Source organism: Centroberyx affinis, unplaced genomic scaffold (genome assembly GCF_046629955.1).
Source record: "Centroberyx affinis isolate AG114_WGS23_722 - 3 ecotype Tasmania unplaced genomic scaffold, CSIRO-AGI_Caff_v1 ptg002944l_1, whole genome shotgun sequence".
Classification (NCBI taxonomy): domain Eukaryota; kingdom Metazoa; phylum Chordata; class Actinopteri; order Beryciformes; family Berycidae; genus Centroberyx; species Centroberyx affinis.
In genome coordinates, this window is record NW_027281061.1 from 1 (window position 1) to 71,885 (window position 71,885).

Genomic DNA, 71,885 nt, shown 5'->3' on the forward strand with positions numbered 1-71,885 from the left:
TCAACATTTCATTGCCTACTTTGAATGATTTGCTGATCAGTAAAAGTCAGCAGTCTATATCAGTGGTTCTCAACGTGGGGTCCGGGGACCACCAGGGGTCCTCGAGGGGATTCCGGGGGGTCCCCAGCAAATTGATGAATTGTTCAACTTCACCATTATTTAATTTAAAAGAAGTTAATGCAATGTAGAAGAATGACTATTTTGATCATAGTTTCACCGTTATTTCTCTACCTACTTTGCAGATAGTCAAATGGAATTCTTAGGGGTCCTCGATATGAAAAAGGTTGAGAATCACTACATGATGCATATTAGGATTTTGATTTACAATAATATATTCCTATGACTTAACAACAGGTTATTTCTAGTCAAGTGAGAAAGCTGATGTGAAGGATTGGTCAGTTAAGTGTTGAATGCTGGGAGCTCCTCGGAGGTTCCAGCAGGAAACGTACTTGTTGGGGTACTTGCGGAAGATATCCCTGATGACCACAATAGCCTCCTGGACCACATAGTTGACCTTGGTCTGGATCAGGTCCAGCAGGGTGCTGACACAGCGCTCAGCGGATTGCTTGGGTAGGAAATAGGACAGAGACGCCATGTCATCGTGATTTGGACAAAAAGATATCGCTTATTTTCGAAGGATTCCTAAGGCGGCAAACATGAACAGAGGAGAGACTCAGAGTGATGCTGTATACTTTCATTTTATACCAAATTGGAGCCAGGTGGGAGAATGAATTCAAATACGGAACCAAATTGACAGGAAAGGAAGTGACAGATGCAGTTTGACATCTGTTCAATAGCTGAAAAGGAGGGTACATGCACCAATAACTTCGGTCCTGAATAGCACAAAGATAAATAGACTACATAGACAGCAAATAGTCAGGAAACACCACATGGGAATTGGTCAGGCAAAGGGTAGCTGGAGCTGAAGAGACGGGAGGTACACTACCCAGGAGACTGCCTTCACATAATTATATATTATCCTGGGCTTATAGAAAAACAGAAATCACTGGTAGACTTGACAGCTTTATGTACGAGTCTGTATGAGGTCTGTATGAGTGTATATTATTATGTATGAATATGGGTCAGAGGAATGAGGCCAGGCAGCACACTCGAAGCATTCCATGAAGCAGAAGATTGTGTTAGGGTTTTTTCATCATCCTGGTTATTACCCATTTACTGTTTTGCACTTTTTATCGATTTTATACCATCTGGTTTTAAATGATGGATAAAGGACTGTGGTATTTCTTACCTCGACTTTGATGGCACAGCGTCCGATGGCTCGGACAGCCTTACGTACAAAGTCAACATCCACCTCAGTGGCGTATTCCTTCAGCTCAGCCAGGACCTGCCATTGACAGAGAACAGCAGTCAAGTATACAGTATGTATACACATACACAACAACCATAAAATATCAATCTAGCACTGTGTTTAACAGATTGTTCTTATGGACTGCAGGACATTGCTGCCTAACCATATGGCAATAAATCAGTTTTTATCCAAGCATAGTTATTACATGCTAATGTGCCTCGATTCAAAAGGTTTTCATTCTGTTCAATAAACTGTTTCTAATCATGCAGGCTAGCAGCTTCATAACACAAAGTCATATATAGAGCTGCAACGATTAATCGATTAGTTGTCAACTATTAAATTAATTGCCAACTATTTTGATAATCGATTAAATTGGTTTGAGTAATTTTTTTAAGAAAAATAAGTCAAAATTCTCTGATTCCAGCTTCTTAAATGTGAATATTTTCTGGGTTTCTTTACTCCTCTATGACAGTAAACTGAATATCTTTGGGTTGTGGACAAAACAAGACATTTGAGGACGTCATCTTGGGCTTTGGGAAACACTGATCCACATTTTTCACAATTTTCTGACATTTTATAGACCAAACAACTAATCGATTAATCGAGAACATAATCGACAGATTAATCGATAATGAAAATAATCGTTAGTTGCAGCCCTAGTCATATATACAAATATATGTGAGCTGTGAATGAATGCATCCCAACTACCATGCATGGGTTAGTTAGACCTCATACTTATTACTGGTATTAAATGCTTCTCAGACAGCTGGGAGCGCCAGGTTGGGTTTCCCCAAAATACAGGCGTGTTGTGAGATATTCCTTATTTAGACTTGTTCTTTCTGGATATATCACATCTATTCTCATGAGGATGTGGAATACGTCTTGCAAACCGAGCAGTCTAATGCCTGTCAGTCAAGGAGCTGGATCTGACTGATACTTTGTACTCAAATATCATTATGCCTGCCAAAGTGAATTCAAAACTAACTTTCATTATTGCCGTGTTGTGGATTGGCCAATGGTATAAAACTTTTATTATTATCCACATACCGTAGTATATGTTTATTAGGTGCTCGGGAGCATGTTAAGAGCTGGGCTCTGTGTATTCCTTGGTTGGTTCGTAACACTTTTTGGCATGCGCAGTGCTAAGAGGAATTGCGGTATGCACTATTTAATAATAATAATAATAATAATAATAATAATAATAATAATAACCTTTATTTGTATAGCACCTTCCATACACAACATGCAGCTCAAAGTGCTTTACATCAATAGAAGGCAGATAAAAGACGGCAGATAGAAGGCAGATAAAAGACAGATAAAAAGATAAAATTCATATAAAAGAACAAGCAAAATGCAGTGCAAGTAAAATAGAAAGACACTCCCACTTTTAGATGCACATTGTGAGTGAATCCATATGTTTTTCTTTAATTTTCTTTTCCCCTGTCCTTCCTAATTTTACTCTTGATCTGATATTTACGTCAGATCTCACTGCCCAATGCAGACGGGAATCATAGATTCTCCTCTTGGTGACACGGAGACCGAAGAGCCCAGCATAAGGGAAATACAGTGTGCACTCGCACACCAGGCAGTACAGTATTATCTTCTATATGAAGTTCCTATGAAGGCTTGTTTTATGTAAGGTACCTGGGCGATGTTTGCCTGGGAAGCCAAGCGGATCATGATGTCCAGTTTCTCCAGTTTCACATAGATGGGGTCATTGTACTTGACAAAGAAGACCTTGATCTCCTGCTTCAGGATCTCTGGCCTACACACATGGGACACATAATATGTTATACTGAGGGAGGACTTGATCCAAAGCAAACAACACAGAGACATTTTGGTCATGTAGTGATCGGAACCAAGTGGCGGATGCTGCATGGCGTCTTCAGGGCAAATGCATGCTTGTGTAAAAAAAAAGGAAGAAATATCACGAGCACAGTGTGGCCACAGACCTTTTCTGGACAATGAGGTTGATGTTCCTAAGGGCCACATACTGGACCTCGGGCTCTCCGGAAAGCAAGGTGACCAGCGGCGGGGACAGCTTCTTCAGCAGGGTGTTGTAGTAGTCCGAGTCCTTGGGCAGCAGCTCCAGAAACTTCATCAGGACCTTGACGGCTGACAGCACCACTGCCGAGTTGGCGTGGGACAGCCGGGGGGTGACGCGCTCGCAGATGCTTGCAAAGTGAGAAGAAAGATGGACAATCAGTAAAGGAAACGGCGGGCAATTGGGTTGGGACAATATATCGAAATTCAATATATTGCAATACAAATATGTGACAATACGTACTGCGGGGCAGAAAAAGGAATTGTGATATCAGCTTCATTGTATTCTGCTGTGATAATCACGAATGAGATGGCTTGACCATCACAATTTCACAAGCTCTCCATCCAAATTCTATTATTTGCACTTTGTATTAGGGCTGAACAATTAATCGAAATTTTATCGAAATCGCAATATGGCCTACTGCAATTTTCAAATCGCAGGAGGCGCAATATTTGTTAAAGGTGAAATGTGTGTCAAAATACCATTTTATTGTCGTGCTGCAGAGATGTCCTGGCCTACACATCATATTCTACAGACTTAAGAAAACATCTTTGTTTGGTACAGATCCCCGCAAAAATCACACCATAATCATTTTAATACGTTTTTCAATGAAAATGAGAATGATGTAAAAATTCCCTCTAATATCACAAATCATATCGCAATTGCACTATCAGTCAAAATAATCGCAATTAGATATTTTTTCAAAATCGTTCAGCCCTACTTTGTAATAACGTTTTTAAATTGTTGTTTAGATTCTAGCAAGCCACCGCCATTGCTAGAAAGATTTGCGTCTCAGAAATAAACAGAATTCTGCACAGTTAGACTTTGTTGTCACTGAACTTTTATTTATTACGTTGTATCGTGGTTGTATCGAATTATTAACCCCATAACCAAATCGAATCATACCGCGAGATAAGCATATCGTCCCATCCCTAGAGGGCAACTGAATCAACTTTGAGAATGGAAGGACTATGCAAAATTGAATGGTGGTAGTCACTGAAATGGTGTGTCACTGATGTGCCATATCCTCAAAACAGTCCGACACTGTACTACACAACATGAGAGGAGTGCTGTAGTAAGTGAATACTAGGGCATTGTATAAAATCATGCTCTTCGAGGTACTGCTGTCTTCATGAGAGCACGGCTCAGTACAGCGCATTCAATACTTCCAAATAAGAGTTCGATTGACTGACTGGTACCTTTGGGCCTCCCGCTCATCCTTGGGGTTGTAGTTGGACAAGCAGTCCAGGATGAAGATCTGCCCCCACTCTGTGCACTCGTTGAGGGCCGTCAGCAGCTTGTTGATGTTCTGTGGATTGAGGTCCAGCAGGTTGCTGTTGGGATGAGACTCGCTGATCTCCGACAGGGCCGCCACTGCGTTGGCCACGACCTGGAGGACGGAGGCACTCTGTGATGAGAACTTTTGAAGGAGAATTCTGATGATCCTTTAACACAGTGGTTCTCAACGTGGGGTCCGGGGACCACCGGTGGTCCTCGAGGGGGTTCCAGGGGGTCCCCAGCAAATCGATGAATTATTAAACTTCAGCATTATTTCATTTACAAGAAGTGGACACAATTAGAGAATGTAGAAGAATGACTGTTTTGATCATAGTTTCACTGTTATCTCTCTACCTACAATACAGATAGTCATGGAATTCTGGACAAAATTATATCTAATGTGGACTAAATTAGGGTCCTTGATATGAAAAAGCTTGAGAATCACTGCTTTAACAGATCAAATCAACATAAATCTACTATTGATTTTGTAAATAAATAAATAAATAATTGAATAGGGAATAATGGGCGACTGCAGTAACATGAGCTCCCTCGATCCTCATTTTTCTCATTTTGGGTATACAGCTAGACTCATGTAGAACTTCACTTATTGTTTATTATTTAATGTGAAAATTGCTTGCTGACACACTGAAAACACCGGACACGTGGAAGCCGTCATAAGCCTGATACCTACCATGGGGTTGGAGTCAGCGATGAGGTCCCTAAGGGAGTCCAGGAAGCCCTGGTCCTCCACCATCTGGGCGTTGATGTCGTGAAGCTTCGCCACGCAGACGGCAGCCGTCTTCCTCACGTAGGGGTCCTCGTCCTTGAGGCACTTCCTCAGCGGCTCGCACAGGTACTCGGTGATCTTGTCCACCCGGATGCAGCCCATGGTGCGAACGGCCAGGGCCCGGATCAGAGGGTTGGGGTCCTCGCAGTCCTGGGAGAGGCAGGAGAGGGTTGCGGTAATCACAATGGGGTTTCAATCACATTTTGTCTCTTGGCAAGGGTCCCACTGTGGCCCTGATGTAAACATACATGGCTTTCCATAACTAAGTTGGAGCACCTCTAAGACCTAAACATTTTATTCCTTCCTGTTTTTCAGTCTAATTTCCGCTACAGTTGGGCTTAAAGTGGAGAAAAACTGCTGAAAACGATCATCGAATGTAATGAATGTGTGAAGTAGGGCTGAACGATTTTGAAAAAATATCTAATTGCGATTATTTTGACTGATATTGCAATTGCAATATGATTTGCTATGAGGGAATGATCATTTTTACATCATTATTCTCATTTTCACTGAAAAACATATTAAAATGACTATAGTGTGATTTTTGCGGGGATCTGTACCAAACAAAGATGTTTTCTTAAGTCTGTAGAATATGATGTGTAGGCCAGGACATCTCTGCAGCACCACAATATTTCATTTAAAATGGTATTTTGACACACATTTGGCCTTTAACAAATATTGCGCCTCCTGCAATTTGAAAATTGCAGTAGGCCATATTGCGATTTCAATAAAATTTTGATTAATTGTTCAGCCCTAGAAGCAAGTTGTAAAATTCTGCTATATTCCTGTAAAGTGGCCGTTTGTAAAATTCCCTGATATTCCCTGACTTCCCCAGAGAATTTATCAAATTCCTTGTCTGGAATACACCTCTCAAAACTGCATGATGTTCCAGAAGTTCCATGGCCAGTGGGAATCCTGTATAGGGAAACTATGGGAGCCGACGGCTAGTGGTGTCACAAGCATTGAAGAAGTCACATTAGTATCCCAGTCCATCTTACCTTGACAAAGCTGTTGACAGCCATGATGGCCATGTCAGGCTGGCTCTTGGCATAGTTCATCAAGTAAAGGTAGACCAGCTTCTTCAGCTCTAGGTTGTCGGTCTGCATGCAGTTCACCACATCTGGGAACAAAGAGCTGAAGGCAAAGCAAGAGGATTCAGACAGAATGGCTGAGGCTTTTAGGCTGTTTCTTTCACCCTGAGTTCACACTGGGAGCATGACACCGGCCGTCCATCCATTTCCTATAGAGCTGAGCGACCGGGTAAACTCAGCCGTCAACAGCCAATCAGATTTCTGTGCTTCCTTGTTTCACTAATGATGTGACTTCATTTCATCATCAATCTGCCTGTTAAGTGCAAAATGGACGAGAAGTTGATTCCAGCCATTCAAGGCTTCCCAGTTCTGTACAAATTTTATTTTAAAGACTACAGAAATAAACATTCAAAAACAATGCCTGGAGAACAGTAGCAGAACAGTAGGTAAGCTCTGAAGTAATTTTATTGATTTAATTCTGTTTATTTTAAATTAATGCTACCTACTTGGCGTTGGTTTGCTTGCTTGCTAGCTATGTTAACTCTTCAAAATGTTGTAACGCTATGAAACGCAATGCCAAAACAGCAAAAAAAAATACATAATTTGACATTGTAGCTGCATGAGGACACTACAAAGATGCAACCAGAGTGTCTCACACCACCTGCACATCGGTCAAGACAGAGCCACCCATCAACTAAGTTGCTCAGAGTGTGAACGCGGGGTAAGAGAAATTAGACATCATCAAGATTCAAGAAGAAAATAAGAGCCTATATTGGAACTCAAAAGCCTTAAATCTCTGGAAAAAGATGATAAACATGTTATTAGACTGTTCAAGTTAAAATGTTCGGCTGTACCTGACGTCCTTGCCCACAGTCATGGCAGCAATGACCTTCTTTACCGCCTCTTTCCTCTTCTCCTTCTTCTCATTGTTCAGCTCTGCCTTCAGCTCAAAGATTTCCCCTGGAACAGGAGGCACACTGTGAGCGCTAGCAGCGGCCATCTGGACTATTCAGCCAGATATCCCCTTTTTTTTTTTTAGCTTTGCCATGAAGAGATGTGGACTTGATTTAGAGGTTTAGCAGGGGGTGGGACTTCAAGTCAGGGGAAACCTTGACAGAAAACGCTTTCATTTTCTTACAACATCCCAGATGACTATCTTGTTAATCCACCAAGGTTTGAATTACAAAAAAAAAAACAACAACACAGCTTCTTGTAGACAAGGCTGTCGACTGAACTGAACCATGCCTATGTGTAGTGGTAGACGTGGACCTTTGACTAATGAATATGAAAATCAATAATAAATTTACAGCAACAACCACCCGAACGCCAAAGGGCAAAGACAGCCAGTGATAAATCAAAACGTGATAAATCCATAAGAGTATCTGATCGATGAAAGATGGGACTTTGCGTTCTTCAATGCAGAGTGATATGATTAAATGTCAAACAGCAGTGGACCTCAGAATGCTTTCATTGGCCAATCAGAGCTGAGTATTCAACTAAGCTGTGAAATAAGTCATAACAATCAACGTGTAATATTATTTGCATTTTATTACAATGCGCTCACATTCAAATTTTGCCCAATACAGGGTTCCTACACATTTTCAATTAAAAAATTCCATACTTTTTCCAGACCTTGATTTGTTTCGAAGATTTTGTCTGGTGTTCAATATGATTTACGCAGATAGACATCTTGCCCCTGCTAACTAGGTCATATCACTGTATAGATGAAGATTGCTCTTCACAGAGACAAATATCAGAATATGTGAGATGATTGGCAGGGTTCCTACACGGTTTCCATTTTAAAATTCCATATTTTTCCCAGACCCTATGTTCTTGCCTGGATTTGATTTTGGTGGGTATTTGATATAATGCATGCTGACAGCGGCTGGGTAATAAGAGCGTCCCTCTATCTGAACATTATTCTTCACATCAACAAAAACTGTGGACTCAAAGTGGCTCTACAACAACATAAAAGCTAGAATTATGTGTGTATCGGACCTGAACCGCGACATTTTCCATACTTTTCCAGACATTTTTTCAAATTCCCAAACTATTCAAGACCTGGAAATGATCAAATTCATTTTTACTACTTTTCCAGACCTGTGTAGGAACCCTTTAAGGAGCCGTTAAGAGAAATTCTGCACCAGCCAGACTGAAAATGACTAGCAAACAGGCTAGTCAGATTTGGTGTACGGTGTTGGCCACCACTTCCTTCCCTACTCACCTTTTTTGTTTGTTGTGAAATATTTGGAGTCCGTCATGATTGCGGCCCTTGAAGTCTATGGAAGAGAAATACGTTGAATTAGTCCGGGAGCAAAACATCATTCAATTTGAGCATGATATATTTTGTCCAACACCAAGATAAACCTTAGTTATGAACAGAATTGCATAAAACTTTGTGGAAACTTTAGCCATGGGGCAAGGAACAACTGATTCACTTTTCATGCCAATTGACCAAAGAGGGGCGTGGCAGTGGGTGTGGCTTCTCATAAAAAGGCATATTACTACAATGTAACATACTACCATACAACTTGGCTTCATATTTTGGATAGTATAAAATTGTTAAGAGTGCATTAGAACAGTGATTCTCAACCTTTTTCATATCAAGGACCCCTAATTTAGTCCACATTAGAGCCACGGACCCCCATTTGATGAGATTTTGTCTCAGAGACCTAAAGTGAAATCCACACAGGGGTTGGCTACAATATGAAAGGTATTCCAATCCACTGATAGAAAATGCCATCTGGGATTTTTTGATCAAATGAAGAGAGCAGACTTTTTTGTGGTCCATTTCCCTTCCATACTAGCTGGAGAATTTTAAAGGAAAATCCCCCCCACACAGTTATATATCATCAATATGTGGTGTTCAATGCATTCCAAGAGTTATTTTGTGATGAAGTGTTGTAATTTGACCTTTTTATTGTCTCCACTTTCCCTCAACCTGCCTCGCCCAGTTCAACTTCAGTTAGAGATTTCCTACATTTCCCAGAATACCTTTCGGCATCTTCCAGGGAACTGCCTTATTGCTGCATTCAGCCGTTGGTTTTATGTGTAAGGTGGAGAGAGCAGTAATGATAGTGATAGTAACAGCAAGAAATTGGTATCTATTCCTCTGCAACCATGAATTTCTCCCTGTATGATTGCCAGTGCAAAATGGTGAGTCTAGTCTGGCAAGCCCTTTCTCTTGTTTTCATTGAAAATGTTTCTCCTATCAAACTCCACTGTAGCTGTGCTGGAAATCTCTTCATGTGATATCACACCAGTTGGGGAGAGAGAACTGCTGAATTTGTGATGTCACTGGGATGTAAAATCAAGGGCTGCTCCATAGACAATGAATGGAGCAGTGACTTTTTGTGGAGCAAGAGTTGCCACAACAAAATTCCATCTCAAAAAAAAAAAGTCACTACCCCATGTATTGTCTATAGAGCAGTGTCATCCCAGTGACATCACAAATTCAACGGTTACTTCTCCAGTTTCTCGCTTTAAGAACAAAAATGGTGCATGTTCGCAAGTATTGAAGGAACAACATATGTGAATTCTTAAAATGGGCGGCATTCCCCTTTAAGTGTTTTAGGGTGGATTTAGGGAAGTCGAACAGGGCGCTTACGTTAGTGTCCCTAACGTTTAAGACGCATACATAGACCGTATTATCAATAAATAATGACCAGCTGACCTCTAAAACGTTACACAGTCCGCTTTTGTTGTCATGAAATTAGGTATACAGGTGTTAGAGGTGCTATTTAATTCAGTACAGCGTTAACCAAAGATAGGAAAACGTAAACCGTCAGCGCGGTAACAATTTTGAGATGTGAATACGCATATGAAACGATTCCATAGCCGCACTCTAATCTCGTCCATTTCCGTAAATTAAAATGAGACGTCAGTTTAGTGTTGTGTCTATGGAGTTGTGATTACGTTTGACCTACCACGTTACATTTAAACTACACTCGCGACTACCCGTTCACTTTGCTAGCGCTAGCTGACGTTAACCTGCTCCATGCAAAATACATTGGTGTATTGGAGATGACTCGAGAATTACGTTAGCCAGAAATTATACACGCAGTCAAGTGTAAAGTTACGAGTGTTTTCTAGCTTTTCCACTCGGCTGTGACCTACAGAGCAGTGAAAATCTGACATGAAAATGGAAGGACTGCCGAGCGGCCCAGCTTCGGATGCTGACGGTAATGTTAGCTAACGTTAGCTGGTTAGCTAGCCGACGCAAAAGCATTTTGTGAACGAAATCATGTATGAATAACAATATAGAAACTAGGAACTGTAAAAGATTCCAGATACTCACTTTGATGTATTGACAACCTTAAAATACCAGTGGGTGCAGGATGCTGCTTGGTGGTCGCTGTCTGGAGGAAGATGGAGAATCCTGGCTGTGCTGGTGCGTTCAACTACCGTGGGAAATCGGATAACTTCCCGGTTTATTTAATGTGAAACAGTCGGCAGAACGGGGAAATATGGGAAAGAGGGCAGGCGAAACAACATACTGTAGATCAGACTGAACTCAAACTGGAAATAGATCACCATTCATAATCATACGTTAGTTTGATATCCAACTCTACAAACTGTGATGTGATTGAGCTTTCACTTTTTGTTGAGGAAGGTGTTTTGTGCATCATAAGCCAATATTATATTGACCTACTGTGATTCATAGTTCGAAAATTAAAAAAAAGCAGTTGAATGTACTTGTAATTCTCAATGACTAAGTATCATGGTCGAGTCCATCAAGGGATTCATTAGTTTGCGAGTTTGCCTTTAAGGCCCCCTCGTAAATCCTACATTCCCCCTATGATATTGCCAATGGCACATGAAGCAGCTGGGTGGGGCGTGACAAGACAGCAACATAACAGACAACATGCAGTTTTGATAGAACCATCAAAAAAGGAACAAGTCCATGCTCATGAAGTTGGGCATACTGTTGCATGAGATTTGGTGAAACTACCTCATGTCCTACCAGTATGCTTGGTATTTCCATTGTAATTAGGCGGCCGGGCCTGAAGGACTGGCAGCCTATTGTTTATTCTCGCTTAACATTAGTCCAGTCCTCATGAAAATTAAATTACATATTCAGTAGACATTGTATTCTATGGAAGCCCATTTCCGCCAGTGTGATGAAAAAAAACGGTCCTGTAAGTCATTATAATGACATAGTATCTCAAAATAATGACTTAGTAACTCAAAATAATGAGAAACTTTCTCAAAATACCTGACATAGTATCTCAAAATAATGACTTAGTATCTCAAAATGAGAAACTTTCTCAAAATGACATAGTATCTCAAAATAATGACTTAGTAACTCAAAATGATGCCTTAGTATCTCAAAAGGAGAAACTTTCTCAAAAGAATGAGAAACTTTCTCAAAATGACATAGTATCTCAAAATGACTTAGTAACTCAAAATAATGACTTAGTATCTCAAAATAATGAAACTTTCTCAAGATTTTGACTTAGTATCTCAAAATAATGACTTAGTGTCTCAAAATAATGAGTTAGTGTCTCAGAATAATGAGAAGTCATTATTTTGAGAAAGTTTCTCATTATTTTGAGATACTAAGTCATTATTTTGAGAAAGTTTCTCATTATTTTGAGGTACTAACTCATTATTGTGAGATACTAACGCATTATAATGACTTACAGGATCTTTTTTTTTTTCCATCACACTGGCGGAAATGGGCTTCCATAGGTATTCATCATATCAACTCAAAAAAGGAATTTCTGACTGGTATACCATGGAAGTCAGTAGGAAATTGGAGCATTTAAATGTCTATTCCTGAATAGTTTGACTAATCTTAGTAAACATTCTATTCAAAAAATGGTATACATAAAGTGCCTTGATTTTCAGAATTTTATCTTCAACTTTGAATTTGTGAAAATTTTTTGAATTCTGCCCTTAGCTTGGCATTGATGTAGAAGCACTGTGTGCTACATTTAACATGTGTAATTACTAATTGGAAGACTTCTAGAGTTTGATAGCTGGGACATTTCAAAGCCAAAAGGTTTTTCACGCCTCACTTTGGGTGGCACTAAAGAGTTTTATAAGAGGTGCGGAGACATGAAAAGGGAAAAAAAAAAAAAACTGCAATGGTTTTTGAGATGCTGACATTTTCTCTTGAATTCAGGAAAAAAGTACAACATATAGTTAAAAAAGATCTTCTTTATTCCACTATGTTATCTCAAAGATTTCTGCAGTAAAGTTTTCTGAGGTAAGGCCCACTGTCTGCATGAAGTCTGTACAAAGAATGCAATGCTTGGTGATTACATACTTAGTAGGCATATTGGCTTTGCTAGCTATTCATTACCCCAGAGATTCATATTTTACCTGCATTATCACCCTTCCCTAGCATGTTAGCCAGTAGGGCTGAACGATTTTGAAAAAATATCTAATGGCAATTATTTTGACTGATATTGCAATTGCGATATGATTTGCGACACTAGAGGGAATGATAATTTTTACATCATTCTCATTTTCATTGAAAAACCTATTAAAATGATTATGGTGTGATTTTTGCGGGGATCTGTACCAAACAAAGATGTTTTCTTAAGTCTGTAGAATATGATGTGTAGGCCAGGACATCTCTGCAGCACCACAATATTTACTTTAAAATGGTATTTTGACACATTTCACCTTTAACAAATATTGCGCCTGCTGCGATTTCAAAATTGCAGTAGGCCATATTGCGATTTCGATAAAATTTCGATTCATTGTTCAGCCCTATTAGCCAGACAGCTTTTCAAAGAATAACTAGCAATTAGCCACCAATTCCTGACAGTTTTTTGTGATTAATCTCGTTGGTTACATCAGTCCCGCTTTCTCAGCAAACACGGTAAACATGCAAGTGCACAACTCTTTAATCTCTTTGGGAATGCTGCCTCTATTCTAAGCCTCTTTACTATAGTCTTGAAATAGCATGTCCCAGCCATTTGGCCCTTTTTCAAAACTCAAAATCTCTCTGATAGAATGAGACTCCTGTACTCTATGAAGTGGATTCAGTCTGGAGTTGTGAGGTGGTGTTGATGAGGTCTCTGGGAAGACTTTCTCTGGCATCTTGCATCCGTCTCCTGGCCCTCTGGAATGCCTCTGACAGAGAAAATTGAGAGAAATAAAAATTCAAATAACAAGTATGAGTTTTAACAGATAATGACAAACTCAATTATTTTGCCGGCTAACATTTTTCACAAAATAATATAGGTCCAAAACAGAAAATGTGTTACTGTCCAAATTCTAGGGGAGCTCACTATATATTTTCCCCAGTTAATATCTATTTTCTATGATTATCTATTAAATGGTACTACCAGTCTTAGTCATAGTCCTTTGGGTTTCGGCTTTATCAGACATATGCACTTTAATGAACAGTTAATAATGAATTCACGATATGAATATGTGTAAATTCTCAAATGGAGTTGTGCCCTTTTTATAAATGTATACAGCTCTTCACTCTTTGTAATTGATTGACTATTCTATAGCTATCTCCCACTCAACATTGCCTTCCAATTGATATTATACATATGGAACCTGAGGAGCCTACAGGGAATAATGAATAGCTGGTGCAGTCTGAGTGGTTCCCTTTACCCAGGATGTTGCAGACAGCTCCTTGCTGAGAAAAGCCTCCCAGCTGGTCAGAAACTCTCTGCCTCCTCTTCTTCAATATGCTGGCGTCAACAAATGCCCTGAAGCATATACAAGACAGACACATTCATCAAAAAACACAGTAAGCTATGGTAGAGAAACCAAACCAAAAAATCCTTCCCAAATTGACAGAGCTCTCAATATAAGGGTTAAGCAGTGGTGGAAAGTAACTAAGTACATTTACTCAAGTACTGTACTTAAATACAATTTTGAGGTACTTGTACTTTACTTGAGTATTTCCATTTTATGCTACTTCATACTTATACTCCACTACATTTTAGAGGGAAATATTGTACTTTTTACTCCATTACATTTATTTCACAGCTATAGTTGCTAGTTACTTTTCAGATCAATATTTTATATTTAAAACATTTGAGCATCTTTATAAAATAACTATAAAATAGCATTGTTATAGATTAGACTACCCAAAAGTATAGCTAAATTGTTAAGATTAGCTTCACGTTGACAACTTTAAAATGCTGCTTACGTGTACATGTATGTCAATAAATCAGTATTAATATTCCAGTAATTTATGAAAAAGATAACTCTCTAAATGGGGATAGTTTGCATAATGAGTACGTTTACTTTGATACTCTAAGTACATTTTGCTGCCAATACTTATGTACTTTTACTTAAGTAAGATTTTGAATGCATTAGCCTACTTGTAATGGAGTATCTTTACATTGTTGTATTGCTACTTTTACTGAAGTAAAAGATCTCAGTACTTCTTCCACCACTGGGGTTAAGGCAGCCAACATTGAAAGATCACTCAAAGATGAGGGTAAAATGGACTGTTGAAGTTGTAATGGTAACGTTTCAACCAGTCATCCCTTCATTATATATACCCAAATTTATGTACCAACACAAAAAACAAGTACGTAATTTGTGATAAGCTGCAACCAGCTTGGCACTTTGAGAATGCGTGGCAGTCGCATCACATTTTTTCGTTTCAGTCAGTGGCTTCAATTAAGAAACTGAACTCCTGGCACAATAAAAAGGTTGCTTTTGGCTATACTCATTTATAGGCACAGAGCTGACAAGACGATAAACTTGACTACAGAGCAATCTATTCAATTCAATCAGGAAGGTTCATATAATATATTGATTTTCTGGTTCCTTTTTGCGTATAGATACACTCACAAGTCAGAATAGTGTATTTCCACTAGGGCTGGGCGATATGGACCAAAAATCATATCTCGGTATTTTTAGGCTGAATGGCGATACACAATATATATCTCGGTATTTTCTACAAAGTAGGCTAAATGTTCAGTTGTAAGTCAAAGCCACATGTGAGATGTCACAAGCACTTTCATTAAAACAAGACTGTGATCAAAATAAAATGCAAAGACAGGGTTTCCTTCCCTGTTTTAGAACAGTCTGGTAAGTTCAGAAAATGACATCACTTTATTGTAATGCAGCCTTTAAAACCAGGAAAAGACACTTATGCCATATCACGATATTACGATATCCAAAATCTAAGACGATATCTAGTCTCATATCACGATATCGATATAATATTGATATATCGCCCAGCCCTAATTTCCACACAATGAAATATACGATTTTGCAACTTTAACCTACTGTAAATCATACATGTCTGTTAATAAAATGAAACTCTAGTTTAGCTATCACATACAGTCAAGTCTTTGCGTCATGTTAAGACTGGAAAAAAACATCTTCAAATCAGTGAATCAAAACATAAACCAAACCAGCCATGAGGCAGCAGTGCCTCTAACGGAGACACAGGCCACAATTATGGATTGGGATTTTAATTATTCTGAGTCGGGAGCCAACTTTTCACTGTGGGCCAAATCTGGTGCTTGAACTCCTGGGAAGCATCTCCCAAAAAGTATATTTGCTCAAGTACTGCAAATCAATTTGTAGTACCCTGATATATAGGGGTTAAATGTCTGATGACTGACTGACTGACTGACTGACTGACTGACTGCCTAACTGACCTGAATCTGGCTCCCGATCAGTTAATCAGTCATAGTTGCTTTCCTCCCTTCACTATGGAGCTGCACACTGGTGTTATATCACAGATTTGGTGGTGAAACAAATTGATGTTTCTGGCTGTTAGACGATAGTAAATCTTTATTAATGCAGTCCTAGGGCATAGTATTTCCCTTTAATGTTGTGTTAACTAGATATGGCTGTATGCTACCCGCTATTTACCTGGCATGCTGGATACAATGCAGGGTAAAAGTGACACTTCCTGTAGTTTCAGTGCAAAAGCCAAAGCGACTCAGCCGCTCTCCCTGCATCAACACAAAAACACAAAAATATACATTGGTAAAAAAAAAAAAAAACAGTAAAAATTTCTCAGTATCATTCTTAATTCAGTAATGTTCTGAGAGATACACAGGAATACCTTTTGAAACAAAAGGCATAGGTGATGCATTCTTTTTTTTTTACATAGTGATTTAAGAATCAGCCCATTTTTGGGTTTTCATCTAGTTTTTGTTTAGGTTGGGGAAAAAAAGAATTGATGCAAGTGGAAAAAAGTCTTCAAGCATCAAGGCAATACAAACTAGAAAATGTGATAGGGTTAGGGCTGGGCAATATATCGATATTATATCAATATCGTGATATGAGACTAGATATCGTCTTAGATTTTGGATATCGTAATATCGTGATATGGCATGATATGATATGTTTTGTCTTCTTCTGGTTTTAAAGGCTGCATTACAGTAAAGTGATGTAATTTTCTGAACTTACCAGACCTGTTCTAGCTGTTCTATTATTTGCCATTACCCACTTAGTCATTATATCCACATTACTGATGATTATTTATCAAAAATCTCATTATGTAAATATTTTGTGAAAGCACCAATAGTCATCCCTACAATATTGTCGCAATATCGATATCGAGGTATTTGGTCAAAAATATTGTGATATTTTAATTTTGTCCATATCGCCCAGCCCTAGATAGGGTTGCGGTTTATAAGGTTTATTTTATATATGCTGTTTATGTACTGTATATATGTATATTATTGTCCTCCATGTCTACTCTGAATCTCCAGAGAGCTGCCATAGAGATTTGAACCTACCTTGAAGGTCCCTGGTACTCTGACATAGCTGTGGTCCTCAAGCTCAGGAGAACCTCCGATAAAGAAGCGCCTCAGCACAGATACTGTCCCCGTCTGGAGGGGTCTCCACGTATGGCACGTCATTACGTGTTTACCTGACACACAAACGTGTACACGCACAGACACACAGAGCATAAAAAGCAAGCAATTAAGAGGGAGGACTTGATGAAGTTTGTGTGAAATTACTAAAACTTGTCAAATATCAATCAATTTAGAATGTTCATTAAACGTAATTTTATTCTGGAAGGATATATTGCAAACAAAAAATGATGATGTTAAAAAACATTTAGAAAGGTGGGAAAGGTTTACTGAAGCGGAAGGCTGGTAAGAAGTTTGTATTTAACTAAAAAAAAAACTAGAATTTGAAAATTTGTTTTTGTTTTTTTTTTCTTTCTCCTCTAATGTTTTGTTACTTATTTAGGTTGTTAGGCCTACTGATATATGTTGTGATGATATATGGTAGGCTATGTGTTTGTGTTTATTATTTTGGTTTGTTTTAGTGTGACTTAGTGTGTGTTTATTGTTTGTTTGTCTTCTGGTGATTTATGTCATGTTTTTGTTAAATAAAAAAAAACTAAAAAAAAAACTAAAACTTGTCAATGTGTAGTTTTGTAGGCAAATTTAAAAAGGAATACATTTTACAAACTTTTTCCTTTCAATGTGACAAGTATCTTCTGAAATAAAACAACCAAAACTCAAAATTCAAAATGTCAAGGTTTGCCTTTAAGCAGTAAATAGTAAATAGTAATATTTTGCTTTGCCGTGTACATCATACCAGGCGTGGCAGGAAAAACCAGGTAGCCATAGCCTTCAGTTCGATAGCGTTGCCAGAAGTCCAGAGAAAGAACCTTGAAGTACAGCACTGGCCACTGGGGAAGAGACTCTGTGACCAGGGAGACATGATGTATCAGCTTGATCTTTGAAATGCAGTAATAGATGACCAAAATGAACAAAATCACTGACGTACAACGAACCCTCGCTCTCTTTTTCGTTCATGTGGAATGCCTCGAAGCTGAAGGGGTAACTGAAGAAAGCCACGTTGTCCTGTGGGCAGAGAGAGTGTTCGGGGTTTCACACGTCTCATGAATTGCAGACACAATCTGAAAGTTGTTTACAAGTTCCCTGTATACATACCCTCCCTAAAGTCTTGGTCCGGCACGTGTGGGTAACCCCTGAGAGTGATTGGAATGGCAAACTGGACCAATCTAAAAAGTCCAGATATTAAGTTAAAATGGTAAAAGATTCTTTTTTAAAAATTTTATCTCCATCTGTTTATCTCCATTAAACGGTATTCAGTCCAATACCTTGGGAATGGTAACATTTTTTAGTAATTTGGTACATTGATATGAACAAAAACAAATGAAATGAATATGAAAAGTAATAAACAGGTCTGTGCAGGGGGATACTATTAAAAGATCCTAAGAAGGGCTGTTTGTAGGACAGTGTTTAGAAACTGGCAGAACCACTTTGCTTTCCATGATGTATTATTAGATCAGAGATATAATATTTATTACATCAGAGATATAATAAATGTTTGTGGCATTTCCTCGCCATGTGGCCACTCAAAAGCCCTACAAAATAGGGCTTCTATTAGTTGACCATAGTTATCAATAATTAATTACATTTTGTTTCTGTTGCATATTAAGTGTGCTGAAATTCTTTCATAGGATCCCTGAGGCTGATTAGTACAATAGATTGCATCCATATTCCTTCACCGCAGCCCTGGAGACCATGAGGTGGACTTTGTGAATACAAAATCTTGACAATGACACAATATTTTATGAATGAAAAGAATGAACTGCCTTAATGATGGGGCAGTGATGCAGCAATACTGTTACTTTTAACTGTTAAGTTTTTCAGATTGCTCATATTTATTCATTATAATAGTTTGTTCTTGAGAGAAGAATGTTCTTCCTTGGTTTCAACGATTTGTCAAGCTTTTTGTATAGCTGTAATCCCACTGTTCCTTTTTGTTTTTTTTCACTGGCACTATGTTTTTCCTCAGTTTCTGCATCGCTGAAGTTATTTTTCATTTCCTTTGATGCCATTTTGGCCCAGAAGATTATGTTTGTGGGCATTCTCCTTTAGCTTATATGGCATTTCTGAGGCAGTGCCATTATGTTAATTAATGATAATTAAGGTCCTGTAAACACACTTCCAATTTACAAGTGATTGGGATTCATCAAAATACACAAGTGAATACGATTGAAAACAAATTTTAACTAGGCAAAACACAGAGAAACAGCAACCCAGTACCAGGTGTTTAAAACAGCAAATGTAAAAGCTTAGGTATAGGTCGAATCATTATTGTGTTATATCAAACAGTGACAGTAGCAAAATGGACATTTATTTATATGAAAATGTCACGTCATCACTTTAACCAACTTCAAAGAACACAGAAATCACTAAGTAGCCTAAATAGTGCCATAACATAAGTTTGAAATATACAGTATGTGACTTACTGTTGGGCAACTCCATGAAAAAGTGGATGTATAAGTTGTCATATTCAAAGCCCTTGGCTGAGACTGGGTAGACAGACGGGGAAGAATGAGGATTAAACACCAATGATAGGCGTTTTGAATATGTACACAATAACGATGAGCATGTCCATTCTTATTACTCACCTATCTCTCCATTCACCAAGAGACGTAGAATACCTGCGGGAGGCTAAAGAAGAGAAATATAGTAAGTGCAAAAGTCCGGTTAAGGACCCCTACTGAAAGTGTTACACAGAAAACCTTCTGTCAGTTCTTTGATTAGCCAATACTTTCAAAATCTTTAAGAAGAGCAAAAAGGAAGGATAAGAGCCGAATAATTGATGAAGTGATTTTTCCATCAGCCCTTCACTCCTTCCACAATCTGCCACAAACTCTGAAACTGTAACAGTGCAACTGTGTGGTCTGATATACTTGCATCACTATACCCCAAAGCAGAAAGACTTGGGACTGGGAACCAATAGCGAACAAACGGCAGTAACACAATGATCATTTATTAAATGACTCACCATTTCAAAGTCCTGTCCAACGAGGCTATTGAGGTACTCCTTGTGCCTTATGTAAAGCTGGGAACATGGGGGGGAAAAAATGGATGTGTTCAAGGCACACTCTGCTCTTTCCCTCTGTAATCAGTAATCCGAACATTAAAAACAAGTGAGCGTGAAGAACTGAGATGAGGATGAACTCACATCTTTGTACATATGCTGCTCCCTCTCCTTTTCCTCTGGTTTCATGGCTGTTGATACGTTCTCCAAGGTAAGACGCCAGACTTCTCTCTTCTCCCCCTCTGTTTCAATCCTACACAACAGAGGCAACGAATCAGTATTCTGTTGATCAGTCCATAAAAACATGTAGCATTCCTTCCTCCTAACAAGTAAGCACAAATCAGCATTTCCACTAGTTGAGATGGGTGTCATTTCAGTACTGGGAAGTTCCAACCCACTGGAAGTTCAGTAGATTTCCAAATATATAGACTAAATTTACTTTAAAGTTGCCTTATGCAAGATTTTTATAATAATAATAATATAATAATAATACAAATACACTGTTATTTAGAAGCATGATAATATTATAGTCAATCAAGACAGGGAGATATTTAGACTGCACTTGGAAATATATTTCCACTAAAGCTGTTGACTTACCTGTAGGGCTCTTTGCCTTTGTTGAAGTCAGGTTTAACAGTGACTATTCCGTTGCCATCTGTTCTTATGGTTAACAGCAAACATTCATTCTCTTTCTGGCCCAGTCTGAGAAAGCACACACACACACACGCAGATAATCAGAACGACCACTGAAGCACACAACACATTCTGATTTTTGATTCGGACTGATTAGATTCAATTCATGCAATCAAAGAACGCTCCTACACAGCAGTAAGTGCCTTCACTTGTTCCATTTCTTAGCTGCATGATGGGCTGTAGTACTTGAGTCCGGTCTCGGTCTCAAGACCGATTTTTGACGGTCTTGGTCTCGTCTCGGACTTGTAGTTAATATGACTCAGACTTGAATCGGTCTCAGATGAATTAACGTTACATAATATTATTGTTTTTATAATTATAATCTCTTCTAAGAAAGTGACCAGCAGCGAATTATACAATTTTCACAGTTGATAAAGTTATGCGCCCACTGAAAGGTTTAGTGACTGCTGATTGGTGATGTGCCAACTACCCAACCAATGACTTGTAGGTGCAACTACTGTATGTTATGAACATAAACAAGCTACCTACAATTAATTTTGTCCTCAAAACATGCTAATTTTGTTGAAATGTCTTTAGAAACCTCCCTTCTATTTTAGGCAATAAACAAAAATATGCTGTTTTAGTCAATAAATACAATGGTAGCCTTGGATAACACATTGCTATGGTATTGGTCTCGAATTGGACTCGTAGTTTTGCGGTCTTGGTCTCGACTCGGTCTCGACCCCCCTCGGTCTTGGTCTCGACCCACTCAACCCCCCCCCCCCACATATATATATATATATATATATACTAAACGGTAGGATGGACGGTAGGATATATACACATATATATATATATATATATATATGTATATATATCCTACCGTTTGCGGTCTTACTCACTTTCCAGGGGGACCCAGGTCTCCCATGATGTGCATGGTCTGCATAGCATTGTTCACCACATGGCTGGTCTTCACAAACTCCTCCGTGGGCTCCCAGTTGATCATCTTCGACTTGGGGATACTGCAATCCCTGCAAAATACAACAGACCAAGAGAGAGGGAAATGACTTGAAGAGAAATGTTGCATTTTTTCCCATCCTAGGACATGGTTGTTCAATAATTTAAGACTGCAAGTCCTGCCTCCTGGGACTCCTGGGTCCACGCAAACCTGTTTGCCAACCGGTTTGCATGGACTGGGATCCAGTTTAACACATGGTGGACCTGTTAAATGTTGTTGAATGTCGGACTGCTGCAGTCCACTGTCAAGAGTCAGTCCGACACTCTTGTCTGTTCCAATCCGAATTTTCCCGACAACAGAATTTTGCCTTTATTTAACAGTTGAAAGTAGAGAGACACAGGAAACATTTAGAGAGAGAGAGAGAAAGAGAGAGAGAGATAGAGATGACATGTGACAAAGGTCCTGGGCCAGACTCAAACCCAGAACATTGTGTGTACATGGTACGTGTCTTAGACAGAGCCACCGCCCGGTATCAATAAACTTTTTAAAAAAAATGGTGCTGGTGTTGACCCTACATTGTGCGTCTCTCCTGCCGCCTGTGCCTCATGTTGGCCATCCGTTCAGCCAGGAAGGTGGGGGTGGACTTGACTGTGGTCACTAAGTCCTGGGAGTGCTGCTTTCAGGAACAAAAACAATGGCTTTAGACAGTGTTCTGTGAGAGACAGCACATTTAAAGTAATAATACGCGACATTTTTATTACATGAATGTCCCTTTTGCTACTCTATCACTGATTGATATACTAGAATAGTGATTCAACCTATAGCCAGTTCATGAAAGCTTTTACATTTGCTGTTTTAAACACTTGGTTTCAGGTAGCTCTTTCCTGGACACAAAGAAAAGAGCGCCACCTATAGAAACTCAAACTTCATTAACAGAAAATTGAAGGAAAAAGACGTCACAGTCCCGCCCACACTGTTTGATTGACAGGTGATCTCTGGGAAGTGCAGTGCAGAAACACCACAGCAATGAGCGCTGAGCACCAAAGATTGAAACTAAATAAGCAATATTGTATTTGGAGTCGACATTCCTTTTAGATGTGATACTGTATACATGGGTGACATCTCATTTGAAGGGTGGAATATCAATGATAAAAAAAACTGGCACAAATACTTCTGGCAGCAAGCAAAAAGGCTCTCATGAGAAAGTGGCTAAAATCAGAACCACCCACCAATGATGAATGGATAGAAATAATATATGAAATATATATTATGGAAAGGTTGTCATTTTCCCTCAAAGTCCAAAAAGATTTGGACCAAGTGGACTGAGTACATTAAACCTATAAGGTCAGACTTTAGCTGACTTGATAGAATAAATGAGTGAGAATATAATGTGATTTATATTATTTCATTACATCTAACAGCTCGCTCTTTATTCATTTTCTCATTTTTTTCCCCCTTCAACCCTCCGTAGTATCTAAGGTGAAAGCTCCCCATGTTCAACTGTAAATAATCAAAACTAACGTTATAAGGTTATCAAACTACTACTGCAACATTTTTTGTTTGAAATGTGCATAATTCTATGTGAATCTACTTGCAGTAATACTGATACTATGTAAAAAGATGAATGTAAAATGAATGCTTTTCCAAAATAAAAATAAAAAAAATGTCAAAAAAAAAAAAAGACGCATTACTACTTTGAAGGTATTCTAGTTATTCATATAGTTTCTAGTCAAGCTAATTCTGACTTTCCGATCCACTTTGACTACCAAAAGAGGATGCCGTGATGTGGAGCGTTCTATGAAAATGTTAACACTGTGAGATGCGGCAGAACCTACCAGTTGGTGGAATGGAAGGCAGTTGGTGTAGCGGTCGTGGTCGGTGTAGGTGAAAATCCTGTGATTCCGTCGGCCCTTGGTTCTGTTCAGGGCCTTGACCTCTGTGTGGTACTGTCTCTCCAGAGGGGTCTGGCACACAGCCTCACTCTGGAACAGCTCCATCTCATACTAGATCCACACACAGAAACAGTGACGTGGGGTGGGTGAATGGAGAGATCATCAAATTCAAGACATCTTAAGTCTATATCAGGACCCGCAGATTCCCTGCTGATACGTCATAAATGATTTTATCCTCTTATATACTTTACAAACTGTTTACCTTAGAAATTCTGATATTCTTGGCTAGTCATCAATAGTCAGTCTATATAAGCTTGTCATTATATCAGGCTGATATTGGCCTTTTATTAAATATCGGATATCAGCCTGTCAATGTGGTCTACCTGTGATATGATGGAGGTTTGGCTTTGACAAGTTATGTAAAGCCAATCTGCAAAACTTACAATAATATTATATTGCAATAATATTGACCTGACAATAATGGGTAACACTTTACAATAAGGGTCACTAAGTTAAGGGTTAGTTAATGCTTAATAAGGGTTAGTTAATGCTTAATAAGCATTAACTAACCCTTGATTAACAGTTAACTAATGTGCAATTTACAAATGGTGTTCATGTTAACTAAGGTATTAATTTATACATTATTTAATAGTTTATAAAGATGACTATTAAATATTGTATAAATGAATACCTTAGTTAACATGAACACCATTAGTAAATGATTACCAGACACATTAGTTAACTGTTAATTAAGGGTTAGTTAATGCTTATTAAGCATTAACTAACCCTTAACTTAGTGACCCTTATTGCAAAGTGTTACCCAATAATGTTTTTTAAGTAACTCCTCATGTAAAGGCAGTAAGGTATCCCAGAGTTTCCCCTACCATTGAACGTGTGTTTGTGTGTTTATTATATCTGATCTAATAAATATTATATTTTCTATATATCGTACCATTTGAATTAGTTATAGCTGAAAAGGTGTTATGAGTTGCTTCGTCATCAGAGAGCATCCTAAGTCACAATCAAGTGTTTACTTCAGTCCCATCTGCTGTAGGATGAGGATACAAGGCTTGGTAGCACTACCTGACTGAAGAGCTTCTCCTGCCAGCCCACCAACAACTCCTCCTCATTATCACCTGGTGAGAGAAACACCACGAATGTCACATTGTCGTTCTTAAAGGAATAGTTCACCCAAAAATGAAAATTCTGTCATCATCTCCTCCCCCTCATGCCAGTTGAAACACAGGTGAAGTTTGTCCATATAACACACAGGGAGGCTGCAGCACAACTCCATAGCAGCCTTCTCCAAAACAACTGAAGTCAGTGGGGACCAGTTCTTCAGAGTTCCAAAAAGACCTACAGTATATTTACACCATCATTTAGTGCAAATCTTAACTACAGCTGATTGATCTGCAACAAATAATGGTGTATAGGTATTTCTATTCACAGTGTGATTGTTTGGCTGTTTTTGTTTTGGAGCTCTAAAGAACAGGTCCCCATTGACTTCAGTTGTTTTGGAGAAGGCTGCTACCAAGTTGTGCTGGCAACCTCCCTGTGTGTTATATGGACTAACAAATTTCACCTGCGTTTCATTTGGCATGAGGGTGAGTAGATGATGACAGAATTTTCATTTTTGGGTGAACTATTCCTTTAAAACAATTATTTTTAAGCATCCGTCCTGTGGTAGAAATAACCTGCTTGGCCTTGCGAGGTGAAGGTGTCCAGTTCAATGACTCCTCTCTCTTGCTGGGACAGAACTTGCTGCTGAAGGTGCTGGGAGAGGGCCGCTGTGGAGGTCACCCTCTCAACACGGACCCTGGGGTGCCAAAAAAAATAAAATAAAGTATGCCATGCTAAAACAAAGTGTCCATGGAAAAGTCAGTATGAGGAGTACAGGACTAGGGTCTTATGTTGCACTAACAAGGCATTGTAAATTCACCCTGCTGTGGTTATAAGTCACTTGAATGATAAGGATGCGATCTGCATTTTATTCAACTTTCTAGGAATTGACACACTGACAGTGGTGGAAAGTAACTAAATACATTTACTCAAGTACTGTACTTAAGTACAATTTTGAGGTACTTGTACTTTACGAGAGTATTATGCTACTTTGTACTTATACTCCACTACATTTTAGAAGGAAATATTGTACTTTTTACTCCATTACATTTATTTCACAGCTATAGTTACTAGTTACTTTTCAGATCAGTATTTTATATTTAAAACATTTGATCATCTTTATAAAATAACTATAAAACAGCATTGTTATAGATTAGACTACCCAAAAGTATAGCTTAATTGTAAGATTAGCTTCACGTTGACAACTTAAAAATGCTGCTTACATGTACATGTATGTCAATAAATCAGTATTAATATTCCAATAATTTATGAAAAATATAACTCTCTAAATGGGGACAGTTTGCATAATGAGTACGTTTACTTTGATACTCTAAGTACATTTTGCTGCCAATACGTATGTACTTTTACTTAAGTAAGATTTTGAATGCAGGACTTTTACTTGTAATGGAGTATCTTTACATTGTTGTATTGCTACTTTTACTTAAGTAAAAGATCTCAGTACTTCTTCCACCACTGCACACTGATAGTTGTAAGATATCTATGTATTTATATGTTTTTATGATTATTATTTGATACACTTAGCATCATAACCAAGTGATGAAGTACCGCCCAGCATTAAATTAATATAATTTACCCGTTAGGAGAGAAAGTCCTATCCCATACATCAAACCTCAAATCCTTACTGAGCAGCTCAAGCTAGACCAGTGTTGGAGGGTCCAATTACGATTTCTCTCTGCTATTCAACTCAGCTTAACATCCAGAAAATGATGGGTAGCTGATGTTAACGTCACTTACTTTATCCTCAGGTTTTTGACAGCATCCCGGGACCGATAGACAGTCTCTCCGGTATCTGTGTTCCAGCTGTCTGCCATGGGCTGCAGGGATTATAGCTAACGTTGGCTAGCTCTTCGTTCCCTGGCTAGAGTTTGTAGCCAGCTAGCCTGTTCTCACTGACGTACAAGCAACAGGTCGCATTTTATTAAGCCGTCACGGCGGTTGCAAATGAAAGCATGTAATACCGATTCGAGGCGAGACAAACGGCAGACAGCTACTTTGAGAAGCTAACGATACCTAGCTAGCCATGAAACCAAACAAAGCACACCAACTCAAGGCTTGTCGTTGCGTAGTAACGGACTTCTTTCTTCTTCTCATTTTGCGTTTGCGGCAGACTAGACGCAATGAAGGCGCACTGCTGCCCTCCACAGGCTAAGTGCCGATTTCAATTTACCGACTATACTCCTACGCCAGAGGATATAGGCCGCCCGGTGCTGTGGAGAAAGTGAATAACTTATGATTAAAATGTAATATAGACTGTAATTCTTGTCAATTTTGTAATACAGAGGTAGAGACAACAGATCATTTATTTTTTCACCGTAATGTTACTCATAATTTTTTGGTCTAATTTGAATTTATGGATTAAATCTAGCACTGAGGTTCTACCACCATTTCTACTAGAAAATGTCAAATTTGGAATGTTTATAAAAGATAAAAATATAGAATTTGTAATGAATAATTTAATTATTTTGGCAAAATATTTTATACACAAATGTAAATATTGGAAAAACACAACCCTGTTTAACAGCCTTTAACATTTTCCAAATCTCTAAAATGTATGAAAAGCATGAATGCCCAAAAATTACACTTTGTATTTGCGCAGTATAAAGTAATTTAACCCCTGGAATGTATACATTGTTCTGTGTTTTTTTCCCCCTTTAATTTACTATTTCTTTTCTCTATTTCTCTATTTCTTTTCTTTCTATTTTCTGTTTTGTTTTTGCTTTCGCTATTTCCTTTTGATTATTGTCTTTGACACATATGTACTGTACTCAGCTTACTCTGGTGATATAGAAAGAACTGTCATTGCCAATTTGTTGTATATTTGAAGACTCTAATAAAAAAAAAAAAACTATCAGTGAAGACGGAAGAAGTCGAAAGTGAGAAGTAGAATAGCATGTGCAATAATTTCTTCCCATTGTCTTTCTCTTTAGTTGTTTAGTGGCTTTGTAACAAGTTGTGTAAGTGTTTGTTTTTTTTGTTTTTTTAAATCCACAGACGAGACTCTCCGCCGCCGCAGCTCGACGCCTCTCGAACACTCATCCCGGAAGACGCTCCGTTGCCTAGCAACAATACACAGTCACTGATACAAACCAGAACAGGTTTGGCTTTCAAAACCAGTCAGCTGGCTAGCTTGCTCACTTAAAGTTTCTAGTTTCTGCGTGCATATCAGAAGCGGTATTCGGGTTGTATTTATTTAATTAAGTAGACGCGCTGACATTGGTTTTCAGCATTGTTTTCATGTTGCCGGGCCTCCTGCAATGGCTGGAATCATAATGTGTGAGCCATGTGAACTGTACAACATCCTCAACCAGTACAGCCATGTGCCCAGGTTGGCAGAGATGAACTATCTCTGTCTGATTGGTAAGAGATGAGATGTATCTTAGAGGTTCATTATTAAATGCTAGACTATGTGACCACTGGAATACGTTATATGAGTTTGATGTGTCTGATTTAAGGCTGCAACTAACGATTATTTCCATTGTCGATTGATCGATTAGTTGTTTGGTCTATAAAATGTCAGAAAATGGTGAAAAATGTGGCTCAGTGTTTCCCAAAGCCCAAGATGACGTCCTCAAATGTCTTGTTTTGTCCACAACCCAAAGATATTCAGTTTACTGTCATAGAGGAGTAAAGAAACCAGAAAATATTCACATTTAAGAAGCTGGAATCAGAGAATTTTGACGTATTTTTCATAAAAAATGACTCAAACCGATTAATTGATTATCAAAATAGTTGGCGATTAATTTAATAGTAATCGATTAATCATTGCAGCTCTAGTCTGATTGCTCTGCTTTTAAGCAATTTATTTATTTAATTATAATTGACTTATGCACTTTTCTCTAGATGCTCGTGAAAGGCAGCATTATAATGTGAGCCATGTCGTAACAGCTAGACATGTAAAAAGGGTATGGAAATCATTTTGTCCACATTGTATTCACATCTGTCCATCCACTCCTGACTGAAAGACAAGACCTGCAATACAAGGTTACATAGTGCATAAAAAGATCCAAGCTTTCTCTCTTTAATGAACATTCTTCCAGGATTCAGATGGCACATTTCTCATGCCAGAGGCAGTGGAGATTGACAGCATGCAGTACATAGTGGTGTATGACAGTGACACAAGCTCTCTGCAAGGGCAAGGTAAGCTGACATTCACAGGTGCTGCCATGCAAGTCGCTCTGTTGATGTGTTTGTACTTTTTTGAGTATTTTTAGTACTACACAGCAACTTCTAATCTCCAGTGTTAACAATAGGGATGGGACGATATATCGAAATTCAATATATCGCGATACAAAAATGTGACAATACGTATCGTGGGGCAGAAAAATTATAGATTGTAATATTAGCTCCATTTTATTCTGCTGTAGTAATCACAATTGAGACGGCTTGGCCATCACAGTTTCACAAGCTCTCCATCCAAATTATATTATTTGCACTTTGCAATGACATTTTTAAATTGTTGACATTCTAGCAAGCCAATGACACTGCCAGTTCCCACTCATAGAGCTGATATGGTTCTGAGGCGGCTGGTCAAAACTAAAGTGCTAAATTAACTCTGACAATTTTGCTGTGTGTGCTTCAATTAGGGCTGGATGATATGGTTGAAATCAATATCATGATAATCATAAGGATTTTTCTCGATATCAATATATATCACAATATGGTTAATGTATGCAAAATCACGTTAAATAATCAAATTAATGTTCATCTCACTGAACCGAATGGTAATGTTAGGTGTGATGTCAAACAAAACTGAAATATTCAAATAATATTCCTCCCATACCTAATTTTATGAGTTTTTAAGTAAAATTTGCTTGTCATCATCAATTTAGACAGCAGAAATGTGTGTCATGATATTAAAATATCTTCATATCATCACGATATGATTCCACTGAAATATAATTGATGACCTCAGAAACATGCTTACCAGTCAGAATGAGACATTCTTCAAACTTGTTCCTTTGGCCATGATATAGGTGGAGCTGTGGAATGTGCCCAAACCCTGGCCAAAGCCAGCCTCTATCCCATCCGCATAGTGAAAGGAGGCTATCAGAAGTTCTCCGCCCTGTACCCTTTCTTAAGAACCGTGAAAATCATGTACACCATCATGGTAACATGCCTTCCCCTGAACTGGGGCTTCCTGTCCTTCTTAAAGCAATATTCCACTGAGTTTTAACATGGGGGTTATTCAGCACTTGACCGCCATGAAAACCAGAATATAAACTACCCACCAAGATCGGATGCAGCTGGATAGTACAGCAGATAAGCAAAAAAATCTTTCAAATCTGGAAAGAAGCACCAAAATTTGACTGAGTGTACCTCTTGGGTCATTCTTTTGAAAAATCCCATTAGCCACGTAAATTTAAAAATGGCTGCCATTTTTAAAGATGGCTGCCATTTCGGCCATTTTTTACCATAGAATTTCATTGTCCGGGCCGATTTTGATGATTTTTAACTATGGAAAATTTAAATTTATACATCAGAAATCCTTTTTATATCTCCTTCTGCCATTTACTCAGAATATTTTTAAAAGTAATGTTAAAAATATGCATAAACACAACATTATTTCAGCAAAACCTGTATTAGAAATGATGTACAAAAATTGTCATTTTATTTGCACATGAGGAGCTGAATATGATCCTTTGGTTGCCATTGTACATAGCATTTGTACGGCCGTGCTTGCAATTATTTTTTTTAATGCTGTTATCTCGAGATCACGAGTTAATTATCTCGTTATCTTGAGAAAACAAGCTTGTTATCTCGAGATAACGAGATAATCATCCTGTTATCACGAGAAAACAAAATGTCGTTTCCTCCTATTACTTATGTTTATCAGATATCAGGAGTGCCATGCCAGCATGCATATGGCGTTTTGACAACTGTAGCAACTGATTTTTAAGCTGAAAATTGTAACTGCAGCAAACAAAACTGCTTCCTGTTCAGTTATGAATCCTCCCTGACAGTCATGAGAGTGATCTTGAAGGCTGAAATCAGGTGTGATCAAATGAACCAGACACTCTTTCGAGTTCTCCATATTATCCCGTCTCGAGAAAACAAAAGTCGTTTTCTCGTGATAAATTAACCCGTTATCTCGAGAAAACAAGCTTTGTTATCTCGAGATAACGAGATAATTAACTTGTGATCTCGAGATAACGGCATTAAAAAATCTTTTTCATCCAGCTGCATCTGATCTTGGAGATTAGTTTATGTTCTGGTTTTCATGGTGCTCAAGTGCCGAATAACACCCATGTTACAACTAAGTGGAATATTGCTTTAAAGTGTTTTAGGGTGGATTTTTCCTTTAAGGGGTCACTTGATTCGGATTGTTGATACATGCTGATGTGGATGCCAGTGTAATATATGTGTTGAATATCTCAGGAGCTGGAAACTCTCCAGACTTACCCAGTGGAGATCATAGCAGGTCTGCTCTATATGGGCGACCACAAGCAAGCCACCAATCACAACCTCCGTGAGGACCTGAAAATCAGTGCTGTGGTCAATATCTCACAGAGCAGCAGTCTGGAGTAAGGCATGACTTGATATTTGCAAGATGAGTAGAGAATATTATGGATGCACTGTATCGTGGTTGTATTATCTGATGGATGGATTTGTCAATGTGAATGATTCTTTTGGAATTAGGTTTGAAAAGGGAAAGCAGGCCATCCTTAACATACCTGTCGCGGATTCAGTGATGTCCGATTTGTACTCAAGCTTTGAGAGGCTTTGTGTTTTTATTGGTAAGTACAACGATTGTTCATAATATGCTTATTTTACTTATGAGTATTTATGGGTACAAAATTATACCCATAAATGCTATTAAATAGGGATGGGATACGACGATACGATACGATACGATACGATACGGTACGGTACGGTACGGTACGATATGATACGATACGTTTGTATTGTTTGTATTGAAATAAACATAATTCTGACTGTGCGGAATTATGTTTATTTCTGAGCCACAAATCTTTGTAGTGATGGTATTGACTTGCTAGAATGTAAACAACAATTTAAAAATGTCATTACAAAGTGCAAATAATATAATTTGGATGGAGAGCGTCGTCTTATTTGTGATTACAGCAGAATAAAATGGAGCTAATATATATCATAGCACTACCTTGTAGCACTCCCTCGTAGCACCTATGTCCTGTTGGACCAGAACTTAGCTTGTTGCACTGTCTCGTAGCACCTTTGTCCTGTTGGACCAGAACTTAGCTCTATAGCACTTACTCTAGTTGTTCTCTCCTATCTAGAAACTTGCTTGTGTTGTATGCAAATCTCATGTGTAAGTCGCTTTGGATAAAAGCGTCTGCCAAATGTGAAATTGTAACTGTAATATCGCGAATAATTTGTCTGCCCCACAATACGTATCGTCATATTTTTGTATCGCAATATATTGAATTTCGATATATTGTCCCATCCCTACTATTAAATGATAAGACATTCCATTTCTTTACCAGCACCGCTTTTGTCGGGACAGACAAAGAGATTAACTTCAAAGTAATTTTTTGTCAGTTTTGCAACACATGTAGTTCCTGCTGTTTGGTTTGGTTTATGGAGCCATCCATCTCGCACTCCTTCCTTGTTGTCAGGTTCCCATCTGAACACGGGGTCTCGTGTGCTGATATGTTCCAGCCATGGCATAAGCCGCTGTAGTGCTGTCACCATCGCCTTCCTGATGCACCACCTGAAACACACACTGCAGGCAAGTTGTCTTTATGCGGTTTGACGGTGTGTATGTTGTCATAGAAATGAAAGGGTGTTGAAACTCAAGTGGGTGAGGATATTATGTTCCAAAGCAGAGGACTCCACAAACCAGTAATCCTTTAAAATACCCTTACATTTACATTAATTCACCCCTTAATTCATGCAAAATCCCCTTAAACAACCCTTAATGTTTGACTGCTTCCTTTCTAATTTAATGTCAAATTCAGGGAGACAGGAACATTTCATTAATAACTCATTAATAACCCTGTAAACCAGTGATTCTCAACCTTTTTCATACCAAGAACCCCTAATTTAGTCCACATTAGAGCCACAGACCCCCATTTGATGAGATTTTGTCTCGAAATTGGACCCAAATCTGAGAATATTTTTATTGTCAGATATGATTTTGTCCAGAATTCCATGACTATCTGTATTGTAGGTAGACAGATAACAGTGAAACTATGATCAAAATACTCATTCTTTTACATTCTCTAATTGTGTTAACTTCTTGTAAATTACATAATGCTGAAGTTTAACAATTCATCAACTTGCTGGGGACCCTCTGGAACCCCCTCAAGGACCCCTGGTGGTCCCCGGACCCCACGTTGAGAACCACTGCCGTAAACCATGCACACAAGGCATGAAAAATCCCTTAATAACTAGTATCTCCACAAACCAACCCATGAATAAATCCCTTAAAAACCCATGATACTAACCTTTTTAAAGCTGTTATATTTAATGGATAATTAATGTTTATGTAATGAGAAATTAAGGACATTTCTGGGATATAATTAAGGGGTTTGGTTTCATCCTTCCTTTTTACATAATGATATTGCGACTTTGACCTTTTCCAGGAGGCCTGGGAGTATGTGCTGAAGTGTAAAAGCAACATGAGGCCAAACAGGGGGTTTGTACAGCAGCTGTCAGACTGGGAGCTCCACACCATGGGAAAGACACTGACCGATGTTTCTGAGCCTCATTTTTAACAGAAGAACCCACAGCAGGGTCAAGGTTGTGACTTTTCCGAGCGAATGGCGAATTCATATTTGCTTGATGTAATAAAGACGTTTTCATCCCGTATAATATATCAGCCCACTGTATTTCTTTCAGGATTATTATTCTATATGCAGAGTAAGATAAAGAATGAAATAATCCAAATTAAAGCCAATAAGGTGTTTTAGGGTTGGGGTTAAGTAAGAGCAGTGATTCTCAACCTTTTTCATATCAAGTTAATTTAGTCCACATTAGAGCCACAGACCCCCATTTGATGAGATTTTGTCTCTTGAACCCAAATCTGAGAATATTTTTATTGTCAGATATGATTTTGTCCAGAATTCTATGACTATCTGTATTGTAGGTAGAGAGATAACAGAGAAACTATGACCAAAACAGTCATTCTTCTACATTCTCTAACTGTGTTAACTTCTTGTAAATTAAATAATGCTGAAGTTTAACAGTTCATCAATTGGCTGGGGACCTTCTGGGTCCCCCTCAAGGACCCCTGGTGGTCCCCGGACCCCACGCTGAGAACAACTGAAGTAGAGAGTTGACTTTAAGCCTTATCTGAATGTGATGTGACCAGGTTGTCACTTTAAAAAAAAAAAAAAATCAAAGACATATAGAGGTATACAAATACAAACACACAATCAGAAACACATCAGGCTGTTAAGGGTTAGGGTTAGGGCCAAGGAAGAACCCATTCAATTTTGGAGCAGATCCGGATCCGACTCACGAACAAGCAATAATAGCACGAACCTTGGCGGAGGTCTACGCTAGGGCTGGGCGATAATTCAATATTATCATTTATCGTCTTTCAGTGGAATCATATTGTGATGATATGAAGATATTTTGATATCGTGACACACATTTCTGCTGTCTAAATTGATGATGACAAGCAAATTTTACTTAAAAACTCATAAAATGAGGTATGGTAGGAATATTATTTGAATATTTCTGTTTTGTTTGACATCACACCTAACGTTACCATTCGGTTCAATGAGATGAACATTCATTTGATTAACGTGATTTTGCATACATGAACCATATCGTGATATATATTGATATCGAGAAAAATCCTTATGATTATCATGAAATTGATTTCAACCATATCGCCCAGCCCTAGTCTGCGCTCTCCGAGTGCCCTTCTAGTTATTCTTAGAAATCCAAAGAAAAATATATTAACTGGCGAGTCAGCAGGATTAAGCTCCAATATGATTATAGCATATAGCCTAGTCCTCTAAATTGTCACTCTCACCAGTGTCATCTCCCCACCTACAGCGAGACAGTTCTACAATTCAATACTAAACTAACCCTTAACAACTAAAATCTTCCTGTATGTCACTGAGACTAAATCTTATCAAACCTTTGTCTGTGGGACTAATGTGGGTCTATTTGTGGGTCCATGGAACGAAAACGTTTGAGAAGCCCCTCTAAGCAACATAGCCTACTAGCGCCATTAGCATTAGCGCTAGTGACAGTGACAGTTCCCCACAGAGTTACATAATACCAGGCTCTAAAAATACAGGTTCGGCCCGCAAGCAGCTGTTCGAAGGCGCTGATTGGCTAAGACGAGGCACTGAAAACTCCAAGAACACCAACGGGATATTTGATTGGTCAAACCAGTTGGAAAGTAGCACGTCGCGCGACGCACAGTTGACAAAGCTGCGTCAAACTAGCTACAAATCGCTAGAATAAAACCGGAAGTCAAGTGATGTGGCCTCCCAAATAAAAGCATCAAAATTGTAACTCCTGGAAAGAAAGACTACTTTAGGGTGTACAGAGAAACAAAATCGTATCACACCACTAACAATAAATACGAGTTAAACTGCAGCTGTTCTACTGATAACTATATAGATCTATGCGAGATACGCGTATGATTGCCAAAATATAAAAAATAAACTCTCACATCAAGCTTGAACGCAGGCACTCTGGCTCCTATTATTGAGCCACTGAGATGGGACCCCCCGATTCTGAAAACAGACTTTTATAAGATAGTGGACACGTTTCCAAGTTGTTTAAATTTGATATAGGCATTAATTATTTTCACTTTTGTACTTTGCATTGTTAAAAAAAAACAAATTTCGAAACTTGTGTTCGTCAATAAAGATTTTATTTTGAAGGTTATAACCGGAAGTCGTACTTTTTTAATTCTAGCTGCCTTGACACTGACAGCTGAAAGGACGTAAAAGCCAGTACAACTGTTGCACAGCGGAGCTAGACTTTTCTTTTCGTCAGAGTAGAATTTTTTTTTTAAAAATGTTGTTCAGTCCGACTGGCGTGGCCGAATGTTTACAGGAATGGGGGGATTTGGAGAAGGACTACCAACAGGTTCAGGTAAGGGCTGAGTGTGTGTGTTTGCCCCGGGGGAGCTAACAGCCGGAGTGGGAGGGCGGAAGGGGAACAGTGGTCCAGGATCCGCCCTCAGGAGATAAGAGTGGTACCGTGCCAGCCATAGTATAGACCTCAATGGAAGGCAATAGGCGAGACAGAGGTTTGGTTCTCTGTCTCTCTGTCTCACTAGCAGGAGCTGGAGTTATAACCCGCACCCATGTTTAGCTACTTCTTCTTTTTCACCCCAACCATGTTACTCCATACTTAGTAATGTCGTGGCAAATAAAAAAGGTGGTTAAACTATGACCTCCAGTTGATGACCATCACAAGACAACCAAAAATGTAAACCAGCATTCATTTATTATGTATCTTTTCCCCTTAAAATACCATACCCTTTCACTTTACAGGTTTACTCAGCTTATATATGATGTATACAATGCTGTTATGTCAGTAGGGTTCATGATGTTATATCACAAAGGTGGTAAACTCTATTCAACAACTAAAAAAAGATGGGTTTACCCTCTGCTACACCCCTGGAAATGGCTGAAAATATCCTAAAACTGAAGCTGGAAATGTGGAAAACATCAAATAGTGTGCTACTCCACATACTTTTGGAGCTCAGTTAACTGCGTATTGATTAAAAATGTAAACCTTCACATTTCAATTTCTTAAAAGTTGGCAACTGTTGACCTGAAGTCATCAATTGAGGTCTTTTGACGCTGAAGCACAGAAGTGATCCCAAGTCTCCCAGTCTCACCTCTACGGAAGAGGATTAGGGCCACATGTGAAAAATGTATTTGAGTTCTGACTTTAAAGTCAGAATCCTGAGAATAAAGTCAGAGTTCTGATTTTTGTCACACTCCTTGTCCTGACTTTAATCTCAGAATTCTGACTTTAAACTCAGAACTCAAATACATTTTTCACATGTGGCCCTAATCCTCTTCCGTACACCTTCATTCTCCTTTCTTTCTTCTCAAACTTTGTCCCTGCTGGGCACCATACATTCTGTCTGACCATGAGCCAATCAAATCATCAAAATGCTCTCTTGCAATTTTAAATGCTGTTGCACTTTATAATATAATAAAACCTCCTTGGTTGCACTTCATGATGAATTACAAATGCGAATGCGCAAGTTTTAAATTAACGCACAGTACCTGATTTTATACATGAAGGAGAATTGAAAACGGGTAGGATGACATGTTTGGATGAAAAATTTGTTATTTTTGTGTTTATTATTTTGGCTGGTGGAAATTGTTTTTGTTTACTAGCCCTTGGCAGGTGAGCCAAGAATAGATAGCCTACTTAGATCAGATACTGATATCACAAAGAATTAAAATAATGGATGTGATAAGTACAATACTGAAGCAATAATGTACTTAAACCTGCACTAAGCAATTTCAGACCCTATAACCAATCCTGAAACTAACGTGTGCTATGTCGAGTTTTCCTTTAGACATAATGATATAAACCAATACAGAGCGGGTTAGGGTTAGGGTTTAGGGGCCAGCTGTGTTAGTTGTTTTATCTCTTTTCTAAAGCTTGTTGTCAGAGCTCCTCCTGGTCCATTCAGTAGCTTTTCATTTTTTTAAAACTAGCTTCTCTCCTCCCTCGCTGTTTAAAAGCAGCGTTCCCATCCCTGAAAAAAAATTCTCGCAATGGTGGAATCGATGAAGCAAGCGAGTAAAGTTGATAAACTAGTAAACTTGCTACCTGCCTCTTCACTTGTCATTGTGGGACATGTGACCTTCAGCGGGAGAAAGTTCTGGCAAAGCGAGTCTGGTAACCGGCGGCACTTCTCTGTAGATACATTTAGCTTAGCTATTAGCATTTATGTATGGTTTGTCCTTAGTGGCCTCCGTAGTCCAGCAGCTTTGCTGTGCTTTATTTACAGATGTGTTGTGATTTCTGTCACCCTCTAGTGGTCGGAAAATCGCTTAGTGCAGCTTTAAAGGTATAATAAGTAACATTTCTGCATTAAAATATCTAAAAACGACTAGAAACTATGTTATATATTTTTTTGAGTTGTGTACTTACATTAGGCTATCCCAAATGTTTCCAACAACGTTCAAACCCAGAGATATCCGTAATTTTATTCAAGGTAAAGGTGCGTTTCATTTGGTCGCCTGTCAGTGGCGTCATATCCCCTTTACCCCCTAACTTCCAGGGAAACACGGGAAACACCAGATGATACGTCAGAGAGTGAGGAAGGAAGTCGGCCAACTAGCTAGCTAGCCACTCTATTGTTTTGTTCATCCTATTGTTTTTATCACTCACTCGTGATGGATCACGATTATTCATTCCCGTTTCGTGTCGCCGAAGCTGTCCCCGTAAAAAAACTCCCATGATCCCACGCTACTTCACGACGTCATCAAACTATGTCTTTTGTTATTGTTTTGATTGAGAGACTCCTAGCAGCAGAAATTACATACTGTGCCTTTAAGTAAAAGTAAAATTACTGACTTTAAAAAATAGCCTACTCAAAAAAGTACAAGTACACAAAAAGCTACTCAATTACAGCAATGGGAGTAGATATAATTAGTCATTTCCACTCTTGTCAACTGCTCACACCCTACCAAATTGATATTGACATAAGAAAGTAACCTAAATTTTGAGAATTGGAAGAAATAAAAAAACAGTCCATATATAACATGTTGGATTACCTCCCTAACTGACTGGCAGAGTAGATAATCTCAAATTTCATTTGTATCTACTCCATACACTCCATTAAAATGTGAAGAAGGTTGTCATTGAGAGTGAATAGTTATATTTTAACACGTTTCTCTGTTGTATTTTTTTTTTACCTCCAGGAGACCCATCGTCTATATAAACAGAAACTTGAGGAGGTCACCAAACTGCAAAATAGCTGCTCCGGTGCTATTGCGCGCCAGAGGAAGAAACTGAAAGAACTCACTGTTTCACTGGAAGAGTAGGTATCGACTGAGCCAACATGCTGCCAGTGTACTACATGTTAAAGCTATAGCCTCCCTGAGGACTAGGCACCTCACAGTCTTAATGTTGTCTTTGTACAAACAATGCTGACGGCTCACTACACTTTTCCACTTCGGTGATTAACTTTACATTGTTTATTTGTTTCTCTCTCTCTCTCTCTCTCTCTCTCTCCCTCCCTCTCTCTCTCTGTTTGAACAGTAACATAGATAAATGAACTATAAATAAATAAACCTAAACATCTATTCTTATTTATTTTTGTGAGAGTTCAATAACAGACCTAATTGGCAAAAGGCAAGTGATAATTCAAAAGCAGATAAAATGACTGTTTTACAACAACAACAACAGTAAAGACATCGCTAGGTGGATATAGGCTATATACATACATACATATATATATGTTGAATATACAGTATATGTGCTTCTGTGCTGATATGACGCAAATATGATCATCTACTTCTACAGGCTTGGGTATTCGATAATATTGAATACCGCAATATTTATCGCAAATTATTATTATAAATTGCCTAAAAAATGTATGTAATTTAGGGTAAATAAACAAAAATGTAAAAAACGAAAAAAAAAAAAATGTCAGATCACCTATATCGCAATATTTTGGCGGAACAGCATCGCAATATAACATTTTTGATATCCCCCAAGCCTACTATCCACAGTGTATTTTCATAATGTATTTCTTTGAAAAATGCTGATGTTCACCATGTTTTTGAACATTTAGCTTCACTGTTGTTTCTTTTCTTACTGCTTTCCTCATTGTTGTTGTTGCTATAAGCTCACCATTGCCCATGGCCATTCAACACACCTATAGAAAATGATATACGGCCCAAAATGTCCCCAACATCATTGAAAAAGCACTTTACCACCAAGTCATTACCACACTGATAATGTATAAAATATCCTATTTATTTTATTTTTAATGTGGAAAAAGTCGTACATTTCAGCTTTAATCGTCTATATTTTGGTAACAACGCATATCATCTGCATAAAATGTGCTGTAGGTGTGTTTACCTGGTTGTATACAAGGCTATTGCTGTGTTATAGCCTATCATGTAATATCATGCGTTTCCATGTTTAGATGCAAAGAAAGAAACAGGACAGAAAAATTAAGTCCAGAGGAAATGAATGCCATCGATGAAATCCAGGACTCAATCAAGGACAGACCAAATGTTTTCTTTGAGATGGAAGCTTTCCTGCCAAAGAAGAACGGGTTTGATGATTTAATATGCTTCATCGTGTGTCTTTAGATCGCAAAATGGAGTTCAATAACTAAACCCGCAGTGGTTTTTTCTAACATTGACAATTTCAAACTGTTCTGCTTTGTAGTTGATGCTGGTACAGTAATGGGAGTCATTCCTATGTTCCCAGGGTCCTATGTTCCCCAGATTTATATGGCACATAATGGGAACATGACAAAGGGTCCTATGTTCCCCACTCAAACTCTTGGGGGAACATCTTTTTCAGGTTCCCATTATGTGCTATATAGAGCTGGGGAACATAGGACCCTGGGAGAGCACATATGTAGAACCTGAAAAAGATGTTCCCCCAAGAGTTTGAGTCAAGTTTGAGTAAAATTTTATCCACAGAACCACCCAGACTCTTTAATATTCTCTGCCGGGTCAGATTTGACCCGGAACACCACAGATGTAACAATTTTTTTTAGAGACCTTCAAAATAAAATAAAATTATAACCATTGGTTTTGTTGTTTTTATATAGCTGTTTTGAAGCCTTGTTCCAATAAAAAAAAAACTGGATAATATTTTAACTTGAAATGGGTCAAATTTGACCCGAACGCAATAGGAGGGTTAATGTGTGTTAATAGAATATTGAACTGGGGAACATAGAACCCTGGGAACATAGGACCTTGGGAACTTAGGACCCTGGGAACATAGGACCTTTGGAAATTAGGACCCTGGGAACATAGGACCCTGGGAACATAGGAACTTGGGAAATTAGGACCCTGGGAACATAGGAGCTTGGGAACTTAGGAGCTTGGGAACTTAGGACCCTGGGAACATAGGACCTTGGGAACATAGGACCTTGGGAACTTAGGACCCTGGGAACATAGGACCTTGGGAAATTAGGCCCTGGGAACTTAGGACCCTGGGAACATAGGACCTTGGGAGCATAGGACCCTGGGAACATAGGACCCTGGGAACATAGGACCCTGGGAACATAGGACCTTGGGAACTTAGGACCCTGGGAACATAGGACCCTGGGAACATAAGACCTTGGGAACTTAGGACCCTGGTAACATAGGACCTTGGGAACATAGGACCTTGGGAACATAGGACCCTGGGAACATAGGACCTTGGGAACATAGGACCCTGGGAACATAGGACCTTGGGAACATAGGACCCTGGGAACATAGGACCTTGGGAACTTAGAACCCTGGGAACATAGATACGCTCCCCAGCTAATGTGTTCCAGAAGGTTTATGAATGAATTATGCAGCAAGTGCACCGCATTTTGTTTTTAGTTAAATTCACATTTTAGAATGTGAATTTGAACTAAATGATGAAGAAATGACTTCTACAATGACTTGCTCTTTTTCCCTTTCCTGTTCAGGTTATACCTCACTCTTGTTTTAGGAAACGTCAACGTAACACTCCTCAACAAGCAATCCAAGTACGCCACTTTGCCTTTTAGTGCAGTTAAATGATATTGTAAGAACCCTGAAATACCATTACCAGTAGATTATGTCAGCATCACTATAACATCATTCATCCTGTTTCCTCTCCAACAGATTTGCCTACAAAGATGAATATGAGAAATTTAAGTTAGTCCTCACCGTCATCCTCTTCGTGTTCTCCTTCACATGTCGCTTTTTGTTCAGCTACAGGTAAAAATTCCCACCATGAAAGGATTTTAATTGTTTTCATTGTTTGTGTGCATTTTGGGTTTGGTTGACTTCCTTATGCACCTTTTTGTTTTTGTTTGTCAGAGCCCTAGACGCCCTATTCAACTTCCTCTTGGTGTGGTATTACTGCACACTCACCATCCGGGAGAGTATCCTCATTAGCAATGGCTCGAGGTTTGGATCAGCATTACTGTTTCCATTATTTTATTATTTTCTATTCATGATGCATAACCTGGTCACATAGCGCTAGTCAGCAGATTGATGACAAATCCAGTTTGGGCAGGCAGCACATGCTCAGACTGGCTTCCATATGATGACACTGATGTACTTTGTCTGCCTGGAGCCTGAGTCCTGTTTTGAATTTATAGTGGTTATGTGGTTTACAAGTGTGAGCTTGCATCAGTATGAAACTGAAATGCCTATCACTCAAAGTGTCAGTTGAGACAATCATGTGATGGCAAAGACATCACATGATGACATTATGTCTCTCTCTCTCTCTCTCTCTTTCTCTCTCTCTCTCTCTCTCTCTCAATTCAATTCAATTCAATTCAATGGTGCTTTATTGGCATGACAAAATGTACACATTTGTATTGCCAAAGCATATTACACAACAACAATATGAACAATGTGAACAGTGTGAAACAAGTAAAATAACAGGTGAAATAAAAACATTACACCATTACTACTGTTACTACAATTGTAACATCAATTATATACAAATGTAAAAAGGACAACAACAAAAAAACCCCAACTCATTCTGGGACTGGTTTGAAGTGTGTGTGTGGACGGGGTGCTCTCTCTCTCTCTCTCTCTCTCTCTCTCTCTCTCTCTCTCTCTCTCTCTCTCTCTCTCTCTCTCTCTCTCTCTCTCTCTTTACAAAATACAACCATACACTTACATACAACCATGCATACATTTTAAAATGCCATAAAAAACAACAATATACAACACAAAACACAAAACAAACAAAAACAAAAACAGACCAATGGTTTGCCATGGTAATTTGGCTAGTGCAGCATAAAATGGTGATTGTGGTGATTCTCAAGCTTTTTCATATCAAGGACCCCTAATTTAGTCCACATTAGAGCCACGGACCCCTATTTGATTATATTTTTTCTAGTGGACCCAAATCTGAGAATATTTTTATTGTTAGGTATGATTTTCTCCAGAATTCCATGACTATCTGTATTGTAGGTAGAGAGATAACAGAGAATATATGACCAAAACAGTCATTCTTCTACATTCCCTAAATGTGTTAACTTCTTGTAAATGAAATAATGTTGAAGTTTGACCCCCTGGAACCCCCTTATGGACCCCCTGGTGGTCCCCGGTCCCCACACTGAGAACCACCAAATAATAGAACAAGTCTGGGTATTAAGGCCGTAAAGTCTGTCACACTTGCTTGAGAACTGTGCAGATGTGTCTGTTAGCAAACTGTCAAAACTCAACTGAAAGCTGCTGTTAAGGCTAACTCAGCTTTATTAAAGGCTATACTTCTCTCTGTAGCTCTTCTAGTCAACATTAGCATGTTAGCAATCCATGGCAGCAAGGCGATGGAGAAGCTGCTTTGGTTCTTGCTGTAAAACCTCTCACCTCAGCGACTTGCCTTAAGTCAGTTTATATGGGAGCTAACCCAACAGTGCACATGGGAATGACTGTTCTATCCATTCAACTTCTGTGGTGTGCCCGTTAAACCACATCACATTACTTCAAACAAGACTGAACAACCTTCTTAACTTGATCATTGAAACAGAGGTCAGCATCAAAAAACAGATAAAATACAATATACAGATAAAGATAATATACTGAGAGCGGCCTACCCTCTCTCCTTTAACAAAAAAAAAAGCTTATTTAGATTAGAAGGGTTCTGTGTAGCACCCTTCTCAACTTGAATGACCAAAGAACCCTCTCATTCAAAAATAGATTTTGAGTGCAAGAAGATCTAGTTGGAATCCTTTTCCCTACAAAAGTCTATTGAAGAGTCCCTTCCTTCCAAAAAGGGTCTTTCAAGTGTGAAAAAAACCAGGAAATATTTATTGGTAGAGCCATACCCGTCTGCAGAGATCGCTTTTGGAACCTTTTTTTCTAAGAGTGTACATGTCTGGAAATACATATGCGTGTGATACACTGAATATCACCATTCCCCATGGCTTTCAGGGACTTTTTTATTATTTTAATATTTTATTATTATGTTTTCAGGTTGTCCGTCCGAACGTACGTCCGTCCCATTCTCGTGAACGCGATATCTCAGGAACGCCTCTAGGGAATTTCTTCAAATTTGGCACAAACGTCCACTTGGACTCAAGGATGAACTGATTAGAATTTGGCGGTCAAAGGTCAAGGTCACTGTGACCTCGCAAAAGATGTTTTTGGCCATAACTCAAGAATTCATACGCTAATTATGACAAAATTTCACACAAATGTCTAATAGGATAAAATGATGAAGTGATGACATTTTATATCCAAAAGTTCAAGGTCAACTTCACTGTGACATCATAATGTTTTGCTTACCACTGTAGCTGAGAAAACGATCTTGGGTCATTCTACGAAAACGGTGGAAGTGCTGTCACTTACTTTTACAGACACCAAAATCCTTTAAGTTGACCTAATAATCACATTAATTATATATGTTCAATAAATAAAGACTGTCCTTGCAATGATAAAACTTTATTGGCGGAGGCATACAACCGCGGTTATTTCTAGTTGTTTAATGTCACACAGACCTACCTTGCATCTACACCAAGCATCCTCAACTCATAATCTTGCCCCTTGCCATTTTGTCCAGCAGCACTACATATCCCTCAATGACTGTCCTCCATGTTGTTTCAGGATCAAGGGTTGGTGGGTGTTCCACCACTATGTGTCGACTTTCCTGTCTGGGGTCATGCTAACTTGGTGAGTGATTTTATCCACTTTTCTGTTTAGGAAGACATACACTTACACTGAATGTACAAAATATTCTTGACACTTACGCTTTTCATGAAGCACAGTGATAAGGTGAATCCAGGTAAAAGCCATTATACCTTATTGATTTCCATTATTATTCCATTATTACAGTCCAATTAGCAACTTGAGACGCGAGAGTCGAACGTTTCTCCACACAATACACACACATCGATACTTTTTGTAGGTGTTTTTGGTCCAGACGACATTTCGGCTAATCTCTATAAACAGATATCTGCATATGAGACGTCGTCTCTCAACTCCAATTCCATTTTCGCGTCTCAAGTTGCTAATCGGACTGTAAACAATGACCGGCGCACAGAAGAGGAAGTCTTGGCCCGGATGTCCGCTGGCTACACCGGAAACCCCGAAATATTGGCCGTCACCCCCAGAGTCTAATCGTCATCAGACCGATAGACGATGGGTTCCGAGATTGATCGAAATATAGATCGTACACAGGAGCTAACCAAATGTCCACTTTGTTCACAGGCCTGAAGGTGCTCTCTACCAGATGTTTAGGAGCCAGTTCCTAACATACTGTCTATACCAAAGTAAGAGACTTGATGTCAGCCCTGGAGACTTAAGCGCATTTTATATTTACTCATGAAAATAGCATCTCTGCACGTGAATTGACGTGTGTTTGGGGTTGAAAAGGGTCTCCGCTTTGGTGTCACGTACATGCCCGAGAATCTCAACTTCACGTCGAGTCTACGGGGAGTCGCGCTCTCTGATTGGTTGATAGGGGCGATCATGACGGCATCCAACACTTCAAGCTCCAGCTGCTCCAACACATCCCATTCCTCCAATTGCACTGCCATGTTTGTTTTTACCGGTGATTGTCGTCGCGTCTGCTTCCTCTTCCTCTCTTCTATGTTTCATTTTGGTGCGATATGATTTTTGTTAAAACACTGCCACCCGTGTACCTGATTTCAATAACATGCTACTAGGGCTGGGCAATATATCGATATTATATCGATATCGTGATATGAGACTAGATATCGTCTTAGATTTTGGATATTGTAATATCGTGATATGGCATAAGTGTCTTTTCCTGGTTTTAAAGGCTGCATTACAGTAAAGTGATGTCATTTTCTGAACTTACCAGACTGTTCTAGCTGTTCTATTATTTGCCTTTACCCACTTAGTCATTATATCCACATTACTGATGATTATTTATCAAAAATCTCACTGTGTAAATATTTTGTGAAAGCACCAATAGTCATCCCTACAATATCGATATCGAGGTATTTGGTCAAAAATATTGTGATATTTGATTTTGTCCATATCGCCCAGCCCTACATGCTACCAGTACATCAACGCAAGAGTATAAAAACTTCGATGTAAGCGCTGCCACATTGTTTAAGTTCATGCTTTACATAACGTTTACATTACGTTAGACTATAAAATGCGCTTTAGTCTTCCATATGAATAAAACATGTTTTGCAGCAGCATATAACATACAATGTCTGACTGATATCTTGTGTAAAAAATAAAAAATAAAACAAAAAAGGGCAATACTAAAGCCTTTAATACACTGCTTTCTGTTTTTGCAAAGTAGGCTTTGTTCAGTTTCTCCAGTACTACTACCAGAGTGGCTGTCTATACCGGCTCAGAGCATTGGGAGAAAGACACACTATGGACTTGACAGTGGGTGAGTGCTATTTGTTTGGTTTTATTTCATTGCTATTACACAAATATACACCATTTACACACATGATGGTGCTCAGGAAACACAGGGGGTGGACAAAGACCTAACAATGTATGAATATCAAGTAGCTAGTAAGGCCAAAGTAGGGCCACCTCTTGCCTTCAGAACAGCTTCAGTCCTTGTCCTGTTGTCATCCTGCATCCTGGACTGTGTGTAGTGGATGTTGGGCCTTTCTTCAAGAAGGAAAGCCTCCAGTTCTTTGAGGGATGAAGGAGGTGGAAATCTACTTCAGTGATGTTTAGATCTGCTGATTTGACCTCATCCTGCTGTTGGTGAAACCAGCAGTGCGTACGGAGGCGTTATCATCTTGGAATATGGAAACATCATGATGGAGCAGTGTCTCAACCAGTTTGTCAGCAGACATTTTGGGTTGAAGGCCTGTCTGATTGGAGGAAAAGGGCTGAAAGAGTCATCAGACCAGATAACGTTTTTCCATTACTCAGGGCTCCAGGTTTTGTGCTCCTTACACCAGGTTATAACTTTTTTATGTTTCGGGCCTTGGATACTAGCGGTTTCTGATTGACAGCCTTGCCATAAATGAGGTGTCAATTCTGTGGTTAATTTTTGAGTCTGTAGTTACGTGTCCGTCCGTGAGCTTCCACTTGACACCACTATTCCTCTTTGCTAATGCAGTTTGTCTGTGTTTTTTTGTTTTCGTCTTCCTTCCCAGTACGTCATAATTTGTTCTGAAAGGTAAAGTCACGGTGAAGGTGAAGTCTAGCTGTTGAGTAGTAGTAGTTATAATAGCCTAATAATAATCATCTAAAAAAAAATGATTGTAACCATTTTATTTGTATAGCTAGAAGTATTGGATAAAAGTGTTCACCTAATGGCAGATGTTATGGCATACTGTCATTCCCTGACACAAAACAGTAAGGGTTTTATTTCTCTAGCCCATACAGACGTACAGTACCATGAGTACCATTTTTAGCATGTACTGCCCCCAGTGGGAATCTATTGCCTAATCTTGGCAATGTTGGTGCCATGCTCTGCCTATTGTGCTACAGGGCAAATATTGGGACATGACTATGGGAACGGGCATGTTAGTCAATCAAGCAAACTTGATTTTGCATAGGGTTTTCAATGAAAGGCACGTATAAGTTTGGAAGTCATTGTGACCATGTGTGTATCTTATGTCCATTTATCTACTGCAGTGATTCTCAACCATTTTCATATCAAGGACCCCTAGTTTAGTCCACATTAGCGGAGTATATTTTTATTGTTAGATATGATTTTGTCCAGAATTCCATGACTATCTGTATTGTAGGTAGAGAGATAACAGTGAAACTATGATCAAAACAGTCATTCTTCTACATTCTCTAACTGTGTTAACTTCTTGTAAATGAAATAATGCTGAAGTTTAAGAATAGATCACTTTGCTGGGGACCCCCTGGAACCCACTCAAGGACCCCTGGTGGTCCCCGGACCCCACGTTGAGAACCACTGATCTACTGTATATATTACATTGTCTGTTATGTCTATCTATGTATTACACTCATTTTATGTACTGTAGCTCCTGATGATGCAGCAAGAAATACCTGTAAAAAGCATGATACATTCAGGTAAATTCAGCTCAGTTTTTCTCCTCTCCTTCCTTTCCTTTTGTTCAGAGGGTTTCCAGTCCTGGATGTGGAGAGGTTTGACCTTCCTCCTCCCTTTCCTGTTCTTTGGCCATGTGAGTGTTCTCTCTCAGTAGTGCTTACCTAGACCTTTCCTACTAACAGTGGCTATGTTTACATTACAGTAACCCTACTATTGTCCATACTCTGGGTAAGGTCTTGTTCAGGTTAATCTGTTTAGATGAACCTTTGATTCCCTGTGACTGAGTCTCACTGTTGCCACGAATAAACCAGTTAACAGAATACCCCCCTCCCTCTTTGATTAGATTAGATTAGATTAAATTAGCCTTTATTGTCTCCCTTAGGAGAAATTTGTCTTGGGCATTCGAGAGAACAGAGGTGATGGAGCAGCACACAGCCTCTCCATATACACACAATATATCCGTATACATGTACAATCAAAGTTTAACAGTTAACACTTTACAGTTAACATTCAACATTCAACATTAACATTCAGTAACACACACAGATCCATATACACCAGAACATACACACCAAAATATTGCACAGATGCCCTACATCAAAATATTGCACGTTCCACCCAATAAAAGCCATAATGTTAAATATTGCACAAATGCCCTACTCTTTGACTGAGCAAATTGCAATAGTAGCTTACCAATAGTAGTAGATCCCAATAGGAATAGTAAATACTGTTGTCACCATGATTACTGTTGATATAAAAAATTTACCCATAATGCTGCTGAGTTTGCACAGACAGTGAAAACCAAAAGTGAAAGCAGTAAGATGTTTCTATGTCACAGTAACCAGTTTAATATGGGAGGAAGCCAGGTATCTTAAACAGGTTTCTCATAATAGGAGCATCATCTTACCTGGGCTATACTAACTCAGTTATGCTAACGTTTACATGTGTCAAACCAAGAATTTTGGGTAGTGGTAGATAGATGAGAAACAGGAGTGTGTGTTTACTCCCACAATTAGCCATAAATAGTTAATGAAACGCCCTTCATGAATATTGATATGCATGTCAATATGCTTGTCATTCCAGTCTCTTTCTGTGAGAAAATGACAAAGACTAAATCTCACAGTAAAAAATTGATGTGCTTGTTGGGAAGTTATGGGGATTTGTCAGTTTATGCAATCATGTGAACGGCTCAGACTATTGCCTTAATTGTAGTATTGGCAATAGTCGCATTATTGTGCACATGTAAACGTAGCCAATGTAAACACACATGTAATGGTGTGCATTGCCTTACATGGTTTATGCCCAGTAATCCCACTGAGGGGCTAGACATAGTAGATATAGTACTAATTACAACTTTTGATCATACCCAGTATCTCTCAATTTCCAAGTTTTGTTAAGGATCTTTGCGCAATATTGTCATGTTGTTGCATGCTATGTGTAGCACTTTAACATCAATAAGTCATTATCACTTTAATTTTGAGATATTAGTATAATTACCATAAACAAACAAGACCGTTGTTGGGAAGATTGGCAGCCTCTACTGGCACCTACACTACATTTTACATTGTGTGCCACCGGTTTGGATTTGGTGGGAAATCTGCTGTATTGCTTTACGGTACAAAGGGTGATTGCTTTATGGCAAAAACCCAGAGGGTTAGGGTTAGGTGCCTTTTGTTTCCAGTAATTAACTTGACAATTATATATTGATGTTTAATTAAAAGGTGCTCCGTACAGCATTTTTAATTTTGTATAAAACATACATTACAAACTTGATCATCAGATCGCTGTACTTCACTGTATATATTTGTGACCAGAAAAGTAGATGGAAGGTTATTATTGAGTGTTATAAGCGTTGTACTTGTGTTTGACCCATTTGTGACTGCCTATTCTCTGTTTTACAGTTCTGGCAGCTCTACAACGGTCTAACACTCTTCAGAATGGCCCAGCTCCCAGAATGTAAAGAGTGGCAGGTTAGAGCACTTCAGAGCATCACTGTTAATACCACAATCTTATAATAAACTAGTGAAGTGTGAAGTTATTCCCTCATATTTTTGTCACCTATTTTAATTTGACTCATGTTACAAAATGTCCAGGAATACACAGACATTCTAATTTTTGGTCTATACAGCATATAGTCCAGGCAGATAGATGCTATTATGTTGCATTATGTCAATATTTTCACTCTAATGCATAAATATTTTTCGGGATATGGTGAAGACTTCATTTGCTGTACGAATGTTTGCCCTTGTGTTATCTGCTGTTGAAACAGTAAGCTTATCAGACAGTAGTAATTCATTGGTGTCATCTTTCAAGAGCCATGAAAAAGACGAAGTCTATGGTGGCACCAGGCTAAAGGTTTCTATACTTAACATGCTGTTAGTCAAAAAAGATATCTGTCCAAATACTGTGGTGGTGGCATATGTTGCTCATGTCAACCAAATCTCCTTTTTTTGTGCCATGGCGCAGGTTGTGATGTGTGGCTGCTCCTACCTGGTGCTCTTCATGGGGAACTTCTTCACCACACTGGGAGTGGTTTACCAGAAGTACATGAACAACCAGGACAAGTCCAAGAGCTTATGAGACATGACACTGTTAACAAAAATCCACCCATTTATGGGATGGAATATGTGCAAAGTCACCGTTGCACTCACATGTTCTTTTTAGAGCTATTTGTTGATTTTATGAATGTTGTCCCTGTGGACCATTTACATTTCTGTGACCGCCATTATTTTACATGTCCTTTTGATTTGAAAGTTTGATATTTTTTGCTCCTAAAGGATGGTCATAGCAACATGTCTGATAGGGAAGGGATAATCACACTGACCCATCATAACAGCAACCAGGTAACCAGGTCTTATTTGGTAATACTGTAAGGTTGTTTAAATAAGATTCACAGAGATGATCAGAATTATACAGCTGTATAAAATACAGCTACGGGTTTACGGTTTGTGTGCTACTTTACATATACTTGGGCCTTACAGAAAGCAAATATAAAACACTCCACCAAAGCCCTATATGTTACTTTTTGTACAATTATTAGTAGTTAAGCCATTGTTACAGGTGATGGTAAAATGTAATTTTGCAGTCACCAAGTATTTATCCGTTGCTTCATGATAGTTATCTGTTATTCATCCTTTGTTGATACTTTATTGATCCCTGATTTGCCCTGTTCACAAAGAGGTCAGAGGTCAGGATCAGCTATCCAGTTCACTAGCAACTCGCTGTGTGTAATGTGGACAAAGATCGCAGGTGTTTCAACTGACAAAATGAATGAACATGAATTTTCATGAAAAATTTGTCGTTCTTTACTCATCCTCCTGTCAGTTGAAACACCTGTGATCTTTGTCCAGATAGTGCAGCTCCATGTCAGCCTTCTCCAAAACGCCTTAAGTGAACGGGAGATGGATCTTTAGAGTTCCAAAAAGGACAGAAAATTACCATAAAACTACTCCAAAGAGCTTGTGCAGCACAATCCAAATGTCCTGAAGCCAAACAATTGCATTGTGAGTTCAAAAGACCTATCTATTTTTGGGTGAACTATTCCTTTAAGGACACGTCAGCAGGGTGGGGGCTTGAACTGAATTCACCCCAGTTGAAGGTCAGTCTCTAACCAGTAAACCACCCTGCTGCCCAAATCTTAATTAATTGAGTGCAATCTGATTGCTATCCAGTATGAGATTTTTTTCTGTTATGGTCATGGGTATTTGTTACTCTTTTGCAGTCGGTGAATTGCTTTGGTCAAAGATACTGTATAGCTATATTTGCTCCATGGTACTTGTTTTTTTAAACAATAAAAGCATACTACCTTATTGCAGGTGTAACAGTTAACTGTTTAATTCCAAGCATTTCTGTGAATGTGGGCTCCATAACCTTTACATAGCATATAAGGTCTGCTAATACTTAGTTGTTCCTATAATGAGTCTTTGGTATTATTTTATCCTTACCTGTTTTTTCTGCACTGTATTATATTAAGCTACCTGGATGCCTAGCACTGGTGGTTTTCTGACATATTGTGCATTTCAAGCGTTTGAATGTAAATTTACAGGTAAGTGCCAAATAATAGGAAATACGTGAGAAACTGAGGGATACAAAGTATTGAAAGTGGGTGCTTCCACAGAGGTATGGTCCATAAGATAATTAAAGTTGCACCGGGCAACTTAATGTTTTGTAGCCCCAAGTGGCAGTGGGAGATAACTGAAAGTTATTGTAAGTTTGAAGTACTTCATTACCCGGAAATCATGTAACCTCACTAAACTGCACACTCCTTGGACCTACATTTCTTCCATTATTGGTCAGTCCAGCTTTCACTGGACAGAGCGTAAGTTTTGTGTTACATTTAAGTATTGATTCGTCACTTCCTGTGCGTCGAGAAGATTTCCCACTGGTGACAATATATGCGACACCTGAAATGAACGTGGGGAAATGGAGTGAATCTACGCCATCTCAATTGGTGAGGAAAGGATGCTCCTCTGTGTTGCGGCCCAAACTTATGATTCAACCTGATAAGATGGGTGGATTTTTACATAAAAATCTTGCCTAGTGCAGCTTTAAGTAATTAATATCCCATCATAATTAGGGTCATGTATAAAAATGATGGGCAGCCATTCAGTTCGGAGTTGCCTTTTGGCTTCCATTGCTGGAAGAAGAGATCTCGGTGACTCAGAGAGAGGGCTGATTGTTGAGGCTCATTTGGCAGGAAATTCAGTGATAAAGACTCCTCAACTTGCTGATCATCTCTCCTCTTTCATGAAGAGCAGCTAGGTGGCTAAGGTGATGTTGATATGGACGTCTGAGGGAAACACATAATCTACTGTGGATGGAGGTGCACACTGCTGGACCATGATGTACATGCATTGGTTTAAGATGCAAGGAACATCAGGCAAACAACTGAATCAGTTGACTTGCATGTCAATCTAGGGTATGAGCAAGCAGTTTGTCAACATCTTCACAGTGATGGATACTATGGTCAGGATAGATTGCCTAAAGGCTCAATTATGCTTAACGTTAAATACGGATACGGATACGGACGGAGCCTTCTGTCCGTACTCTGCGTTCATTTCGTCCGTATTTGTGCACGTTTTCTGAAAGCTTACGGATACGGACGAAATGGAGCAGTACCACCAGAAATCGTGGGGGCAGTGTAGCCAATAATTCAAGCGAGACCAGCGAGACACGACGAAGACATGTTTGGGCGACGCTGGACAGAAACTTTTGACTCTCTACTGCCCTCTAGTGGATGTATTGCTTAACATCCGTGCCAACGTAAAGGACGCATGGAAGTATGTGGGCAGTGATGGTTACATTGTTTGAAACGGACATATTTATTTTCGTATGTAAAGGGAGCATAAATGAGCCTTAAGCCCCTCAAGCCCCCTCAATACACCCTAATGTATAACCCTTATGGTGGACCTCTGAGAGGGCAGGCTGAATCCCAGTTAGTACAGAATCATGGTCAGTGGTGTCATTAAGCCCATGGTGAAGCGTTTCTATTATGATGGGAATGGAAAGAATGAGATCATGTATACAAGCGGCCAAGATGAGAATCTTCTGCAGGGTGGCTGGCCTCACTCTGTGTGATAGGGTGAAGATTCAAGAGCACCTCCGTGTCCAGCCACTGCTCGTCCACTTTGAGAGGAGCCAGTTAAGGTAGTTTCGGGCACCTGGTAAGGGTGGCCCGCGGACACCCTTTAGTGGTGTTCTGGGCTCGGGGTAGACCCGCAGGACACACTGGAGGGATTACACCTCCCAGCTGGCCTGGGGGTGCTTGGGGATCCCCCAGAAGAGAAAGTTGACGGGGAAAAGGACATCTGAGCTGCTCTGCTCGCCCTATTGCCACTGCAACCCTGACCTGGATAAGTGGTGAGAAAATGAATGGATGGATGGGAGTGGAATCCTTAAAGATGACAACACCTTGCCTGATATCAGACAGAATTGTCAACTCGTTACACGCCATTTCCATCTTCAGTCTGACATTGCCTCCACTCTAACTGATTTCCGTGGGGGAGGGGGATTCGATTTTCCCTAACCAATCACTAGAGACCAATGTATCCGCCTGAATCTAACGTCATTTTAAGTCGACACCGATGCGTAGCCATGACAACACCAGAGACGGTTCAGAAAGAGTATCTTTGACAACACGGAGCGAAGTAAAAACAGAGTATTTCGGATTTCAAAGTAATTGGTACTTTTAATTGATTTAGAACAGCCTCGATAGCAGCGTCTATCTTGTCTATAGCGGTCGCCATTGTTGTTATTACTCCTCCTTGGTTCCGGCACACAGCTTGACAACGCTTGACAACAGCTTGACAACAGCGTTAGTCCCACTTATGGCGCTGATTGGCTAATCGTTAGTCCCCCCCGGCGCTCATTGGACCGATCATTTTTCAACTGAGAAACCGCTGTTTCATGTCACGATGCCAGACCAGAATCAGTCAACTGGTGGAGTGGGCGGATTCAAAGGTCTGGACCCAGGCAAGACAACACCCCCACCCATTGGCCACCGGTGGTCACTGAATGGTTTGATGAGCATGACAATGTTGGAAATCATATACCGTGGTCACCCCAGTCACCAGCTCTCAACCAATTTGAGCGCTTAGGGAGATTCTGGAGTGGTGCCCGAAACAGTGTTTTCCACCACTGTCATCACAACACCAAATAGCCTAATCAAATTTTATAGAAGAATAGTGTTGCATCCCTCTACCAGAGGCACTTGTTCAGGCTTGCTGAAGGTGTGCTTGCTGAACAAGTTCATTTGCAGTGGCCTTTATCCCTAATGCAAATATTATTTCGATAGCCAGTGAACCAGTTTGTAGCTATAGTTTACTGGCATTCATAGGTGAATTATATTTACCCAGAGAAAGCGGATATAGCGTTTGCCTTTTCTTGACACCCTTCGTGCCATCTAGCTAAGTCAGCTTACTATAAAAGTTATTAGCCTCATGTTAGCATTATATAGTAACCAGCAGCAAGTGAGTGCACTCCTGTTTTAAACATAATGGTCAGAAATGATCATAAAATTACAATCTTTTCACCACCAGACATACTGTATCTGCTGAAGCAAATCTGATGATACCTTTTTTTTTTTTTAAGATTTATTTTATGCTTTATTGATAGAAACAATGTGAGAGAGAGACAGGAAGGTATGGGGGAGAGAGAGGGGAGGACATGCAGCAAATGACTGTCGGCCGGATTCAAACCTGGGTCGCTGCGGGAAAGATGGAGCCTTATGGTACACGCTCTACTTGGTGAGCTACCAGGGCGCCCCTGATGATACTTTTTGCGGTAACATCTACCCTTGTTCTCCATTGAAGCTTGCTATAAATGCATTTTTTTTGTAACATAGTTAATTTTATGGTACACAATCATTTGACTCTTCTCCGTGAGAGTGATCAACACCAGTCCGTTCATTTATTGTTGCATTTCCTATTCTAATCTGCCCAAATCTGACTCAGTGATACCACGGTCTGCCATGGTGTGTTAACGGTTCACATTTACAGGTATCCTCAAAATCATTGCTTCAATATCCTGCTGAGGAATTTCCACATGAGGATGTTGACAATGTTTGATTACACAGAGAGCGTAAGCCAGAAAGAGGAAGCCAATGATCGGCAATTATGCAACTATAATTTCAAAAGTCTTGTGGTTGGCCTGAAAAAGGACATTGCACTTATAACATTTGACGAACTGTTATCTGAATGAATCACTAGACACTTTCCAGGTTGAGTCTACTGGAAAATTGTTGAATGATTTTGCAGAAGAACAAATGTTTGAAAATAGGCTACAGCACATAATACAGAGGCGCAATAACAATATATCGTTAAAGACTTTAGAGTCCCTTATGCCTGGAGCTTTTTTGATAATGCCAATCTTTTTTCCACCCCTTCTCAGACCGTTGTACACCTTATTGTCACCAATATATTTAGGGGTTTGCCTGAGGAGAGAGTTATCTCCATAAATAATATTGATATGATGTTGAGTCTAAACAAGAGTCCCATAAAGCAATTCTGGGAGTCCTTCCAAACACGGACATTGGCCAGGTTCCGCCAAGGAAAATTAGTTTTTCATTGATTGTACTTCATTATTAGCCCCTACATCACAAACAGAAAGTACAATTGGGTTCGGTTAGTTCCATACCTTGGGTGGTATTATTCTTGCCTCTACCATCAAAACAAGCATCCTTCTCTACCACACATTGCAATCTGTCCTGATTCTTGGACTCCACATATTTCTTCCCTGGAACCATCACTCCAAAACTGCCCCACTTGATCCATTATCCCAGACTGATTGAGCTATTTGAAGACATTTCTGATATACAGTATACACTTTTAGGGGGCAGACCATCTTTTTAAAGAAGCTAGCACACACCCGCAACTCTCGTAAGCAGCTGTGGCTTTTGGGGTTTTATTTTCAAGATTCTTTCAAGATTGTTTTTTTCTGTCCATCCAATTCTGAGTCCCATTGAAAGGTGTTACACCTGTAACACCTGGGATTATCTTCAGGATATTACTGCTAATGCATAGTGGAGACGGACAGAGCGCCGCAGAGAGCATGAAAGGTCATGCATCAAATCTTTCGTCAAAATTCTTGATCTTACAGAGGGCAACATTTCTTCCATTCTTTGTTTCAAGCTCTGTTCTTCAGAGGGAATTGGCTCTTGTTCTCAAAACTGTGAATGCCTACCTTGCCACCGACATGTACAGTCGTCACCGGAGGGCTTTGAGGTCCAAGATGAGGGGCAATGGATTGTCACTAAATCAGGTGATCCTCTTTAGAGACACAACTAGAAACAGATCGGACATTGAAAAAGTGCAGTGGTGGACAGGCATATAGGCTACGCTTAACTGTATTTATTATTCTACTTATATAATATGCCTACTTAATTGGACTGTCAGTCAACTAGCCCAGTGATTCTCAACCTTTTTCATATCAAGGACCCCTAATGTAGTCCACATTAGACCCCCATTTGATGAGATTTTGTCTCTCGGACCCAAATCTGACCCAAATCAATATTTTTATTGTTAGATATGATTTTGTCCAGAATCCCATGACTATCTGTATTGTAGGTAGAGAGATAACAGTGAAACTATGATCAAAACAGTCATTCTGCTGCATTCTCTAATGGTGTTCACTTCTTGTAAATGAAATAATGCTGAAGTTTAACAATTCATCAATTTGCTGGGGACCCCCTGGAACCCCCTCAAGGACCCCACGTTGAGAACCACTGAACTAGCCTATAGGTATGACTTGACAAGTCAGACAGTCACCAAGCAAATCCTTTGTCTTAATATTATTTGATTAGTGGTTGAATCAGCTGCTCTACTGCACAATCACCACAAGGTGGAAGCACTGAATTGTCATAGCCATCCACAAACACTAGAAAAGGCTTGCTGTATGTCTGCATAAGCAGACTGCAGAGATTCCATTCAGTGTATCCCTCTTTTCTTCTTCTTACTATAGAACAAACACACCAAACAAACATGATCACACTTTTCTTAATTTGAAGAGTCTTGTGTGTCTCCTCTTCCTTGAACTTGGTCATATTATCCATCTGGTGCTGCATGATGTTGAATGATGGGGAGGTGCTGTAGTTTAGTGGTTCTCCATGTACCATCAAGGTACTATAAATGCAGGGAATAACTTCTTGCAGAGCATAGTTGTAGTTCCTAGGGTTGAAGTGGTGTAAGTGTATAAAGACTTGTGCAGTGATAAGTAGTGAAAGGATTGTGTTATTTGCAGAATAGTTTGCCACCTTTTAGGCATGAAGACATACATCTTTATGACCCTAAAGTAATAGTATACATCATTGAAAGTGAAAGTAGTATGAAATTGTAAGTTACATGACAATGGGATTGTTTAAAGGATAAGGCTGGTGTTTTTTAATGCATTGCTTACCATCAACAAATCCTATGAAAATAACAAAATCAACAATGTGTTTGCTCTACTCCCGTTACTTTCTGACTTCCCACGTACCGTTTTTAGCCGTCAACCCGGAAGTCATTGGCTCCAATTGTAAGCTAAAAACCTTGAAATACAGCTCACAAAGACATAGTTTACATTTTAAAAATTGCTAACTGTTACCATGAAAAGTCAGGCTATTGTAGTTATTACCAAATCAAATTAAAATGGGAACAAATTCTTCATTACACCAGGGACTATTTTCGGTGCTACGGAACTACTTTCCTGAGATTGCAAACGTCTTTACAGCCGGCTTATTAAGTTGTTTGAGGAAAAAGTCGGCCGGCCCGGTGCATCATGATGATGAAATATGCTGCAGAGCAGCAGCATGGCTCTTTGACGTGTTTTTAATCGTTTTTTTAATACAATGGAGTTCTATGGCTGCTGGGACATGGCTGCATTGGGCACCGGCTACATGGACGAGACTTGTTGGCAAAACATCATTGCTGATTTTGTTATTTTCATAGGATTTGTTGATGGTAAGCAATGCATTAAAAAACACCAGCCTTATCCTTTAAGGCAGTGGTTCTCAATGTGTGGTCCACCAGGGGTCCTTGAGGGGGTTTCAGAGGGTCCCCTGCAAATCGATGAATTGTTAAATTTCAGCATTATTTCATTTACCAGAAGTTGAGAAAATTAGAGAATGTAGAAGAATGACTATTTTGATCATAGTGTCACTGTTATCTCTCTACCTGCAATACAGATAGTCATGACATTCTGGATAAAGTCATATCTAGCAATAAAAATATTCTCAGATTTGGGTCCAATTTCAAGACAAAATCTCATCAAATGGGGGCCTGTGGCCCTAATGTGGACTAAATTAGGGGTCCTTGATATGAAAAAGGTTGAGAATCACTGGTTAAAGGAAACAACAGTAAATTGATGCTTTGATGATTGATAATTTTTTTTTCCTAATTCAAGGATAGAATAAGCAGTAACAGTGGTGGGGTTACAGTCCGCTCCATGAAACATGAATATGACATTCATTTTTCTTTCTTTTGAAGAGGAAGAGCCCTGCTTTGTGTGGCAGTGGAATTCTTCACCTTCCGAGTTCCTAGGGTTTATGATTTAAACATCTGGAGCCGCAGCGCCAGAATGCAAAACAATAACGGATAGACCGAAAGAAAAAAAAATGATGATAGACAGAAAATTGCACAGAAGATCAGAGGGAATAATACCTGCAAAATTTAAAATTAAAACTAGCCTCGCTCCCAATTTGAGTTCTACGACTATAGAACTTCCCCCACCCTAAAAAAAAAAAAAAAAAAAAAAAGTCTTGGATGAAGTAGCGCTGGAGGGCGAGCAGAGCGAGGCGAGGCTGAACAAACGGGGATGAGGAGCGGAGTGAAGGGGGCTTGTCGGAGGGGGAGGAGGAGGAGGGTTCGGGTGTTCTCCCAGCCTGCACCTCTTTCATCTTTCTCATTAAAGCCGGAGCAGTGGGGGCCCGTCGAGAATGAGCCCAAGGACATGCGGGATGGGATGGGATGGGATGGGATGGGATGGAGGGGGACCGAGCCTCAGCCTCGCATCGGGAGGTTGAGAAAGTGGGAGGGGGGGGACGGGACGGCCGGAGCGACCAGACGGGCCCCCCAAAAAAAAAACTGCCTTTCCCTTCTTTCTATTCTCCTCCTATTAACCCCAGCTCCCTATGGGATCCAGATAAAGAACTCTTATCTGTGTTCACCTTCTCTCTTCCCCCGGCCCCGGTGACGTCTCTAGCAGCAGCGGGGTGTGGGGGGGGGGTGTTTAAGGGGGGGGTGTCCGCCTGAATGAGTGTGGGGAAATAGGCTTTTTTTTTTTCTTCTCTCAGATAGTGTGCATGAAGCAGGAGGGCAGCGCTGATGAGCTTCCATCTGGGACAGGGCTGATTAAAAGAGACGAGAGATGTACACTGGTTCATGATAAAAGAGGTGTTTCTGAAGAGACCGGGTGGTGTGTGTGTGTGTGTGTGAGTGTGTGTGTGGGTGTGGGTGGGCGGGTTCGGCCGATATGGGCTTTTGAAGGCTGGTAACCCACAATATTCCGCATGGAAGAAAATACAAGGATTCAGTGTTTCTCCCAAAATTGTGTTCTTCTCAGGGTGGAAAAGCCTCAGCATTTAGACCTTAGTGACCTTAAAACACCCTTACATTTACATCCCCTTTAATTCATGCAAAATCCCCTTAAAATGAGTTAAGGGAGTTGTTCATGCAGGAGACCCCATCAAAAGCACCTTAAGCGCCCCTAAATACTAAATACTTTCTAATTTAATGTAAAATTCATGGAGACAGGAATTTCCATTAATAACTCATGAATAACCCTGTAAAGCAGTGATTCTCAACCTTTTTCATATCAAGGACCCCTAGTTTAGTCCACATTAGAGCCACAGACCCCCATTTGATGAGATTTTGTCTCTCAGACCAAATCTGAGAATATTTTTATTGTTAGATATGATTTTGTCCAGAATTCCATGACTATCTGTACTGTAGGTAGAGAGATAACAGTGAAACTATGATCAAAACAGTCATTCTTCTCCATTCTCTAATTGTGTTAACTTCTTGTAAATTAAATAATGCTGAAATTTAACAATTCCTCAATTTGCCTGGGGACCCCCTGGAACCCCCTCAAGGACCCCTGGTGGTCCCCAGACCTCACGTTGAGAAACACCGCTGTAAAGCATGCACACAAGGCATGAAAAATCCCTCAATTTCTTGTTTCGACAAACCAAGCTATGAATAAATCCCTTAAAAACACATAACCTTACTTTTTGAAAGCTGTAATGGATAATTAATGTTTATGTAATAAGAAATTAAGGACATTTCAGGGATATAATTAAGGGGTTTGGTTTCGTGATGAAAGCTCCCCATGGAATTATGACATTGTTGGTTAACAGCTCCTTAATGAGACATCGGTCTAACCCCAGTGTGGTGGAGGAGGATCTGTATGCCTGGTTCACCTTGACCTGACCACACACTGACAAATTGAAGGAAAAAACAAGCCTGGTATAAACCTACACTGTAAAAATAAAATGCAAAAAAAGATACAAAGATGTGTCCGTAAAATTACGACCAATATTCCAGTCATAGTTATTTTCAGCTTTTTGTTTGTAATGCCAAAGTACAGGTAACTGTAAAACTAGTTAGAATTTATAGAATGGAATAACATGCAGTCTGTATATTTACAGCATCTGACACTTTTCTTTTTTTTTACATTACCATACATTTCACAGAAAAATCACCTTATTTCAATGTACTAACCTGAATTGTGATTTCACGGTTAACGTTTGGCAACCTGTGCTGCCGAGCCTTTGACCGTTTTTTTTTTTTACAGTTTGATTATCTGTATTACAGCACAGGTTAGATGTTTTTTTAAGGGTAATTACAATGTTATCACAGGTACATGTCCTCCATTTTACATTAAATACCGATTAAATACACAAGATTTAATATAAACTGTACTTTAATTATGGGAAAAGGTACACTAATATGACTGTAGACCGTGTTTTATGTGCCATGTATTATACCGTGACCTGTGTAAGTATTTTTAGTATTTTTTTTTATATTATAGTATTTTCTTTTTGTAATTTTATTTCTTTCTTTTATCTCTATTTTCTTCCCTCTGTTTTATACTATCTTCTCTCAAATGTGTGTGTATGTATAGCCTATACATGCATATACGCTTATGTGCATGTGGGCTGGAGTGTATGTGTGTGTGTGTATGTGGGCATGTAGCACGTAGTTGTGTGTATGTATACAGGCATGTATGTATATATGTATGTATGTAGGGGTATGGATATGTATACACATGGACATACTCTCCTCATGATGCCTCCATTATTAGATTCAACAGGGCATAATGTGACACAATGTAACTAACCTGTCCACTCCCCTTATATTTTTACTTTACACTATATGTAAAAAGGTTCAATAAACTTTCATTAAAAAAAACATAACAGTGTTTTAATGCTATTTTACAGACTTTTTTTGACGCCCCAGCTGCCGGGATTTTACCGTGTTTTTTTACGATTTTTTTTTTTACAGTGAACCTCAACCCAGACCTTACTCAAAGTTGTTTTACTTGCCTAAATTTAACCCTTTGCTAACCTTTTCCATGTCACAAACAGGTGAAAATGTCCAATTCCTGCTATTGTTATGAGATTGTGTTAGAAAAATACAGTTACAGTGGCATATTTCCAACTCCCTCATTGTTAAATTAGAGAAATCATGCACAACATATATAGATAGATACTTTTATTTGTTCCCGTGGGGAAATTGGTTTGCAGCAAAATCACAAGGCATTTCATCACAACATCACAAAGTCACCAGTAGACATACTCAAACATACCCATATCATAATAGTCACCAATAGACATACAAAGTCATCAATAGACATACTCATAGTCATAATAGACATAATCATACATATACCCATACACATACCAGGAGGAGGGGGACGGGCCAGACCAGCTGGACATCTTTTGTGGCCAGGAAGGAGTGGCCAAAGTGCATGGGGGGGGGGGGGGGGGGGGGGGGGGGAATGTTGGTGTCGTGTTGTACCAAAAATCCAAAAGCAGCATCAAACATCCCAGTGATGGACCTTTGATCATAGCAGCCACAAAGCAGTACTGAAGACATAGTTAACTAGCAAAAGGATCAGAGAGTGTGGTCGTCATACTCGATACTAACAATGGCCAACAATCAATAGGGTCTTTCCTTCATGGGCAGGCTTATACAGCCAATCAGTGGAGAGCAACTGATCAATGATATTAATGCATACATAAAATATGCTGATGAACGTACACAATATGGCAGCATGCTCTTGATCATACCTATAAGGTTCACGTCTCCTTTCCCCCTTCCCTCATTAGTAAATTAAGTCCCACGACAGCACCTCCTTCACCACTTGAATTATGAACCGCGGCGAGAATTAAATATGCATATTTAATCAGAGGGGGGAACATGATTGCATCCACTTCTTAAATGAATGCATGAGGCGTGAGGAAATCTGAAGGGGTTAACGGGATCTTTCGGGCACCACTGGCCCCGTAGAAAGTGAAAAGAAAAAAGAGAATTCATCTTTATTTAAGACGGCACTTTGGGAGGAACCTAGCAGGACTCCCCCCCCCCCTCCCACCACCACCACTCTGCAGAGCTGATTACATGGATTCTGGCTTTCTGGGGGTTTTGGACTGCATGTTCCTATAGCAACCAGATAAAGCAGACAGCCGGGACTAGGCTCGCTGTAACATTTTGCCTCTTCTTAAACAATCAAACAGCATTTCGGAGTAGGCTACATGCTACTGAGTTTCCTCTTCTGCTGAAAACGCGGCTTTATCAGGCTGGAAACGGACCTTGTAAGGCAGCTTAACAAGCACAGTGCAAAGGCTTCACCTATGACAAGATGTTAAACTACAGTATATTGTATAACACTAGATATCATCCTCCTTTCATGAATGTACTGCTATAAGAAAAAGAAAAAAAAAATCAATCTCTGCTCTACTTCATTTGAGAAATATAATATCTGTATCTGTGCGAATGTATGTGCTTATTTGTGTGTATATTTGTGTGTATGTATATATGTATACAGTACTGTGCAAAAGTCTTAGGCACATGTAAAAGAAAAAAAGTAAAGCGAACATGCTTTTGAAAATAATTAAATGAAAAGTTTCTAAATATCAAAAAAATTTACTATAAAGAGCAGTCTGCTGACACTAATGCAGAAAAAAATGAATAAACATCTAAGACACAATTTATATAAAAACTCTTGGGTGCATATATATATATATATATATATATATATATATATTCTGGTATTTTTTTTATGTGTATTATTGTTAGCCTGTGTCTCATAACTCTAAATGAGTGGTCCTCAACCTCCTTTTTCTAAAGTTTATTTGTATAGCACTTATCAAAAACAGAGTTACGAAGTGCTTCATATAAAAAGTAAAAGTAAAATCGGTAAACAGACAAAATAAAACACATTGTTAAACGAAGCTTGGCATGAATTTAAATGAAAGTGCAATGAAAAATAAAACAATAGGCGAATAAAGGTAAGGTGCTTAAAGTGTAATTCATCTGGAATTGTTGATGTTGAATATTGGATATATAATATGTGTTATGTGGCTCCTTTTGGGTCTTTTTCCCAGTTTCAGAGTCATGCTATTGTAAATATATATTGACAAGAGAGATTTCATTCTACAACGAAAAAGTAATCGCTACAGTGATCAATAAAACACAATTAAGAAAACTAAAACGAATGAAAGGCCTTTTCGAAAGAAGAGTGTTTTAAAAAGAAAAAAAGAAAAAAAGAAAAAAGTAAAAGAAAGGCATCTCTCTGACTGAAGCCGTCAATACCAATACTAAAGATTAAGACACAGATATGCGTATATATCATACTCACATCTATGCGTATACATCAACAACACACATAAACCCAGTACACCGACCACAATGCCAGAGTCCATACATCATCACACACATAGATTCTGAAACCCCACAATGTCCTTGACCCACATATAATTAACATATTACACCCTAAGGTGGTGGGTGGGGGGTTGTGGGTGGGTGGGTGGGTGGGTGGGTGGATGGGGGGGGGGGGCAAAGACTGAACACCTAAACATGAAACTGGGTCAATAGGCCCACTCCCACGCACCTTGTTTGTATGCCAGATGGCCAATTTGGTCTGAGCGAAGAGAAAATTAAAGCAATATTCCACTCAGTTTTAACATGGGAGTTATTCAGCACTTGACCACCATGAAAACCAGAATAGGAAACTACTCACCAAGATCAGATGCAGCTGGATCAGTTTGTAGCGTTCAGATTTACTCCACGAAAATAGATTGAAAACAGATTCAACAACGGATCCTGCTGCTGTGATTTTCAACTGACTGTGGGTCCAACGTATCAGAATCAGATTCAGAATCAGCTTTATTGGCCAAGTATGTACACATACAAGGAATTTGACTCTGGTTTTTCGTTGCTCTCAATGTACTTACACAGAATAAATATACAGCTAAAAACAAGATGAACAGAGATAAACCTAAACATTTAACTACTATGTACAAATATGCATATATAAAAAAAAGTATATATATATGTAAACAACATGTGTAAACAACACTAGGACAATAGTGCAATGGTGCAGAGTGCAAAGATGCTGGAATAAATATGGAGTTGTTGGTGTAACAGGTTACATTATATACATGAGTTATTACACATTACATACATTATACACACATTATACACATTAGAATCAAGAATAATCTTTAAATCAGATATTGTACAGATGAGGATGATGGGGGAGGAGGAGCAGGAGGAAATCCCTGATCTGGGCCTTTCACTCCTGCTTTTATTTATTTATTTATTTTCCTCCCCCTTTGTATTGCAGTTAGGGTTATGTGTGTGTGTGTGTGTGTGTGTGTGTGTGTTTGTGTCTGTGTGCGTGCGTAGTTTATATTCTGGTTTTCAAGATAACCCCCATGTTAAAACTAAGTGGAATATTGCTTTAAGCAAGACCCCCTTTTGCCCTCCTTCTGATTGAACACAATCACCTCAGAAAAATACACTCCCCCCGACCCCCTGCAGTGTACAGTCAGAATATCAGGAGCTGCACAGTGAAAAAACACATGCTCAAAGGTCTGTTGCGGATCACAAAAAGAACAGCATACACCCACATATGAGTCCCCACTTGGAAGTGTACATTAGGGACGTAGCAACAGAGCAAATCAAAGGAAAATTCTCCCCTCAGATCCTCTTACACTGCTATATATCATCAGTCTGTGATGTTCAATGCATTACATTATTTTGTGATAAAGGGAAATTCAACTTTTCGATGCACCCACTTATCCTCAACCTGCTTCGTCTATCTCTACTTCATTTCCTACATTTCCCAGAATGCCTTTCAACAACCCCTCAGAGATATCCAATTGGGTTTTACATGAAGGCGGAGAGAGTGACAACAATAACACTAGTAGCGGCAAGCGAGCGAGACGTTCCGGTTGAAAAAAGTGAGCCATGCTCCCTTGTTCCAAACACAACATGTCTTGTGGCTGCTGCACTGCATTCTGGTCTATTGAGGCTGCGGTCAGTGGAGAAAGTGGTCTCTCTCTTCCTCTTCTATGATGGATTTCTCCCTGTGTGATTGTTGAACATTGGTGCAAAATGCTGAGTCTAGAAAGGGTTAGGTTTAAGGTTAGAAAGGTCCCTGGATAGTTGAGTTAGTAGTGCATGTGAGGAGTACATGCTTAATTGAGTGCATTTCCTACACGGTCATATTAAAGTAGGACTAGTACTCTAAAGCAGTGGTTCTCAACGTGGGGTCCGGGGACCACTAGGGGTCCTTGAGGGGGTTCCAACTTCAGCATGAAGAAGTTAACACAGTTAGAGAATGTAGAGGAATGACTATTTTGATCATAGTTTCTCTGTTATCTCTCTATCTACAATACAGATAGTCATGGGATTCTGGACAAAATCCTGTCTGACAATAGAAATATTCTGAGATTTGGGTCCAAGAGACAAAATCTCATCAGTTGGGGGTCTGTGGCTCTAATGTGGACTAAATTAGGGTCTTTGATATGAAAAAGGTTGAGAATCACTGATCTAAAGGCATCAAGATAATTTGCCTATAATTTTAACGCCCTTGCTGTTTGATTCTGAGGGACTGACACCAAAACCTGACATTAACCAATGATGTCAGAATTCTGAGTTTAAAATCGGAATCTGAGATTAAAGTCAGAACTCAGAATTGTGACTTTTCACACGTGGCCCTAATCCTATTCCATAGTTTCCTTTCCTCTCTTCCGGTGGATAACATCTCAGTGTTCCACTTGACAGTAAAATTGTCATGGTCCAGCCATATTGACTGAACAGAGGCGAAGATGGCTAGAGGTCCGTCTGTAATACACTGATGCAGAGCATTAAGATGACAGAAGATGACAGTAGATTCTATACTTTATTTTGTTTAGTTTATCCTTTAGACCCTCATCTCACTAAGCTACACATAATCCCCTAATTTTTTATTGAATTATTTATTTTTATTTCATGTTATTTTAATTTTTTACTTTTTTTCTATTGTTTCTTATATTTCCTTTCACCTTGTACAGGTATCTGTGTTGGTATGTAAGTGAAATATGCTGTTTCGTTTTTTTTTATTTGTTGGAAAAACCAATAAAAATTCAAGTAAAAAAAAAAAAAAAAAGTTATTTAATAAATGCATGTAAACCCTCACTGCATGCATGCCATGTGTTCCCAATCTCTTCATCACATTGGGAGTAAGATAATGTACTTCCAAGATTTACCTGTGAGAAGAAAATGACTAATATCTTATTTGATTTACCATGAAAAGAAAATGAGTAATATACTTATCTGACTTACCTGGCAGCCACATTTTTATTATACATGTTTTGTAAGTATTAATGTGCTATGTTTCTGACTGATTTGTTTTTATTGTTTACATTAGCTCACAACTATTTTTCTTATTTAAAAATGAATACTAGTGTTGTTTTACTGCAGCAGAACATTATTTTAAAATACTACTCCTCCTAATGGATTGTATGATTTATCAGTTGTTATCGTTTGTGTGCTAACTGAATAAACTGGAATGCCAGTTTCTAAAATGTCTGGGAGTCTTAGATGCCTCCACTTCTTCTCCATACTATTTCTCCCTTTATTCCGTCCGTGCTCCATTTGATCAGCTTTCTTTTTTCTTTCTGAAATGTATGTAATCTAATTAATTACATTACATGATCAATATATTTTTTTGAGTCAGGCCAAAGTACCCTGTAACAACAACCACCGGTTTAAAGAAAATTATATATGAGGACTTGGATAGTATCAGTTTCCATTAGGTCATGTTGGACAGATGTACATAAATTGGATTTCTTTACATCATTGCAAAAACCTAAAACACTGTCCCACTTTATCTAAAACATGCTTTCACTATCTAGCTAAACTGAATTTCAAAATTCAAAATCATATTGATTTTTTTTTACATTTCTGATGCACCATTAAGTATTACGCACATTTATTTAATTAAATTGGCACAGTCCAATATGTATGATGGCTAAAACCTAACATCAAAAAGATCTTGCCTTGTGTTTTGCAAGGTGAGCTTCCTTTGTGAAGTTTGGCCCACTTCCACACCAAGATGTCATGTGACTTTAATCATTTTGTTTCACTGCTGTGGTTCAGTTACAGTAACGCTTATTTTCACTCATTAGACAAAGAAATCTACTCCAAAACCTCAAAGTGTCCCACTTTATATCACGTGTCACTTTTGCTGAACTCACTTGAGTGCTCTACTCCAGTGATTCTCAACCTTTTTCATATCAAGGACCCCTAATGTAGTCCACATTAGGGCCATGGACCCCCATTTGATGAGATTTTGTCTCTCGGACCCAAATCTGAGAATATTTTTATTGTCAGATATGATTTTGTCCAGAACTCCATGACTATCTTTATTGTAGGTAGAGAGATAACAGTGAAACTATGATCAAAATAGCCATTCTTCACATTCTATAATTGTTCTTGTAAATGAAATAATGAAGTTTAACAATTCATCAATTTGCTGGGGACCCCCTGGGATGCCCTCAAGGACCCCTGGTGGTCCCCGGACCCCACGTTGAGAACCACTGGTCTACTCTACTCTTACTCTACCACAATGATTCTCAACCTTTTTCATATCAAGGACCCCAAATTTAGTCCACATTAGGCCCACAGACCCCCATTTGATGAGATTTTGTCTCTCGGACCCAAATCTGAGAATATTTTTATTGTTAGATATGATTTGTCCAGAATTCCATGACTATCTGTATTGTAGGTAGAGAGATAACAGAGAAACTATGATGAAAACAGTCATTCTTCTGCTTTCTCTAATTTTGTTAACCTCTTGCAAACTAAATAATGCTTAAGTTTAACAATTCATCAATTTGCTGGGGACTCCCTGGAACCCCCTCAAGGACCCCTGGTGTTCCCCAGACCCCACGTTGAGAAACACTGCTCTACCATGTGACTTTACCATGAGATTCTGTCCATATTGTTTACATAGGCTATGGGTGCAATATTAACCTACAGTATACGGTATAACTAATTAGCAGACTTAAGGATACAACCATAATAAATGACTGACTTTAGTGTCTCCTTGGCTAACAGCTGCAGGAGAAAAGCTCCTTGTAGTGGAGTCGGTCACTCAGCTGTCCAACCCCCCCCTCCATACATCAGCCTGCAGTTGTGGAGACAGGGAGGGAGGTCCTACTGAAATGAGTCCATTCTGTCATTCAACAATGGCAGAGAAGGAGTACTTTCAGAAGTTATAGAGTACTACAGTCTTGCAAGAAAGTGTCTCAAAACACCACATGTAATGTCAAGTTGGAAGCAATAAACTTTATCTCACAGTACAAATTCTCTCAGTTGGGTTCCTCTGTTATTCAGACGCAGTTGATGTTCTTGAGCTTGGAGAAGATTGTTCCTGCTAACTGTCCCAATGATGGAGTTTTGCTGACACGTCCAAGACACATTGAAGTTTGTTTTTGCAAGTGCTTTAGAGCCTCCTCCTAGCTTTAATGTATTAGGTCTAGTACAGTGGTACTCAACGTGGGGTCCAGGCAGTGGTGGAAGAAGTACTCTGATCCTTTACTTCAGTAAAAGTACCAATACAGCAATGTAAAAATACTCCATTACAAGTAAAAGTCCTGCATGAAAAATCCTACTTAAGTAAAAGTACATAAGTATTAGCAGCAAAATGTAGTTCAAGTATTAAAGTAAAAGTAGTGGTTTGGTCCCTCTGACTGATATTTTATTATATATGACATTATTAGATTATTAATACTGAAGCATCAGTGTGTAAGCAGCATGTTACTGTTGTAGCTGCTGGAGGTGGAGCTAGTTTGAACTACTTTATATACAGTTAGCTAGTTTAGTCCAGTGGTTCCCAACCTAGGGGTCGGGCCCCTCCAAAGGGTCACCGGATAAATCTGAGGGGTCGTGAGATGATTAATGGGAGAGGAAAGAAGAAAAAACAAAGTTCTGATACACAAATCTGTTTTCAGTTTTTGGACTTTTTCTCTAATCTTTGATTTTTGCTGAAATATTGGATGATTTGAACATTTATTGAAATGAAACCATGTGAGGTTTAGAGGGAAAAATCACTATTTGGTGGAGCTGTTAACAACTCATAGACATCTGAAATGTGACCCTGACTACACACTGCTTTTTGTAAGACGTCAAAAGCCAAAAAGGTTGGAAACCACTGGTTTCATCTTTAACAATGAGTTGTATTTTAAAAGCTTGTTATATTATCCATTGTGTCAATTGAGTAGAAAGTACAATATTTCCCTCTGAAATGTAGTGGAGTGGAAGTATAAAGTAGCATCAAATGGAAATACTCAAGTAAAGTACAAGTATCTCAAAATTGTACTTAAGTAAATGTACTTAGTTACTTTCCACCACTGGGTCCGGGGACCACCAGGGGTCCTTGAGGAGGTTCCAGGGGGTCCCCAGCAAATTGATGAATTGTTAAACTTCACCATTATTTCATTTACAAGAAGTTAGAGAATGTAGAAGAATGACTATTTTGATCATAGTTTTACTGATTTCTCTCCACCTACAATACAGATAGTCATCGGGATTCTGACAAAATTATATCTACCAATAAAAATATTCTTAGATTTGGATCTGAGAGACAAAATCTCATCAAATGGGGGTCTGTGGCTCTAATGTGGACTAAATTAGGGGTCCATGATATGAAAAAGGTTGAGAATCACTGGTCTAGTACACCCCAAGGGTTTTGGCCATGTAATAGCTCAAAAGGGCAAAACCCATTGAAGACCCGAGGAACCTCCCATGCTGCAAATAACACAGTATCGTAGTCCGATGAGATCTGTGCTAATTCTTTCGAAGGGGGATCACAGTTAAGAGGAAGAGGCCTCCGAGATGTTTTGGGGGTGCCTGGACCTGGTGCCATTTTGCTGCTGGTGGACACAAATTTTAGGACTTTGTCTGGGTTGAGAGGAGAGAGAGAGAAACGTTAGAAGAGGAGGCAGTGAGGGACTGGGAAGGGGTGTTAGGAGAAGCGGTAGAAGGTTGATTTAGCAGCAGGGAAGAAAGAGAAGAGGATTTGAAAGTGGGACAGGTCTTCTGACAAGCCAGGTGGAAGATGGAGAAAGATGACCGGTCTAGGAGAAAGGATACAGAGAAGGTCAAGACAGTGAACGAGAAAGCAGATACAAATGTGGAGGTGGAGGAGTCAATGATGAGGAAGGGTCCAAGTGGCGATGGTGTGAGGAAAGACCAGTTTAGAAGGACTAATAGAAAGGGGGGTGGATGAGGAAATAAAATGGAGGTCAGAAACAAGGGTAACAGGGAGGTTAGTACTGGAGCAGGCTCTATAAAAAAAAATCTGGTCTACTGCCAGCTATGTAAGTAGGGGAGAATGCAGAGAGGGTGAGATCAAAAGAGGAGAGAAAAAAAAAATTACATAAGTGAACTTCTCTGTGAGGAGGTTGAAGTCACCTAGAGGAGTATGGGTTTTTTTTTTTATCTTCAAGAAAAGTGCTGAGAAAGGTGTTGAGTTCTTCTCTATAAAGTTTTCAAATGGACCCTGGGGCCAGTTAAGGACAGCAGGACAAAGGAGGGCAGGGTGGATTACGGTGACAGCATGGAGTTGAAGTGTGAGGGATGAGGAACACGACAGTTACACTTAGATGAATTGAGCAAACGTATGCCGCCACCATGGCACCTCATGTTGGCCTTTCAAAACCGACCTCAAGAACGGATTCTACCCTCACCATGTTAGCTATGCTCTAATCCCAGTGAGCACCAACCGGGATTTCAATGTTGATTCCTAGTTTTAAAACTGGGTGATATTCGGTCTGAACGTCTAAGACCTCTTTTCGCCCTCTTTTCAACCAGCTAAAATGCGGTTACAACATCAACGTGTCACAAAACACAAATTTGTTTAATCATTTGATAATTTGTTCAGTTGTAGCTTGAAAGAGAGACGATATTGATTAGTGTGAAGGTATTTCTCCAAAGTCATATTGCACTGGTAGGTGAAATGTGGTCTACACGA

The 71,885-nt window shown here is 39.2% G+C and overlaps 4 protein-coding genes across 8 annotated transcripts; 2 read left to right on the forward strand and 2 right to left on the reverse strand.

Annotated features, from left to right (window-relative positions):
- Positions 1-449: 449 nt before the first annotated feature.
- Positions 450-10,830, reverse strand: LOC139658657 (AP-2 complex subunit beta-like; the record flags this gene model as incomplete). Its single annotated transcript, XM_071536806.1, has 10 exons — positions 10,747-10,830; positions 8,674-8,728; positions 7,304-7,409; positions 6,417-6,552; positions 5,323-5,568; positions 4,553-4,743; positions 3,262-3,483; positions 2,954-3,074; positions 1,250-1,345; positions 450-565 (listed from the first exon to the last, which is right to left on the reverse strand). Coding segments are annotated over exons 2-10 (1,271 nt in total), but the record flags the coding sequence as incomplete, so codon positions are not given.
- Positions 10,831-12,621: 1,791 nt separating this feature from the next.
- Positions 12,622-26,761, reverse strand: mks1 (MKS transition zone complex subunit 1). 3 transcript variants are annotated; one of them, XM_071536809.1, is made up of 18 exons: positions 26,571-26,761; positions 25,391-25,512; positions 24,780-24,832; positions 23,659-23,807; positions 22,380-22,481; positions 21,749-21,877; positions 20,811-20,915; positions 20,358-20,466; positions 20,178-20,234; positions 19,798-19,840; positions 19,636-19,698; positions 18,308-18,378; positions 18,148-18,217; positions 17,949-18,056; positions 17,135-17,268; positions 16,260-16,342; positions 14,028-14,125; positions 12,622-13,535 (listed from the first exon to the last, which is right to left on the reverse strand). In XM_071536809.1, the coding sequence occupies exons 1-18, from the start codon at positions 26,645-26,647 to the stop codon at positions 13,432-13,434; spliced, it is 1,677 nt and encodes a 558-aa protein (XP_071392910.1). In that variant the 5' UTR covers positions 26,648-26,761; the 3' UTR covers positions 12,622-13,431. The 3 variants fall into 3 exon arrangements, with proteins under 3 accessions (XP_071392910.1, XP_071392909.1, XP_071392908.1); XM_071536808.1 differs by having other exon boundaries at positions 22,380-22,477; positions 23,640-23,807; XM_071536807.1 differs by having other exon boundaries at positions 22,380-22,480; positions 23,640-23,807.
- A 1,329-nt stretch (positions 26,762-28,090) lies between these two features.
- Positions 28,091-33,529, forward strand: styxl1 (serine/threonine/tyrosine interacting-like 1). Its single transcript, XM_071536810.1, has 8 exons — positions 28,091-28,193; positions 28,677-28,738; positions 28,874-28,973; positions 29,810-29,943; positions 31,212-31,357; positions 31,473-31,570; positions 32,429-32,541; positions 33,398-33,529. Exons 1-8 carry the CDS (start codon positions 28,091-28,093, stop codon positions 33,527-33,529), a joined length of 888 nt encoding a protein of 295 aa, XP_071392911.1.
- Positions 33,530-35,743: 2,214 nt separating this feature from the next.
- LOC139658656 (transmembrane protein 120A-A-like) lies at positions 35,744-51,684 on the forward strand. Of its 3 annotated transcripts, none has more exons than XM_071536803.1 (12): positions 35,744-35,876; positions 38,681-38,799; positions 39,913-40,044; positions 41,404-41,463; positions 41,582-41,677; positions 41,780-41,869; positions 44,525-44,590; positions 45,128-45,189; positions 46,194-46,289; positions 47,957-48,021; positions 49,790-49,858; positions 50,355-51,684. In XM_071536803.1, exons 1-12 carry the CDS (start codon positions 35,799-35,801, stop codon positions 50,466-50,468), a joined length of 1,047 nt encoding a protein of 348 aa, XP_071392904.1. In that variant the 5' UTR covers positions 35,744-35,798; the 3' UTR covers positions 50,469-51,684. The 3 variants fall into 3 exon arrangements, with proteins under 3 accessions (XP_071392904.1, XP_071392905.1, XP_071392906.1); XM_071536804.1 differs by having other exon boundaries at positions 46,197-46,289; XM_071536805.1 differs by lacking the exon at positions 35,744-35,876 and adding an exon at positions 36,144-36,164 and having other exon boundaries at positions 46,197-46,289.
- Positions 51,685-71,885: the final 20,201 nt, after the last annotated feature.

What these genes read in the sequence shown, in the direction of transcription:
- mks1 (XM_071536807.1), bottom strand. Translation starts at nt 26,647, where the DNA reads ATGGCAGACAGCTGGAACACAGATACCGGAGAGACTGTCTATCGGTCC. An exon ending in AGGAGAAGCTCTTCAGTCAG is followed by an intron (nt 23,808 to 24,779) that starts GTAGTGCTACCA and finishes GTGTGGATCTAG; the next exon opens with TATGAGATGGAGCTGTTCCA. An exon ending in AGCAGCATATGTACAAAGAT is followed by an intron (nt 20,235 to 20,357) that starts GTGAGTTCATCC and finishes CCATGTTCCCAG; the next exon opens with CTTTACATAAGGCACAAGGA.
- styxl1 (XM_071536810.1), top strand. Translation starts at nt 28,091, where the DNA reads ATGGCTGGAATCATAATGTGTGAGCCATGTGAACTGTACAACATCCTC. An exon ending in CAGCTAGACATGTAAAAAGG is followed by an intron (nt 28,739 to 28,873) that starts GTATGGAAATCA and finishes ACATTCTTCCAG; the next exon opens with GATTCAGATGGCACATTTCT. An exon ending in ACCTGAAACACACACTGCAG is followed by an intron (nt 32,542 to 33,397) that starts GCAAGTTGTCTT and finishes GACCTTTTCCAG; the next exon opens with GAGGCCTGGGAGTATGTGCT.
- LOC139658656 (XM_071536803.1), top strand. Translation starts at nt 35,799, where the DNA reads ATGTTGTTCAGTCCGACTGGCGTGGCCGAATGTTTACAGGAATGGGGG. An exon ending in CTCACTGTTTCACTGGAAGA is followed by an intron (nt 38,800 to 39,912) that starts GTAGGTATCGAC and finishes TTCCATGTTTAG; the next exon opens with ATGCAAAGAAAGAAACAGGA. An exon ending in CACTATGGACTTGACAGTGG is followed by an intron (nt 46,290 to 47,956) that starts GTGAGTGCTATT and finishes CCTTTTGTTCAG; the next exon opens with AGGGTTTCCAGTCCTGGATG.